The 72089-nt window shown below is 42.4% G+C and overlaps 1 protein-coding gene across 1 annotated transcript; it reads right to left on the reverse strand.

The window, feature by feature from the left end:
* Nucleotides 1-19060: 19060 nt before the first annotated feature.
* On the reverse strand, nucleotides 19061-60640 carry TMX3 (thioredoxin related transmembrane protein 3; the record flags this gene model as incomplete). Its single annotated transcript, XM_084252547.1, has 16 exons — nucleotides 19061-19315; nucleotides 20726-20794; nucleotides 22036-22165; nucleotides 30834-30890; nucleotides 31999-32052; nucleotides 32227-32284; nucleotides 34558-34656; nucleotides 38259-38325; nucleotides 42109-42186; nucleotides 43122-43221; nucleotides 46617-46697; nucleotides 47671-47716; nucleotides 53450-53573; nucleotides 54694-54733; nucleotides 59084-59138; nucleotides 60595-60640. 16 exons carry the CDS (start codon nucleotides 60638-60640, stop codon nucleotides 19061-19063), a joined length of 1359 nt encoding a protein of 452 aa, XP_084108673.1.
* Between the last annotated feature and the right edge of the window lie 11449 nt (nucleotides 60641-72089).

The following is a 72089-nucleotide window of genomic DNA, read 5'->3' on the forward strand; positions in this document are numbered from 1 at the left end:
TCCAGCGCCATCCATGTTGCTGCAAATTACATGTGTTTATCTTTTTTGATTGCTGAGTAATATTCCATTGTGTATATGGACCACATCTTCTTGATCCAGTCATCTATTTTTGGGCATTTGGGCTGTTTCCAAAGCTTAGCTATTGTAAATAGTGCTGCTATAAACATAGGGGTGCAGGTGCTCTTTGGAATTGATGTTTCTGTGTCCTTTGGGTAGATACCTAGGAGTGGAATTGCTGGATCCTATGGAAGCTCTATGTTTAGTAGGTCCAGAAATCTCCACACAGCTCTCCATAGTGGTTGGACCAGTTTGCACTCCCACCAGCAGTGCAGGAGAGTTCCTCTTTCTCCACAACCTCGCCAACATTTGTTGTTGCTAGTTTTTTTTAATATGTGCCATTCTCATTGGTGTGAGATGGTATCTCCAGTTCCTCTTAGTAATAAACTCAGGTCATCTAAGTGCCGTAAATATTTATTTCCTTCCATGCGAAATGAAGATACTATTTTATATAAATGTATAGATTTCTGTTTAAACCTATAAATGTATTACTGATTATTTGGCAAGACACTAAATATGAATTACTGGGTATGTGGCAATGAAATCATATTTAAACTTTTCATATTAAGAGGAAGAGTGGTAAAGAATATACTCACCAATAGTGAGATGAAGAAAAATGTAATTTTACAAGAAGGAAAATACATGTATTTCAGGGGTCACTGAGCTTCCAATGTCAGCAAAATTTTGAGTATGGAAAGTGTGAAAAGAGAATGTCATTCTGTTCATTTTTCCCTAAAAGTATTAAGGAAATAGAGATACATATTCGAGCATATTTAACTAAGGAAACATAGGCCCCATGAGCTTTTCTTGAAATGAAAAATCTATTTTAAGGTGAAATCCAGTCAACCCAGAGCAGATATAAAACAAAGAATTCGGGGAAAGATACTGTGTAAAGGGATGGGGGATGAGTATTAAACTGATTTACGCTAAAACTATAAGTAACCAACTTTAGGAACCGGAGTTACAGAACAGAATGCAAAAATGATATAACTTATTGAAAATAAAAAAATAATAAAATCAGTAGTTTAGGAGAATGGATGTGGAGGGCATGTAAGTACATTGATTTCCTCCTTTTTGGTAATAAAGAGTCTAATTTTCATACTCTAACCTTTTCCAAGGTTGTCCATAGACTTTGCTCTTTATTTGAGAGAAATCTCTTGGGAAATAATATATCTTATATTGAAAGTATTTTTTATGAATTTCATCTATTCCTATAGATCCATATGAAGTTTCAGAAAAATAATTTTATATTTATTGTTTAAAGCTGTCCATATGGTGGAAATTCTTACCACAATAAAATGAAATTCAGGGAAAAAGAGATATTAAGATCTATCCTAAAAAGGGAAAATAACATTGTGAAAAGCTGACACTTGTGGCACCATCTTCAAAATGGAATTTGGGAATCTTTAGAGAGAAATTATTATTTTCCTTGTTTGAACCAGGCTGAAAATCTACGGGTTGGGCAAAAAAAAAAAAAAAAAATTATTTTAAGAAACTACCCAGCAAACAATTGTTTGCAAAGACACGCACAGATCATGAGAACTGATGGTTGTGGACTTTAGTCAGAGGACAGATCCATCAGTTCCCTTTTCACCCTTTTAGAGACTCATAACCAATTAGGTACAGCAAATAGTTTAAGATGTTAAAATTAATCATCTCTTGTCTTTAACCACTGGCCTCATTTTCCTCTTTTCTTCCCATGAAAAGCCTCTGACTTAGTCCCTCCTTGGGGCACAGTTTTTAGGTTCTTGCCTAATTTTGTGGACCTCAAATTGCAATTCTTTAACTCCCAAAGGCTTTTTCTCATCGCCATCTGAAAGTTTTTAAGCTAACAAGTTCATTCAGATATCATCACAAACAGCAAAGGAAGCGTCTCAGGGCTTCTAGGAGACGATCCCATTTTTTATAGCATCCATCTTTCTCAAAAGGCAACATTGCTGAAACATGAGCTCCTTTGGGGAAGAAACGCAATCCATGGCATTAAGTCTGTATAGGGATTCTTTGCTGAACAGCTATTGACATTACAGTCTGATGTGATAAATATAAATTATTATCTCTTTGCTGTGACATTTTGCTGCACAATCCTAAGTGACACTAATACCAACAGTTTTCTATGAATAATGAAATTGTCTAGAACATGACACTAATTGACACGTTATTTTTTTTTCCAACCTGTTACTTTTGGAGACTGGGACTCAGAGATACTTCTATCATGGTATCAGTGTAGCTTTATTGAACACAAACCTTTCCAGTAAAGCAAAGTCTGTACATTGGGAGGACTCTGCACGATGACACCGTTCCGTTGGCTGGGGAGGACCTTGTTCCTGCAGGAAACACTAGTTCCTTCCCTCAGCAATTTGGTGTGCAGACAGGTGCCTGAGAAATGCAAATAAATCAGCCTTCAAATGTCTCATCATACCTTCCTGTGTTCTTTTTTACTTTCACTCTCTTTCTACTTTCACTCACTTATTTTCTGTCTTCCCCACCAGCATGCACAAAGACAGAGGACTTCCTTTTGCTCACTACTGGGCTCCCAGAACCTAGAGGAGTACTATGGCATATCTAGAGCTCACTAAATATTTGTTGAATAAACAAATGGAATGCATGATTCATAACTATCACCATACATTATCTAACATAAAATATATATGTAGAAGGAAGCTTTTATTTCCAGGAGTTATTTCTTTAATTTAGCCAGCTTACATTCAGAATATCCTCAAGTTTTATACACAAAAACACTTGCTAAATATGAAATCTCTGGCTTTTAAATTAGTTCTGATACTGAACTAGAATTGTGGTTTGTGCCCAGACACGTGCTGTCAGTCACTAAAGGAGTCTGCTTTTCACTGGGAACAACTTTACAATCTTGGAAATATTTATTGATTTGACACTGTCATTCTAGATGAAAAAATTTGTAATTTTCATCACTCTATTCTCAGAATACATAAAAGTACTAGTGGCTATGTCTTAAATTCTCCAGTAGAAATCACATTTTAAAAAATTCTCCTAATCTATGTGTCACTACATCTTATAAAGTCATAAATGCAGACAGACTCATGTTCAAATCCCAGGAGCTTCATTTACTAAAATTGTAAGTTTCCTGGAAATGTAGATTATATACTGGATGTACAGACTTTGGAAAATTACCTGTTCTTGCTAACATTCATTTCTGAACTGTAAAATAGAGTACATAGAGACATCTAGTGTTTTATCCATACCATTTCTCGCATTTTGGTATGTGATCAGATTATTTTTCCACCCCTAAAATAGAGCAGGTGCTTACCAATTGTCTATAAATATGAGTTGCTCTGGCAACCAGGGAATCCCCCTGTTTAAGTTGGGGTAGCATAAGACAGCAAAATCTCCAACAGTCTGGGCTGCTGAGTGGTTATATATAGCACTGACCCAAGCTGGGTCTGTGCTCTAAGTAAAAAATAAAACTGTGTATTAAACCAGTGGGAGATGGATTTAATCTGTTATTGAGACATAATAAAAATCTTAAATAATGCATATTTATAAGAATGATATTTGCCTCATGTTGAGTAAATATTTAAGAGATTGAAAGTAATAGTCTCAGTGTCTCCTAGTTCTTTAAAAGGTTTGTGGTTTATAATTATCATTATGATTATTGTCAACACTTCCTCTTTATTTAATCATTTTTTAACTGGGCTCAAGAAGATGTAGGAAAAGGAAAGAAATAAGATTAAATGAGGAATAGAAATGCTAAAGAGGAGAGACTGGAAATTAAACTGATCATAATATTCATAATGATGGTGACACACTGAACTTAGCCTCAACATCCAAAGTGTTGGCGAAATTTCACTGTATTAGACAAGTACACCGTAAAAGTGAATTGTAACCCAGAAGAGGAAGAAAATATCATATGTATGAAAATACCATAATCCAAAGAAACACTCAACTTGTTGGTTTCAGTTAATAAAGCTACAGAAAAAAAAAAAAACCCTACATTCTCACCTCACCAACACACACATATGAATTAGAAATGAAAGAAGCTAATTTGGTATTTTAGAATAAATAAATTTATTCTAAAATCTCTATGGAAAGGTACACACTCTAGAATAATATACAATCTTGAAAAGAAAGAATGAAAAACAGACAACTCTTTTAGCAAAATGAGAAAGAACTCCAAGAGGAAAGCAAGAAATATGATAAACAGTGTAAGTAATAAATCACAACAACAAATACAGCTAGAAATATTGCAGCTGTAAGGGAAGTAGTCCTTAAAAATAAAAGCATTAGAATAAAGTCCCAGATGGTTCTTTATTTGATAGATAAGCATGTTTAAATCAGCTTAAAAAATTAAGAACATCTTCTGAAAAATTATAACAGAATGGAGAGTTTCAGATCATTATAGGAATGAAGAATAGAGGATATTTAGCAATAGAGCAAAAAGTTGAAATGAAAATTACTAAACAAGGTGTGACAAATAGAGAATGTCAACTAAGTATCATTAAACCAATGCAGATGATCACTAATCTAATTAATGTAAAAGTATCAAATTGCCACATCAAATAATGCAGATTAACAAACAGGATTCAAATACTCAGTTGCATTCCCTTTGCAAGGAATGCATCAAATCAAAAAGATAACAACTCGGTGAAAATAATGACACTGAAACAGAAAAATAGAAACAAGTAAATACAAAATGAGTCACTAACCACAGAACTGAGGTGACCAGTAAGCTTATGTAATAATAAGCCTCACTTGCAAAAAATCAAACAAGGTTTGCTTTTCTCACTAGATTTTTAAAAATTTAAATAGCATCTATTATTCATGAAAGTATAAGAAACTAGGTCTCTAATAAATTGCCACTGTCTATAGCAGGTGAACAAACACCATTTAACCCTGAGACTCTGGCAACAAAATGAAGGTTACCAGCGGAGAAGGGGGGGGGGGGTCACGTGAGGGGACAACTGGTTGTTGGTGGATGGAGACTGGACCTTTGGTGGCTGGCGTGGTGGGAACGACACTGCTGTAAACTCATGTGTTGTGAACTAGTCTTGCCTCAATATAAATCAACAAATTTTTTCAAAGGACAGTTTCAACCCATGTCTATACCCCTAGCTTTGGATAAAGTCCTTTCCATTTTAAAAACGGTGTCCAATGTGGAGCAGTCCTAGAACTTCTATTGTGGAGGGGAGTGGGGTCCCTAATTCAGGAAGAAACGGGTCATGCGCGAGGAACAACTATGGAATTTATTGAGACCTCCCTCCCCTGCTGCAAAACAACACATTTATCTAAGGATAGAGTTGGAGCTCCTGAGGACTCAGGATACCCTCACCCTAGTGGACACCAGTTAGCGTTCAAAGGGAAACTGCATTTCTTCTGCGATCCATGCAGCATCCTAGCAAAACAGTCCCGCATCTCTTGCTTTGTTTTGTCTTGAGGCTGTTCCTAGTTGTTTCTATGTTAGAATGAGGTCATAGTGTAGTTCCACAAAGTTGGGGCTAGATCCAGCTGGGGTTGCTGCTTTCTGGGGTTCTCAACGCCCTCTTCCAGTGTGTCTCTTTTTGGTTCATTATGAAGTTCAGAGTCAAATGTAAAAAACTCTGCCAAACCCCAGAGACACTCCCTTCTCTGTGACCTCCCTCCTCTGCTAATGACCCAACTTTTGTCTTGTCTGGTCTTTTAATCCCTACAAGGCAGGTAAAAATGGAATCTTGTGAAAAGAGAGAAGGAGTTGTGTTTCTCTCTTTTTAAAAAATTATTTTTATTGCAACATAAAGGGCACAGAACAGTATGAACATATGGTGATCACCTTGTGACCTGATGCGCCTGTAGATGTCCATGCCTGACACTCTAGCACCTCACGTCATTATTTCTATTTTGTGACGGGAAGAATGAAGAGCTAGTCTCTTAGCAGCTTAGTCGTTCCTAACACGTTGTTGTCTGTAATTGCTGTGCTGTGCATTAGATCTCCAGGACATATTCATTGACTGACTCCAAGTCTTTGCCCTTACGCAACATCTCCCCAACTTCCCTCCCACCTCTGGTAACCACCTTTCTACTTTCCAATTTTACAATTTCCCCTTTTTTAGATTCCACATCGGTTAAGTCCTTCTTAACTATTCCTGTTTCCTTCTGGTTCTCAGCAGGACGCCCGGAGCTGGCTGGAGAGCGGGGGAGGAATGGTGAAGGGCGACTACATTGGCTTTGTTCATTCATAATGAATTTATCATCTTCAGTGGAGCTTGTCACCTGTAGGTCTCTGCACTTGGTTTGCTGTCATCCTACTCATTCTGCCCACATACTCAGGAGGACCTCTGCGGGCTACCATTTTATTTGAGAAATATTGCTCGGCATGGCTTAGAGATAATGAATGTTCCTGGGGAGCTACAGGGTTGACTTGTCCCTGGGAACCTGCTCTTTCAAAGTTCTGCTGCATTTTATAGGAGAGTCAGTCGGCACTTGTTCCTCAGATATAATCTTTCTCTAAATAACCACCCAGTAATGTGTGGTTAGGGATGAGTGACAGGATGTAATGAGAACATTTGTTTGCTCAACCAGTAGATATTTTTTTTTTTCCTAAGGAAGAAGTATAAAACTAAATAATTCATGTAACATTACTGACTCCCACACTATCGATTCTAATCGCTGTTGTCGATTTCCTGGCCCTCCAATCCTCCCAACAGGTTATTACTTACAGATTGTGGTGTTATTTGCTGATTCCATTTTTTTTTTTTTTTTGGAAGAAAAGTCTAAACAATGGGAGGACATTTTCAGCACACCAGACAGTTTCTTTCCTCTTGAAAATACCGTAAGCTGCAGCTCTGATTTTTAATTAATCATATGCAAGAGTTGATCCTAAAATTTCAAATAGGGTCCAGATCAGTGGCAAAGGATAAGACTGAAATAATTGCAAAGAGTAAGTGAAGAAAGGGGTTAGGATGAGTTTCTTTAATATCTAAGTCCAGTGCCACAGTCAGCAAATATCGATCATTTTTATTGACAATGGACTAACATTAAGTAATATATTTACTAGGGCCTTGCCGGTGGCGCAGCGGTTGAGCGCTGGGTTGCGAAGCTGCCCGCAACCTCTGCGGCGCCAGTTCGATCCCCGGCTGCTCCCCGGCCACTGGAGGAGGGTCCCGCATGGCGCGCAGACCTCTCCTGCCACCCGCTGCTCCCCTCAGCAGTGTACTTCGGTCCTTCTGCCTGCTCTGCTCCCCGCTCTGGCTCTGGTGAATTCTCTCACCCTCGCGTGCTTCTGACTGTACCCAGTGCATGTATAACAAAACAAACAAACAAACAAATAAATAAATAAAACATGCCTCTATTAAAAAAAAAAGTAATATATTTACTAATTGGACTATAAGATAACAATCTATCTTATTATAAATTTAAGACAATGGAGTCAGAGAGATAAATACGAAATATGGTCAACTCTAAGAATTACCTATAGCCGTAAGGAGATTTTAATTATTAAGAAATGATCTTCAGTTTTCTGTTCCTCTCCAGAAGACTGAGAATTTTCTATTTCTTCATAACCAGGCTAATAACACGTTATGCAACAATCTGCAGAAAGTGTAACTAGGAAAAAAACATTATTATATCACATACCAAAAAAGTCCTCTGTGCTGTATAAAAGTGGAGTGCTAGGGGAAGCTTTCTATTTTTATATCCACTTAAAAACCACTTTTATTCATACCAAGCAGGTACCACTTTTGCAAACTTAGTTATTACAAGTGTTTACTTTTAAAAATATACTTAACTTGTAGCTATATAAATTAAAGGTACACAAATGTTCATTTGCCATATTTATATGTTATAATATGATCATCATCACAGGGATGGTTAGCAGGTCTCTCCTTTCTACTGGTAAAAGGATAATTTGTTCGGTAAATCACCTGCTCTTAGTCACACAAAGAACCAGAATATTAACCATTTATAATTCCAGTTTTTCTTGGAGGTAGATCCATGATTTATAAATGTTAAGTTCACAACTGCTTCCAGTATTTGTGATAAATATTTTCTTACCCTCAAAATTATCACAAAGGTGCAATTAGTGTGAGTGTCCTTCAGAGATTTCAACCAATGCTGGCTTAAAAGGACCACTTTCACTGCCCACGAAACAGCAAACCCAAAGGGATTATTAAACTCCAGTTCACACTCCAGAGGACGGTCTGGGGGGACTCAGGTGTCTGTGTTCCACTGCTGAGGAATCAGCTTATAGCCTTTTTTTTTTTAAGATTTATTTATTTATGCATACAAGAACTGGGGTGTAAGCCAGAGGTGTGGGGGGTGAGAAGATTCACCAGAGACAGCGGGGAACAGAACAGGCAGACTGACTGAAATACACTGCTGAGGGGAGCAGCAGGCAAGACAGGAGAGGTCTGCTGCGTCATGTGGGTAGCTCCCTGGCCAGCCGGGGATTGAACTCATGCTACAGTGGCTGGCGATAGCTTCATAGTGCTGTCTTCAACCCCTGCTCTACGGGGGAGGCCCTCAGCTTGCAGTCTTAACCACATTCTATTAAGATTTTCATATGGATATCTTTTCCCCTCTCAAGATGAAGAGAAGTCCTAATGTCTATATTCTTATTTTAAAATTCTAGTAACCTAACAACATTTGGTGTATAGTAGATGATACATAAACAAAGTCTAGTTGAATTCAATTCAAACTGCCCACCTTCACATAGTCAGAATTTTTAGATAAAATAACTAAAATTATGTATCTACCTCCTACTTATCAAAGGCATGGCCCCAAACACACACACACACACACACACACCAATTTACGCCCCTCTTTCTATCAATCTGATTTACTTAAGTCCTCCTAATTAACCTCCTTCATTTCTCTCTTAAAGAGTGAAATATTTGTCTGTTTTTGTTTTGGGGAAAGCAGATATTGTTTAAAAATGAACAATGATGTAAAAAATAAATTTAAAAAATCTTAACACAGCATAATACATTAAAACTACAAAACCAAACTTGGAGAAATTTTTATAACATATTTGATAAAAAAACAAGTAATAGTTTTACTAGATTATTTTTCTATATCAATAAGAAAATTTAAAAAAGAGTGAAATACATTCTGCTTGTGTTCGTCTAACAGATCATTGTCACTCACCTCGAAAGCTTGGCCCCATTACTTAGCATTCCTATAGCACTTGGCTTTGCTAAGAGCTTTCTAGTAATTTTTATTGTCTTGGCTAACAATCCTTTGATGAGTTTATGGTCTTCTGGTTGCTTCTGTCCATCACTAAGGAGGAGAAACAGGGAATCGAGTGTGAGTGTCCTTGCACAATATTAGCTTGAGTGTTTTATTCAGAGTATTAATAGTTCAACTAAGTGGAACACTTTGAAATAAATAGCATAGTGAGAAATAAATCACTTTTCCCTTCCTATAATTTAGATTTATTCTAGTTCATGTGGAACTCCTGAGCCTTCTCCCGGGCCCTCAGATTTCTAAAGCCAACATTCTGCTGAATCAGACTCATCAGTAAATCACCCATCCACTGATGGCTTTTTAGGTTCTGTGACATCTTTTTTCTTCTTTTATCTCACAGCATGGCCTTTGGGCCCCTGAGGTAGACCTAGTTCATCTTCAACTAAAGAAAGAAAAGACTTGGGTGTATAGAGTGTACATTTAGATTTTCCTTAACTTTCAATAAGTACACTGGTCCAGAAACCTGTCAGTTTTGAATTATGATGCCTTTAGTATTTTCAGCTTCATTTGCTTCTGCATACCCAGATTACACATCAATATCTCTCAGGAATTCAGAAGCAAAAAATGGCACAGTGTTACAAGCTGAAACTGCAAATCACAAACAAGTATTGATTGCTGTTAATACAATGCAGCCACTTTTCTGGATCACCAACCCCTCAGACTGTGCACACGAACTCACTTCTTCGTACTAACACATTGATTCATCCCTGGTCTTAATTTATTCTATGACCTTGCTTCTGTTCCCTCATTCAAATCCCAACAATCATTTACATCAAAAGCAAGGTGGGGAGAGCACATTGGGCTATGAGGCTCCCAGAAGGGGAAATGGTGGGGTCAGGCCAAGGGAGAGGGAGCACTAGCTGAGGATTACTGGGGTTTGGGTGGTGGGTGTGGTGAAATAGCATGCAATTGTAGAGGTATAAATCTACACCCCTAAGACACAGGCTGTGATGTCAATCAATATTACTTCAGTAAATACAGCCAAAAGAAAGGTTACATACGCTATCTCGTGTTCGATAGTCTTACCACAGTAAAACAAAAACAAAATAAAAGGACAGGACGAAACTTGGGAGAAAAGGGTATGTTTATACTTTGACTGTGGAAATAGTTTCATGGGTGTCAATAGGCACAACTCATCAAATTTTCACATCACTGCCATGTGCCATTTTTGTGTATCAATTATTCCACAGTAAAACTGTTAAAAAATTAAGTCATATAATCAGGATGTGGCTTTGTCATGTGTCCACTTGACTAGACTGAAAAAGTTTCCAGAAATCCCTTTTCTGTTTCCTGTTAGAATGGGCAGAAGAGAATTTTTTGAGTGACACTGTGGGTAAAAGGCCACCTTGGACGCCAGTGATGCCCATGGTGCAGGTGTTCTGAGGCCTCCTTGTTGGCACAAGGTCGTTACTGGCCGCCGCCCAGGTGGTCCCACTTCTGTGGTTCTTCAACCAGCTTCTCAGTGAATGTCCTGGCTACTGCATAATGCCCGCACCACAAGGTCAGTCCATCAGGAGCTGACTGACGCGCTTTCATTCCATCTCGGTGGCTCCAAATTATTCTTGCTCTCCTCAGCCGTGTTCACCTTCCCTTCTGAATTGCCTGCTCTGTCTCTTCAGGAAAGTTCAAACTCCAGCACTAGATGTGAAGACGCAGCCTTGGAAAGACATTTGACTTAGCCAGCTCCAACAGGAAGAGGACAAAGGAATACATGTTGTGTGTGTTCAGACACACATTTTGCCTGTCAATGCCACTTCCCCGATTGAGTCCTACTTATGCAGACTCTGGTCCTGGGAGTGGTTCCAGAGGAACAGAGCCTTAAGGGTAAATTCTATAAATCAGTTTGGGTTTTCTTGAGTTGGCGCTCATCAAATTAGATTGAAGGGCACATGTGACCTGGTTTCTGGTGTGAATGGGTCATTAGTAACCCATGGCATGCTGTGGCGAAAGCTGACAGAAAGCAATGCTCTGGAGAGCTCAGTATTTGATGACTTAGTGTACTTTAGTGGAAATAAGGAACATAATGGATTGGCTTGTTGCTTTCTAACTGTGTAGAAGAACTTGGGGGGAAGAAAATGATGAGCTCAGGGCCTTAAATTCCCAGCTCAATGTCTGCCTGAAGGACCCAAAAGCTGCCTTGAAAGAAATCCTTGTCTCCTGTAGCCACTGGAGTGAGATTTCTAAAAAGCAAACCATAGGTGTATCTTGCACATGGTTGAATTACAACACTAATTGAATCCTCAGGACTGCAGAGTCTCTTTTGTGGAAGATGGGATCTTAAATAGAAATGAATGAAACCCTGAAAATTGGTAGGAGGACATATGGGCAGATTCTGACAGACACCTAAATCCCACTGAACCCTCTTGACAATAGGGATAATTTTTCCAACTCGGTGAGTCCCTTTGACCTCCTCTGGATGGCTGCCAACAGGCGCTAAGTTATGAGGAGCTGAGCATGACCCATGAGGAGATGCAGGAAAACTGAACCAATTATGTGGTTTTCCCAATATGTTGACTGGAGTGAAGGGATTTGTATCAGGATACATAAATAATCTTAAAATGCAATAATTAAAAGACAGGCCCATTTTTTTAAAAAAAAGGCAAAAGATCTGAATACACAGTGACACAAAGAAGGTACATACAGTGGCCAGTAGAATGTGAGAAGATACTCATGATCGTAAGTCACTGGATGCTTATCAAATCCATGACATCATCTCATAATACAGGTCTAGTTATACCGTGTTGCTAAACATTTGCAGAAGCTGGAAGCTTCACGGAGAATGTAGATTAGGACTGGAGGCTGGGAGGAACAGGAATTAACTGGATAATGGATGTAAGGGCTCTTTTTGGGGTGATAAAAATGAGCTGAAATTAGATAGTGGAGAGTCAGATAACTAACTACATGACTATAAAAAAGAACACTGGGTTGTACAATTCACAGGACTGAGTTCCAGCGCTTATGAATTATATCTCAATAAAGCTGTCCAATAGAAAGGTCAGGCCAGTGGGGTAGGAGGGCGGATTTACCAGGTAAGACCTGCTCTGGGTAGGGCCAGAGACACATCTTTCACCAGAACTGCGGGAGATTCGTTCATAAAGGAGCCCCAGCCATTTTGAAGGTTTACCATCATGCCAGAAGAGCCTTTCTGGAAGCATTGTCTTCCGTAACTCACATGGTACTGGGAACAGCCGCGTGGAGCAGACCCGCGAACAAACGGGGGTGGGGGTACCCCAGGTGTTGGGCACCACACACGCACGGAGGGCTCTTCCTCACCAAAGGCAGATGGGTGTGGTCACTGCAACAAAGTGGAACCAAGGCCAGTGCCGGGACGTCCCTGTGACATCAGACTTGCCCTGTGGAATGGACCCGCCATGGGGGAGCTGAGGTTGGGCCGAATCACAACTGCACATGGCGATACTGGAACCTTCTCGACTGGCTTCTATGGCAATACACTGACTGATCGGCGGTGGGCAGCCGAGATAAGGCAGCTGAAAGTGACCGCTACTTTAGGAAGATGCTGATAGACAGACAGGGTGGGGCACGGGCAGATGACGCCCGGCTGTGCAGAAAGCCCCCCTGAATCCAAAAGAACGGGCGGTTCTGATCATGGGCCTGACAAGCGGCATAAACACAGGCCCAGAGCTTCGGCCCATTGGGGATGCTCTGGCCTCCGTGCCTGTGGGCCCGAAGTCCTCCCCAGGCTTGGTGGAGCTCCTGGGCTCTCACCCTGAGAAGTGCAGCTCCCCGCCCGGTTATCTTCGGGGAGACTCAAACCCGGCCCTAGACGTGGAGACGCGTCCCCATCTCCGCTGCAGACAGACCGACGCCGGCTCTGTGGAACAGGTCCTGCCCACTCCGCAGCGCCAGCTCCAGCATTTTGCCAAGAGGTTTGTATCCGCCCCTTTCTGCTGCCATTGAATCTGCGCTGACATTGGCGTAGTGTTGGGGGGGAAAGGCCGTGATGTCCTGTACAAACTCCACAAATAGGTTTTATGGGCTCCACCCCCACCCCAGACCAAAGAGATCCAACACACCAGGACTAAAAATCCCGTCACGTTGTCACCAGGGTTGCTGGGACCTGAGGGGAGGGTTGCTGGGACCTGAGGGTGAGCGAGCAGCCAGGCCTGGTGCACAACCAGAATGTGGGCCTGGCGGCTCCTGGCTTCTTGCCAGCTCTCAGCGTGCTATTGGGGTCCCAGCTCAGCAGAACTGGTAGGATGCATTCACCCATTTCTCTCCCTCTCTTTTCCCCGAGTTATTCATTTCTTCATTTCCCCTTCTTTAGAAATAAACCCTTTATTACCCTTTCTGTGTGTGCCCGCGGTTGAGACTTAGTGGAAGTCCCTCTAAAGCTTGCAGGGGAGGACCCACAGGCAGGCCGCCCAGTTCATATCGGGGCTGCCCTATAACAATAGTATGGCTCTCCCAGTACCCCCCAATAAATCCATATTGTGGTCATACGCGTGTATGAAAAGTCGTAAGTAAAAATTCCCCTTTCATGGAAGTCACCGTCCATTCCCAAACTTGATCAAACAAAAAATGAGCTCACCCCTGTGTGGCGTGGAGTTCTAGACCTGGTGAAGGCTTTCTCCCTCTTCCAGGCAAGCATGGTTCCCGGCCAAATCCAGCCTGTGGCCCATTTTTGAAGTGACCTTGAGCTAAGAAAGAGTTCCACATTTTTAAAGATTTTTTTTCCCAAAAAATAAAAGCATGTGCAGCAGAGCCCGGTCCTCACATCTCCCTTCGTTACTGCTTGGCGCTCACAGAACAAAGTTTGCTGACACCTTGTGGGGTTTTCCAGAATATATTTCTCTGTTTCTGCATCGTGAGGGCTTTCTGAGCAACTTTTACTGAAACCTAGGAGCAGAGGGTGCAAGCGAGGTTTGGAAGGCAATTTATGACTGTTAAGCTAGAACTTGAGAGATTTACCTCCCAGAACTAATGTTTTATTCCAAGTGGTGCAGAGACCTGAGTTTGGAGCCATCCCAGCGCATGGAGATAATAGTGCAATCATTCCCTGGAGAGACATACTTACATCCCAAAGAGCTAGAACTCAGGATGATTCAGGCTACGCCTGAAAGGCATGCATGGAAGCATCTAGAAGCACGTAGAGAAGCACCTCATTTTGCATTTTCTCACTTGCAATGCTATTGGGTCTCCCCAAATTCATACACTGAGATCCTAACACCGATCTTGATGGAATTAGGAGGTGGGATTTTGGGGGGCAACCAGCTCACAAGGGTGGAGCCGTCAGGAACAGGTGAGTGCCCTTGTGGGGAGATTTCAGGGAGCTCTTTCTCCTCACCCACCCTGAGGACACAGGACCAGGGCTCTGTGAACCAAGAGGCAGACACGGGAGCTGGTGGTAACTTGGTCTTAAGAGTCCCAGCCTCCAGAATGGCAAGAATTACCTTTCTGTTGTCCACTCGGGGATCAACATAGCAACTCGAAGAGAGACAGACACACAGAAGCCCCATGAGGGCAGCAGGTCATGAAACATTCCTGGCATTACCCAGGGGGAGGGATTCAGGACACGGGAGGGTACTTGGTCATTTTCAAGTCAGTCATTTTCAAGTCAGTAATGACTGATCCATTCTGCTCCAGGATCTATCTGGGATAGAATTATCTCATCTCTATAAGCAAATATTTGTTTTAAGCTGGTGAGGCCGGCGATACACCTCAAGATCCGACTCCAGGCACTGAGCAGCTCTCCAGCCTTGCGCCCCAGCCTGGTGCAAGGGAACCCATTGTGTTGTTTTCTGTTAATAGGTGGTTAAGCCTTTACGAAGGCGGGTGTTGGTCTCCGCTCTTGGCTGATGTTATTATAGCAACCGCGCCAGCCTCCTGGGGCCGCAGGAATAAGCAGCACACATGGAACGACCGAAACTCCTTTCCTCCCAGTTCTGAGGATGGGAGTTTGCGGTCCAGGCAGGGCTGGCTCCTGGGCTGGTCGTCTTCTCCCCGTGTCTACACGGTCTTTCCTCCATGACTGGACCAACTTTCTTCTCAAGTCAGGACACCAGTCAGACCCGACTGGGGCTCCCCACCAAGGACCTCATTTTAATCGTGACCTCTTTGAAGTCCTATCTCCAAGCACAGGCCTATTCGAGGGCACTAGACACTGGGACTTCAGCATAAGCATTTTTCAGGAACACGTTTTAATACCCAGAACACTGACAAAGGGGCCGAGCAGAAGCTGCAGTTACTCTGAACTCCTTAGTGAGGGACTTCCTGACAGAGGGAGGAAATTACAACTAGAGATCTTTTACCTCCTTCGCCTTCTCCACTCCTGACCCGGGCATCTGTGTTGGGCAGCATGGAGTCTTCAGGACTGGTACCAACAAGGTCAAGGGCACTCGACTCTGAGGGGCGATCAGTATCGGGGTGCTCACTTCTTGTTCTCCACCCCCTTCCATTCACCAGCCCTTCCTGATAACCTGGCCCACGAATTTCAAGCTCAAATGCCAAGAGGAAAACCTTACAGCCTAATAGTATGTTCACCAGTTTCTCCAGGGTGCAAATTAGAATTCGTGTGTGTGTGTGTGTGTGTGTGTGTGTGAGAGAGAGAGAGAGAGAGAGAGAGAGAGAGAGAGAGAGAGAGAGAGAGAGAGGGGTGTGGAAGGTGCTTTCTGGAAGATGAGGATTAGTTGTCTGCTTTTTTGCACAGGTGACTGTTCATGCTGCAAACAACCAAAAGTTCAGTAGCGACAAGACCAAACAAATACAACTATAAATGTTTTCAATTTATTTATTTTAGAAAACAAAGGCTTACAGTTGGTGCCATAGGCAAGATCTCATGAATTCAACAAGTGAGTAATACAGACTTTCAAAAACCTTTATAGATTAGTCCAAAGTAGAAAATTATTTGCTGCCCACTCTTGGACTCGGACCCATTCAGAAAAAATATATATTTATAAAAATAAATGGCAAACCTAGTCCCACCAACTGCTAGTCCTAACACCCAGCACTGGTTTATTTGACCAATTTCTGCATAAGAAGAGCTCAGTGATTTTTTCCCCTGTCCAACCTCCATAGCATGTGAAGCAATGATGAAAGTACTTAAATTACTTTTTTGCGAAATCCAAACTAAAAAAGCCCCTGAACCAAACACAAGACCAGAACCAAGACCAGAAAATTCACTCAACAAAAACAACGCAGTTAATTTTTCATACAGACCCATTCTTCAACCTCAAGACATCTGGCTCTTAATCCCGTTTCTAAATCAGACATCTGACTCTACATGAGAGGAAGAAAACAAAAATTACAGGTCTAATACCTCAGACAAGTTTCAGACAACAGAAGCTAGGCAGACGGTATCATAGCCCATGAAACGAACAAAAAGCAGCGCCACCAATAATGGGGTGCACAGCTTGATAAAAATATGTGCTTTCTCTCCTTGGAATATCTTTAAATAATGTCTGAGCACCAGATTCAGCAACAGCAAGCGCGCAGAATTCTGGGTTTTAGGAGTTACTGTGCAAGTCGAACGATGTCACAACTCAAAGACAAGGCATAAGGCATCTCCAGCTGGCTGAAGGGCGGTCCCCCATCAGCGCGCGGCCTCGAGAGGCAGCATGGAATTAGAGGAACACCGACACTTTCCGACTAGATTAAGAAACCGATTTTGGAGGGAGCTTTCCTCCCCAGCTCTGCTGTCACACTGAAGGCAAAGCGCACCCGTGAGCAAATATTTTAAATCTGCAAGAAATGTGACGACATCCTCAAATAGAAACAAGTAGAAAGCCAAGCCTTAATATGAAATAAACCACTTAGAAACCATCCTCACACCTTGTGTCCCCATCAGACATTCTGAAAACACAGGCCACGGCGCAACAGTGCAGAACTGTGGAAGAGACGACGGAGACCCAGACGTTAACTCACAGACCAGAAAATGGCAGAAGGCGAGGCCGCCGCTGGACTCCGCCGCTGACGCACGCCTGCTCTCTGCCCCTGGGGCGCTCTTCCGCTGATGTGACAAGAGACAAGAAAAAGCGGTGAGGGGCACCTGAGCTGAGGAATCTGAAGAAAATGCAGTGGCTCTTCCCAGGCCTCTGCCGTCACTGGCCATACCACGCTACGAGCCCTGAGGCCGAGGGCACCCTGCTGGCCTCAGCCCTGCCCCGCGGAGACGCCAGCCTGGCCCCGACCCACCGCTCATCTCCCCACAGCGTCGCTCGCTCCTCCCTGGAAAGCAGTCTACTGTGGACACTTTCTCTCCAACTTCCATTTAAGAACATCCTACTCCATTTCCTGAAAGTCCCTGTGACTGCACGCAGCAAGCAGCGCGGCGGGTGGCAGACGTGACGTGTGAGGATGGATCATTGCAGAGAAGAGCACGTGGACACGGTGAAAGCCACCGACGATTCCTCAGCACAGGACTCAGGAGTTTCAGTGCCGTTTCAATCAACCTGGCATCAAAAATAAACAAAGGCTGCCCTCTGGGAACAAAGCCCTCAGCACTGCAGTATCAGGGCCACGAGAGACATATTTTTAAAGTGATTAAACCTTTTAAAATTTTAATAAAATCCTTTACATTGGGTAACTCAACTACTCAAAGAATCAGCCAAATAATAACAGTCACCTCATAACAATCCTAGACTCAGCTCAACATAAACTACTCTACAACAATCATTGCAAACTGTCACTTAAGAAACACCCCAGTCTGTACATCACTTGGGGTGGAATTTGCACGTCGCTTCGTTATAGACAGACAACGAAGGGTCGCTGGCTGAAGTGGGTGACAGAACCGTGAGGCTGGAGAAGGTAACTGGAGATGCTTTAACGCTGGGCATGCATGCTTGCTGACAGGCCGGTCCCGTCACTCATGACTAACTGTGAATACGGACGTGCCCGTCATATGATGTAACAGACAAATGTCAGTAAACTCTGTTTGTATGCACGCACACGTCAGATCATAAGTTACTATACCAGCAACATAAAACTAGGATATATATTACTTTTTAAAAAACAGCAGGAGCTTTTTAATCAAAGGAAACTGATAGAGGAAACCCCTAGATATAAAAGAGAAAAGCCGGCTGTGGTGGCTCAAGCAGGGCGGGAGGAAGAGGCCCTCCCGAGGACGCGGCCGAGAAGGCTGAGACGCCTGGGGAGAGGCCCGGGGCCAGCTCACCGCTCCGGGGAAACCCTTGGACGTTGCAAAGATCAGACGTGAGACTATCCTCCCTCACTGTACAGGGCCATAGGAAAATTGGTAACAATGCAACTGAGTATAAAATTAAAAATTAATGTATCTTCTCCTTTAAAAACGACTAACAAAATAAAATTGCTATGCTATATAAAACCAAATTATCTTTATTCTTGTCATCTTAATCTGACCTGTGGAAAATTTACTCATTTTCCTTAAAGTGCCTAAATTTTAAAGACTTAATTTGTCCATATAAATGTTATCCAAAATATGTGATGAGAATGGATGGTAGGAGGTGGAGGTTGCACTTTTCTACATCAAACCGTATCTGCCTGCTGCCTGACTGACCAACTTAAATATTCTGCCCAAAGATCTCCATTATGTCACAGAATATTCAGGTAGAGAAACATGCAAACAGAACTGATCTAATGACATCTACAGGGTAAGCTGACGCAGTGCTCTGAGTTTGTTCTCTTGTTTTACACAAGCACCTCCCCTCTCGCTCCACACAACTCCCCACTCACGGCAGGACTACTTTAATCCATGCACTTGATATTAGCAAAATACAAATAACATGTCCTCTTCTGTAAAGATCATGATTAAATGTCTAAATTCAATAAATAGGCTCTGATAATGGGAAATTCAAGCAAACACTGGCACCGGCCCTGCTCAGTCCTGCTTCTTCTCCAGCGCGTCCTTGGGTTCCTGCGCCGCGGGCACCGGCGCGTCTCCTGGCCCCTGCGGGTCCCTGCTCTCTGCTGCCGGCACGTGGTTTTCAACCTCACTCTTGGACACTTCGTACCGTTCTTCTATGTACCCCCCGTCCGTGTCGGCCGTGTAGATCCCGTAGCACATGATGCTGATGACGCCCAGTGGCAGGCCGAAGAGGAAGCAGCCCATGAGTGGCGAGCTCTTGAATATGGACTGCGGAGAGACAAGCACAGCGCGGTCACCCTCAGGTGCGTGCTGGAAAGAGACCTGCGTGTGAAGCCTCAGAGGCTCCTTCCTCTCGACACCATCCAACTTGGTGTTAGCTCTTGAAAAATCAATGTCAGGATTTCCGTAGTAATTACCAAGTCAATGGCACTGTAAGAAACAGAACTGGGCGCGTGTGGATAGCCAGCTACCGGCAGTGGAAAAGGGCACCACATAGACACTTCTAAAGCCATGACAGCAGCCACCAGCTACCTGGCGCGTTACCAGAGCCCAGGGGCCGCGGCAGGGAGCTGCCCACCGAGAAGCAGCCGTCTGCCATGAAGAAGGTACAGAGTTTCTAGTTAACATTCCTCACACTTTTTACGCACCTGGTGAGTAGCAGAGCCACATTCCCTTACCAGAGTCCCTCAGTTCACACACTGTCTCCTCAGCTCCCAGAGGAGCACGAGTACCTGCAGCGCGCAGGCTTCTCAGCTATCCTGCCTCGGCGCTGTGACATGTTAACTGCCGAGAAGGATTCAGATCTCAGAGGAGAGCATGGTCGCCCTGGATTGAGATAATGGAAGGAAGCTTCACAGAGTAGAGGTGTTGTGAAGTGGAAAAATGAAGGATGAGCAGAAAGAGGCAGGCTGAGGTGTAGCACGAGTCTCCGGCTAGAAGCACCCAGAACTCGCATTCAGAGCCGAGCAGGAAGCGAGAAATGGACAGAGCATTTCACTGGGCATCCTGGGAAGGGGGGAGAGGAAACAAAGTCGGCACGCAGACAGGGGAGACAGGGCAGGCCGAGTGAGGACACCGTGCGGGTCAAGGAGCGGCCGCGCACAGGGGAAGGGCCTTGTAGGCTGGAGGCAAGAGGAAGAGAAAGGTCAGCGACAAACTGAAGCACGCGTGCAAGAGCCACAGGTTAACACATGTATTCCTCCCCGAGAGAAGACGCCAGCTCTTCTTTAACGACTGCTTCTGGCCATAAAGGAGGAAAGAGGCCGGGGAAGCTCAGGACGGACGAGCAGAACCAAGCTCAGGCTCCCACACATCCCAGCATGCCCCCTGCAGGCTGAGCTGAGCCCATGCTGGCTGGCGAGAAGGGTCTCTAGAGCTCTGAGCAAGGAGTTCCGGGCAGGAGGAGGAGACACTGCGGAGTCGTACTATCAAGTAACAGGTTTTGAATCCCAGTTAACTCTCCAATCGCACAGAAATGAATTTAAAGAGACCTAATTTCCACCTGATAAATGTATTTTCTTACTGAACATACAGTCTAGTTCTTATTTTGCAAATTGAAAAGATTTGTTTTTGCCAAATTCTTTGAGATTCCAGATTTTACATTAGTTAGACACAAAGAGTCTTTCTACTTACACATTCTCAGTTATTAATGATACTGAACAAACTGTCTTAACTTACCACAATAGTAGATTTGGCATCAAATACTATTCTTTTCAATCTCTGCAAAATGCTATCACCTCCTTGGGCCTTGAATTTAACAGGAAAAAAAACAATTAGATTGTGCTTTAAAAGTCTACACCTTCATTTCTCTCTGTTCTATACTCTCAGAACCACAGACCACGGTGTCTACGCTGCCTGCATAAGCCCCCCAGAGCCCTGGCGGGACCCGGGCTGCTCTGGGGCCCGTCCTCCACCCCCCTGCGCACACGCTCGGGTCTGCTCTCAAGCACTGGTCCTCCCCGCTGGCCACCATGCAGTGCGGCTGAGGCAGCCCACCCGAGCCCAGGCCCAATTTCAGAGCCTGACTGCAGAGGTCAAGGGGCCACCGCCGTAGGACCCCCGCGGCTGTCAGCGCGTTGAGCTCAGAAAGAAGGAAGTGCAGAAAGGAGACAAAGTCCTTTCATCAAAGGTGAAAATCAATCAAGTTCCGCATCAGCCAGTCCTGAAGTCTGGCCCCTGTCCTGTCTTTCCGAGCTCTATACGCCCGCCCCAACTCTCTGAATCAGCTTGAGATGCGTTTCACCCACTCACAAATCCCTACAAAGTGGTTAAGAGTGTTTCCAAGGAGAAACTTGCTAATTTGCTTGACAAGTTTCAAATAAAGTTTGTGTCAAGCCGAAACAAGTCCCACAAAATACTTAAAACTTCAGGAAAGCAATGACGTCTCATTCTCTGTGCTGTTATTTCTCATCTGTTGAGTCACAGATGCTGGCTGCTCACGAGCTGGTGGTTTCAGGATCCTTTAAAAAGGGCTGCAGCCCCCAGTCTGAAAACCACTGCAAGTGAGTCTAGAGAAAGACAGACAGTGAAGACTGCCTAGTCATTCTTCCTGAGAAATCTTTTACAGGATTACATTTGGTTCCACTGGGGCTCTGATTCTCAACACGTTTCCTTCTCTCTTTAGAACATGGCCCTATTTGCAGGTTTTCTTATAAAACCCAGAGGAATGTCCTCTGCGCATTGTACTCCTGAACCTGAGGGGCGCCGGGACCCAGAGGGGGCACTGCTGGGGACCGCACACCCCTACCTCGCACTCTCCGGGCCCCTGGCTCCAAGGGCCAGGGGCACCTCCAACCACGGTAAAACCCAAGAGTCCTCCAAGGAATCCTTAGCAGGACAATTCCAGCCATTAGCAGCCTCTGGTGCTGAAGAACCGCCTGTGTCTAGAATGTGACCGCCTCTCATCGGGAGAAGCCGGGGACGGAGGCCCGCCCTCACCTGCCCTCACCGGGGACGGCCACCCTTCCTGTCCGAGCAGAGCCACTTACCTCTACTGTGCCATCCAAAACGCTGTTAATGAACTGGACCATATCTTCGGCGTTCCTGAGCTGTCTGTCCAGCAAGAAGTACTGCTGGTTGGACGTGTTTAGGACGACGACTGTTGGAATCGTCAACTCACTGAAAAGTGAAAAGGACAGAAGAGATACATGAAACACGCAGATACACAAATATTCTGATATCTATTCTGATCTCAGTAATTATAATTACAAAAGGAGATAGCGATCTTAATAGCCTTTGCTCCCCTTTTGCTACATGGAGAATTTCATAATTTATATCAATTCCCAAATTAGCTAAATTAAGATGATTAAAATACCTAATAAAACTTATCAATGAATAATCATGATTACACTTGAGGATAAAGATCATGATGCATGAAGCACCAATTTCCAGGCAGTACTCCTTGCCACCAGTTCATTCTGCACGCCCTCACTATGAATCCTGTACGACCCACCTCAGTACCTCAGTTAAAAGACACCCAAGTAATTCAGGGAAGAGCCTGGCCTCTGGCCTGACACTGTGTTCAAATCTGGGGCTTTTCCATAATTTAGTTTTAAGGTCTAATGCTTTTCACTCACAGATGAATAAAAAGTGGAGGGGAATAAGGAGCTTCAAAGGAAACTAACTTGTCATAAAAATTAAATGAGGAAAATCAAGTTAAATATTCAGGATGGTACTTGTACATAATACATGCTTAATAACCACAACTGCAAATTCTCTCACCTCCCACTCACCACTGTCTATTCCACCCCAGTACCAAGACTTGCTTCACTAATCAACTGGACGTCTACAGTACGTGTCATTCCATTGTCCTTTTTTTTCCTTTCAAGGAGAGGTTTTTGCAGAATGAGGGAAGGCGGCTTAATCCCATGTCACACATGCCTCACTTTTACGCCTCACTTTCACGGCGAGTCATGCCTGTATGAAAACATGCACAGGCAGGACACCCGAAGTGTCAGCAATTCACGCTGCTCTCAGGAGCACGTCCGCATCCAGGAGAGGTTTTACTGCTCTGACTCCCCCTCTGTGGACCACGCCCTCCTCCCAGGCAAGCAACACGCTCCTCAGTAGGGATGCCGGGCTCCACGTGTTCAGGCTTAGCTGACGACGCAGACTTGAACACCTCTCCAGGGTCGAGGACAGGAAAGCCACATGCAGCAGACCTGACCTTAACTGGCGGTGCCCAGCTGAGCGCAGTCAGGCCCCGGGCGGGTGGTGGAGGAGAGAGCCTTCCTGACTGACGGACTGGGCACCGGGGCGCTTTATTATCCAGTATCACTATTAGGCAATGTCTACGGACTGCGTAGTAAGAAAAAGTCTTTGTTTTAAAAAAATCAAATATTTGGGAATAAATCTAACAAAAGAGGTAAAGGACCTATACAAAGAAAACTATAAAACACTGTGAAAAGAAATAGAAGAAGACACAAAGAAATGGAGAGACATCCCCTGCTCATGGATTGGAAGAATAAACATTATTAAAATGGCCATCCTTCCAAAAGCAATATACAGATTCAATGCTATTCCAATCAAAATTTCAATGTCATTCTTCAAAGAAATAGAACAATTATTGATGAAATTCATATGGAATCACAAAAAACCCCGAATAGCCAAAGCTCTCCTGAAAAAAAAAGAAGGGAATGGAGGCATTACACTCCCAGACTTCAAACTATACTACAAAGCCATAATCATCAAAACTGCATGGTATTGGAACAAGAACAGACATACAGACCAATGGAATCGAATAGAAAATCCAGAAATAAACCCACAGATCTATGGTCAACTAATCTTTGACAAAGGAGCAAAGACTATGCATTGGACCAGAGAAAGTTTGTTCAATAAATGGTGCTGGGAAAACTGGGTCGCTACATGCAAAAGAATGAAGCTTGACCACTACCTCACACCATACACAAAAATCAACTCAAAATGGATTAAAGAACTAGACATAAGACCTGAAACCATAAAATATATAGAAGGAAATATAGGCGAAACACTACGTGATTTGCACATCAAAGACATCTTTACAGACACATCACCCAAAGCAGTGATAGTGAAGGCAAAGATAAACAGCTGGGACTACATCAAATTAAAGAGCTTCTGCACAGCAAAAGAGACAATAACAAAAACAAAGAGAAACCCCACCAACTGGAAGAACATTTTTGCACCCAACACTAATGATAAAGTACTGATCACAAAAATCTGCAAAGAGCTGATGAGACTCAACAACAACAAAGAAAAGAATCCAGTCAAAAAATGGGCAGAAGAGCTAAAAAGAAACTTCTCTGAAGAGGAAATGCAAATGGCCAACAGGCATATGAAAAAATGTTCAACATCACTTGCCATCAGGGAAATGCAAATCAAAACTACCATGAGATACCATCTTACACCAGTGAGAATGGCACATATTAAAAAAACTAGCAACAACAAATGCTGGCGAGGGTGTGGAGAAAAAGGAACTCTTCTGCACTGTTGGTGGGAGTGCAAACTGGTCCAACCACTGTGGAAAGCTGTGTGGAGATTTCTGGACCTACTAAACATAGAGCTTCCATATGATCCAGCAATTCCACTCCTAGGTATTTACCCAAAGGACACAGAAACATCAATTCCAAAGAACACCTGCACCCCTATGTTTATAGCAGCACTGTTTACAATAGCTAAGCTTTGGAAACAACCCAAATGCCCAAAAATAGATGACTGGATCAAGAAGATGTGGTCCATATACACCATGGAATATTACTCAGCATTCAAAAAAGATAAACACATGCAATTTGCAGCAACATGGATGGCACTGGAAGGGATCATGCTCAGCGAAATAAGCCAAAAAGAAAAAGAAAAATACCGGATGGTCTCACTCATAGCAGGAATCTAGAAAACTTAAATAAGGGACCAGGAAAATGAATAACTATAAGAAAGTGAAAATCAAAATCAACAAAAAACTATGAACCAGAGACACTTTTAGGGGGGCGGGGGCGGGAGGGGAGGGATTGGGGTCAGAATGGGGGGGCTGCAATTGTATGGGGAATATAACAATAAAATTTATTATAAAAAAATAATAATAATAAAAAAAAGTTTTTGTTTTACTTTTTTCACAAAAACAGATGATGCAACTTTTTGATCTAGAGCAATTTAGTTATTAGTTATAATGCACGATTAACAAAAATATTTATTTCTCCTTTCACGGGATGGATTAGAACCTGGGGTTTCCACAGCAGTGCATCTTAGGAAAAAGTAAAATACATGACTGAACTAGAAAACAACTATTTGTTTTAAAATAATTCAATTTGAATAATGAAAGAAAATAACATATTACCATATTATAGCCTCCCTAAATATATATTCACAAAATCCACTATAAAATTTCATAATCTAGGGCCTCCCCAGTGGTGCCCCAGTTGACGGCTGGGTTGCGAAGCTGCCCGCAGCCTCTGCAGCACCGGTTCGATCCCCGGCCACCAGGTGAGGGTCCCACATGGCACGCAGACCTCTCCTGCCACCCGCTGCTCCCCTCAGCAGTGTACTTCGTCCTTCTGCCTGTTCTGCTCCCTGCTCTGGTGAATTCTCTCACCCTCCCGCTCTTCTGACTGTACCCAGTGCTTGTATAAATAAATCTTTAAAAAAAAAAATCATAATCTAAAGGTCTGATAATATTTGAGAAAAAACAAACATAGTCGATGTTGCAGTGCAATGATCGTGTAAGAACATCACATATTTCCCGTAAGTTAGAAACATTTGGGCATCGATACCTATTAAATTCCTCTAATTTATCCGTCAATATTACTGTTACGCTACATCAGAATACTTGGAATAATGGAGATCTGGATTGAAGACTGGATCACTTCAACTTCTAATCCTTTTCAATTGCCGAATGGACCTTGATTCTTATCGGGTCATTTTGGGCATATTTTTTAACTTTCTTGAGTTTCTTTAAGACATTTTAATTTCCTCATCTATACAATAATAGTTACACCTCAGTTATAATTAAAATTAGAAAGTATGCAGTGACCTCTTAGTCCACTGTCTGACAATGGGCTAAGTCCACAACAAGGACTTGGATTAACATCATGTCACCACGGGGGTACACCTCCTCTCTCAAGGACGCAAACTGTACCTACTAACAGAAAGAGGCCGGTGCTAGGCTCCTCTCTCATCTCCTTCCTCCCATGCTTCCTAATAGTTACTACACACCTCTGGCCTGCACCCCAGCTCTAGTATGCATAAATAAAATAAATCTTTAAAAAAAGGTCCATCCTTCAGGAGAAAAAATAGCCAAAGATAAAATATACTTAATATACATAACCGCTTTCTGTTGCTGCTATAATCAGCAGCAGTCAGCGACTCAGCAGTCACTGTCTCTGAGTTCTGGGTCAGAAGGCTAGCAGGCTCTGCTGGCTCCATCTGGGGAGGTGGAAATTTGGTAGAATTTTAAGTGCATGTGACTAGAATGAAGGCCCCTGTTTCCTGTTGGCTAATGGCTGCGAGTTACCCGTTTCGAGAGGTCACCACACTCCCTGGGCTCGTGGCCCCTTCATGCTGAAAGCCAACAACAAGGAGTCCATCCCGTGCTCCAGCTCTCTCTGCTGCATCCACCAGGGAGTTTACTTTTGTGTGACAGGGGATTAGACTGGGCTCCCCACAGATAATGCGGGATAATCTCCTATTTTAAGGTCCATGAACTTAATTACTTAATCTATAAAGTGTCTTTGCTCTGAATTACTGACAAATTCTGAGAACTGGGGTATGGGCATTCTTGCGGAGCCATTCTGTCCACTGTATGAAAACCGGGGAGCCATTCTGTCCACTGCATGAAAACCAAGACTCTACGACTTCCTGTCAAACTTGTCAGACAATCAGTGCCTACGGCATGGACGCATCAGAATTCTCAAATTCCCTAGTTCTTCAGTGTTTATCCCCCTATAAATACAGCTCCTTATTGGCTAATAAATATATTATCTTCCAAATATTAGTAGTCTGAAATCATGAGTTCTGAAAAATGCAGATTTTAAGCTGCCCCATGGCAGGCAACTGAAATATTCTAAAAATATTACTGCTGGCTAGAGGTCTTAGAGAAATAACTCAGCAATTTTTGTCTAATGGAACAAAACTGAATCATTTCATATCTGGATTTACAATATTAGTCAAACCACACGTAGGTTGTTTTAACTGACGATAAGGAACATTAACGGTGTATCCACAGATAGCAAATAAAGCTGGGAAATGACCAATTCAATATTTCATGTCGAGACACTGATTATTTAGAAAAAATGATTTAGATTCGCTAACATTTTTCCAATAAGTACCAGGCTTCTGGACCAGACAAGATGGTAGGGACTAAGGTGTCCTTGCTTCTCCCCACTAAATCTCATGTGGAAAATACAGCAAGAAACAATCAAAATGGGGATCACAGGGTGAAGAAAGGGATCTTAGGGTGGAAAGGAAACAATGGCCAGGCATCTTGCAATCCTCCACCCACCAGGGTTATCTCCCAGACCACAAGGGTGGCAAAGACACCTCAGCTAGCTACAGTCTTCCTCTGAACTGGAGAGGGTCCTGCTGGGAAAAAACAGCACAGGCAAGGGGACTGGAGTGGGGGCCCTGCTGACACCCAGTAGCCAGGAGAAGCGCTCTTGGTCCTTACAGGCTGGGCATCCCCCAACCCCCAACACTGGCGATGCAGCTCTAAAGAGCCAGCGGCTATGCAGGCAGCACTGGCAGGAACAAGCAAGAGATGAAGACAGCAGATCACGCCATTCAGCAAAGACTAAAAAATTTAAATTGCCACTAGAACCACAGCCCACGAAAGTAGTCCAGGGCCTGCTTTTCAAACCAAAATATAGTGCTATCTGCAGGACATCTGTATAATCTACAAGATGATGCAAAGAACTGAACAGCAAAATATACCAGATTTGGATAAAGATATAAACCTACTGATTAAAGAAGATGAATTTCAAATAGGATAAACACAAAAAAGTCATAAATTTCAAAACACTGTGCTGTCCATGTCATGTAGTGCACCTATACATGTCATAAATTTCAAAACATTGAAAAAAAATTACAGCAACCAGAGAGCAACGCCACATTTCTCTGCAAGACAGTGACTGTCTCATCTGAAACCAAGAAGTAGGAAGGAAAAGAACTGTCAACCACAAATTCTGTAGCCCGTGAATGAGAAAAGGACAGGCATTCTCAGCCAAGAAAAGCTAAGAGGAGAAGTTGCGAGCAGAACAACCCTGAGAGAATAGCTAGAAAGTTCAAACACAAAGAAAATACAAAAAAAAAATTCTTGAAAGACCAGGAAGAAAAGTAAAAAGAGCAAAAATGAGTGTAAATACAACAGACTTTTTCTTCTATAATTTTAAAAATCGTATTTATTAGTTGAAACAAAATATGATCTGCACGTGATGTGGTCTTCCTCAACGTATGTAGTGAAATTCTCAAGATGTTATTTATGAAATAAGGAGGTAAAGGGACACACAAGTCAGTGCCATAGACTATGATAAGTTATGTGTGTAAATTTTTATACCTAATAGCAACCACTGAGGAAATAACGCAATGTACTGACAAACCCTATAAATAAGTCAAGATAAAATCATAAAAAAATTTCAAGTAATCCATAGGAAGGCAAGGAAAGAGAATAAGGAAAAAGCAGAGGAAACAAACAAAAACATAAGGCTTGAGCTCTGATCATCAGCAGTCATTATCTGTCTTAATCATAATAGCCTAAATATATCAACCAACAGGATCTAATTGTCTTACATAGGCCACTCTACCCAACAATAGCAAAATACTATTTTTCAAACACACCTGGAAGAATCACCAAGAAAGATCATCTCCTGGATCATAAACAGTAAGAAAAAAAAATCCTTCAAACTTAAGAGTCACAATTAAACTGTGTTCTCTGATGATAATTATAGATCAACATTTCTACTATACAGTAACTCATGTTGGAGGTAACAATCCAGAAGGATGTTCTTCCATCTCTAATTCTGAATCAAGGAGTTGTCTATTCGACATAAACTGCTTTGACGTCTTGCAAACATTGCTTCACTGTATCATTAGATTGACACACCTTGGAGGGACATGAGGGTCTGTACAGAGTCCCCACTATTCATGCTGTAAAAATTCTATTAACAATGCATTTCTATTATAGAGGATATCCCCCTTTATGTCACCACACAGCACAGCACACTCTCTTAGGTTTCTACAAAGTCAATCATACTCCTCCTATTAAGCAAATCTATTTTATAGGCAATAGGAAATATACAAATAACAATTTTATACTTTGTTTCCAGTATTAAAAATTCAGGGTCAAGTTTTTCTACTACATATAGTCTTTATTTTCCTTTGTCTTAATTTTTTCATTATATATATTATATCTGGCACTTTACCTCTTTGGTGAACCCTACTAAATTCTTTTTGGAATAAAAGGGGTAATATAAGTGGATACAAATGAGTAATGGCAATGTAGTATTTTCAAACATTATGGAGGGTAGTCTGATTAGCAAGTGAGGTTGTTCCCCCTTTAACACACTATAACAATGAATGAAGCCTTTTCCACACAGATGCCCTGGGCTGAACTCCAGAGAGCCAGCACACTGCACAATGGTGCTCGCCGTACTTGAGGCCTCGGTGTGCTGGCCAAGACCAACTGCTTCTGGTGAGTGTTCCCTGCCATCACGTCAGGGGTTACTTTAAACCTCTACTGTTCTTCAAAACCAATTTTCCTACCACCTATTGTGTTTGCTATTATGCTCTGTCTGAAATGCTGTCTCTGCACTCTTTCTCCAGCTGCCTTCATCACAGCCTCCTGTGGCCAGCGTTTTCACAGTAGGGTCAGGGGGACTGTCCGTGGCCCAGGCTCTCTCGGAACTTCTCCAGGCTGTCTTACTGTTTGCTATCTCACCGGAGGACCACAGCATTTAAAGACAGGACTCCAGTTCACTCATTCTCTTTGAATCAACAGTAACAAACACAACGTATGATATAACACTTGCTATTTTTCTGTTGAATAAAGTTCTTGCTTCAAATTTATTAATTCGGGCCTCCCCTGGTGGCGCAAGTGGTTGAGCGTCGCGCTGTGAAGCTGTCCGCAGCCTCTGCAGCGCCAGTTCGAACCTGGCCTGTTGGCGAGGGTCCCACATGGTGCTGCGGACCTCTCCTGTCTCGCCCGCTGCTCCCCTCAGCAGGTGTTTCGTCAGTCTGCCTGTTCTGTTGCCTACTCTGTCTCTGGTGAATCCTCTCACCCTCCTGCACATCTGGCCTGTACCCCGGTTCTTGTATAAATAAATAAATGAATCTTTTAAAAAAATTTATTAATTCAGTATAGGTACGATAAATATTTTATTTTCAGAAATAAATCAGATCTTTAGATCATAAACACATTGATGAAATTACTTCAAAATTATTTATTTTCCTAGTTATTTTAATTTGTTAAAATAAATGCTCTAGAATTTTGAATGCTAAAAATTTTCTATTTAATTTACATCAACTTATTAAAACAGAACTTTATATACTAAACAAAAATTACAAAATTTGCAAGTTTCTGAAAGTCTTCACAAAATACCATAAATTACTACTGAAACAGGAATTAATCTTTTTATTACAAAAATATTAAAACTCAGTGTTTCAAATGTAGACTTAAAAGCCAAAGTGAAATATTTAATGGGAAAATTGCTGCATCAGAATATACCAAAGGTATGTTGCTTTTAACTACTGGTTGCGTCTCTCAGAAAAAGAAATCTAAACCCTGGTAGAACTAGTAACAAATCATTCAATCGTTTAGCACTTTACTTACTCCATCAGCAAGGTATTGATATAGTCATTTCCATCCATATGGCCAAACTGAAGATCCCTTAGCCAACAAAAACAACCAGAAACACAAAACCAAAATAACAGAGATCAATATTAAATAGAACAAATGTAAATAACAGCATAAACAAAGAACTGAACTTTAGGCTTAGTAAGCATATAAACACTATAAAAATGTAACATCTAGGGCCTCCCAGGTGGCGCAGGGTTAAAGACTGTGCTATCAAGTTATCGCCAGCCACTGCTGCACGAGTTCGATCCCAGGCTGGGCAGGGATCTAGCCCACATGGGGCAGCAGACCTCTCCTGTCTCACCCACTGCTCCCCTCAGCAGTATATTTCAGATCTGCCTGTTCTGCTCCCCACTCTCTGGTGAATCCTCACCCATGCCACCCCCACACTTATGGTCTATACCCCATTTCTTCTATGCATAAATAAACCTTAAAAAAATCTAAATCACCTATAATAAATTTAGATGAGATATGAATCCCCCTGTTTCTGAGATACAAACACATAAGCAGTAATAAATTCTAAGACATTTCTACTTTGTTTATATATGTTTAAAATGTAGGGCAATATAAGTGTTTCTAACTGAAGTACATTTAAGAAAAATTAACCTTTTACTCTGAAAAAAAAAAAACAAAAACAAAAAACAGATCAGAAGATGTTATTTACTATGTAACAGGAGAAATATACTGATGCATCATTAGAAGCATCAAAAATATGTGAATAAATAAAACAAATTTCTAATTATGGTAGCAACAAACAGAATGATTTAAGACACAGCAGAAATGTCACTTTTTATATTCCATTATTTGTTCAGTTCTGACAAAATCGTCATCTGTCTCTACTTGACTATGGCTGTTCATTTAATCTCAAATGCCCATGTGCCTTATTAGCACAAATGTATTCCATATTCTATCAAGAAGCACATTCTCATCATATATAAACCTGTTCTTTTTTTCTTCTTTTTACTTATAGGAAATACATCAACACGCTTCAAGTCCTGACAACTCATATTGGAATGCAACATTATATGGTTCACATCAGCACCTTAATTCCCCTCTGCAGGTGTGGAGTTCCACCTCTTTTGCTTTCCTAAATGATAACATATTATTGAAAATAGGGATCTTCTGGAATGTAAGCACCTACCTGTGGAACTGGTCTCTGTAATTGCTAGCAACTTCCTTAATAATTGACTTTAATCTGTAGAAGAACAGACAGATGTATGTTTCATCTCTTCACTTGAAAAACATGATTCAATTACAGTATCTGTTGCCTGCCTAATACTGCAGGAAAAGATGGATACTATATTAACTGAAGTCATGTAAAGTCTGAAAAGGATGACACTTGAAGCTTATTTTAAGATACTCACTATACCTGGTATGTTCAGCTGATGTATTTTTCTCATCAATAACTGCAATAGCCACAAGCTTTCCTGAAATTAAGACAGACATCTAGTTCAATAACACTCCCACACAAACTTTTCAATTATTACTTCAATTGTGAACAGCAAATTGGTAAATAATGTTTCTAGATTTAACTGAAATTATCTTATACTAAGAAGAGTGTTACTCAAATAGTTGATATCAAATGATAAGTTTCTTTCCTCCACCTGTCTCCAAAATATAAATAGCAAATATTTAACAATATGCTCAAATTGTACTGTTTTCATACAAGCTAAGTATTCTGCCAAAAGCTAAAACCGTAAGGAAAAATGTCAATAAAATAAATTCACTAGTAATTACTGTAGATCTAAGAGAATAATATATAGTGTTAAAAAAACTTTTTACATTGTTGTTCTTTATTCTCTTTGGTACCACAAGTCACTACCCACCAGTTATAATACACATAACAATGTTCTCGTCCACTTAACCCTAAGCATAAACCCTATTCAGCTCCATGTCCTCAGGAAGGCAGCAGACCTCACAACCAGGGCCCTGGCGCCGGGGTCACAGCAGCAACCTGCCACCCAGCAGCGCCCACACTTTCTGGGGTGGAGAGGGGGGCACACCTGCCAGCTATGTGACTCAGCTTATTCTAGGAAACTACTATCTATTTCAAAGTTGTTGGGAGTGCAACGAGATTACAGACACAAAAATTATCAGGACACTTTCCGACTCACAAGGGTATATAAACACAGGGTTAAAGCAGCCAACTGCCTTTACATATCACCCCCACACCTTGGTGCTTCTCCCCTAACTCTACACTGCTCAAACACAGCTTTCAACTTACTTTTAACTGCTTTTAAAAACCTCGCCTGAAAACACCAGCTCACGATGATTTCTCCTCTTGGATATTCTTTCATTTACTGTGCTATATTTGGCTTCTTTAATTTTTGAGAACTTCCTGAGCTTTTGAAATCCCTACATGCAGAGCATCTACCCACAGCCCAAAGCGGACAGTTTCCGGTGTAATTCACTTCTCCCTTACTGAGCCCCCAACAATGTCTGAGGTGGCCAGATCCCAAGGCCAGGGAAGAGCATGCAGCCCCAGTTTCGCTCAGAAGAAGTTAGCGTGGCTGGGACCAGGGAAATAACCACACAGAATGAAGGAGGATTCAGAGCAAAACGAATGAGGTTTGAGGGTGTCCGTCAGTCAAGATTTCCCCAAGGAAGCAGTGTTTGTTCTGACTTTGATGGATGAATATAAATTAACTATACAAACTCCGGCAAAGAAAACAGATTGCAAAAAGATGCTTTGGTGCAAGGTACACGGACCTTTGAAGAAACCGAAAAGGCAGCAGGCTGGAGAGAGCGGGAGTGAGAGGGGCTGGAGACCCAGCAGCAGGCAGAGCACACAGCCCCACAGTGGCCAGGGTGGGGGGAGGCTGGGAGCGCGAGGGCGAGCGAGGCCGTGGTGGCATCTGTATGGTGAATGCCCAGGTGGGGCGCCGATTGGGCATAGGTCCCTCTGCCCTCAGCCGCCTGTCAGGCATAAGCAGCACCACGAACTTCTGCTCAGGGCAGCCTGGGAAGGAAGCGGCTCATGCAGGGCCGAAGCTGACTGTTTCGACTGTCTCAAGGTCACACCTGTCTCCTGTGGTTAGTGTACTGAAAGCAAAACTATCTTTTTCTACATTTCCGCCTTTTCTCTTCAAGGGGGCCTGAAATAATCAGGAAAAAAACCTACAATCTGTCTACATCTACATCGACTTCCAATTCTGAGCAGGCACACCTCCCTCTGAAGGGTCAGCAGAGACACAAATATCACGCCCAGACCATTAAAAACCAGTTGCAGCATCAGAACAAATATCCGAAAGAAGAACACAAAAAAAAACAGGCATCAGGACGCGGCCAGCTTGGCACAGGTTATATTTGTATTTGCTTTGCTGTCATTTTCAATCACGTCACTTTAAGAAACCAAGCTAATCTGAACCCCCTTCCTCCCCACAAGTAAAAGCAGGACTACAGGTTACTATTAGTGATATTCCAACTACAGAATGAGTCTCCTAAGGATAGCTTCTTGATTATTTTTTCTAATTTCCTTATTTTCCAGTCCTATTAGTAAATAAATTCTCTCTAGCTAATTTTCAACCCATCTACAAAGGTATTCGTTGGCAGTATTAATCTAGTCTCATAAAGCAGAACTGGAAATCAGGTCTAAAGGAAGTAATGAAATTATGAAATAGAGCTTAAAATTCTTTTCCTACAGAATCAGAATGACATATACAACTACAGACTGACAGAAAGTTGAATGTATGTTTGTTACCAGTGTCTCCAAGTTCATACAACAGGAATCCATCCATAGCAAGGTAATTCTGAAATCTCTCCCTGTTGATCCAAGAAGACAGATCACCATCTTCGTACTCTTAAAGACAAAACAAAATCAGTATCATATATAAATCACTTTAAAAAGTCTTAAACATTCTAATCTAGCAGTATGCATAAAATGTCTGACGTAGAACCATAATCTTCAATTCCTAAGTTTCCTTTTTAAGGGATCTTTTCTAAGCTATCAGAATGTCTAGGAGAATTAATGCACAAAGCAATTCTTCCTCACATGGCACAATTAAAAATAGCAAAAGATAAATAATTGAAATGGTCTATGCAGGAAGTAATTTACATAGAGTACATGCCAAGGAAGATCACTTATAGATTTAAAAAATTATAATAATTAATTTGTAAAGTTACAAAAACATTATAGTCTCACTAACTTTGTAAAAAACAAAGTATGAAAAGATTAACTGGCAGAAAGATAAAATGAAGGGGCCCACTCCTACAAAATGGCATCCTAGATTGACGGTTATCCACAGATGATGCCCCGATGGGTAGATTTTTATTATAATTTCTTTCCTCTTCTCTATTTTATGACATTTCTACCTCGGTTTACAACCCTTTCTCCTGTAGAACCAACACAAACACACACATAAAGTATAGTGCTTCAGCCTTTCCTACGTCAAATGCTTCCCTCTAAAGCAAATAAAAATGTTTATAATACTCAAGGAAACTACTATTTCCTGTAAGAAATCTAACTGAAGTACTCTGAAAAATTACTGCAACTGCAGAAAAAAGAAGCTGATGTTAAAAGTCTACCAACATGCCTACTTGAAGACTGGATTTTACTGATTTTTTGAAAGATTTGCTTTTTTGTCACTTGCATTGCTAAACAAAACATTTTCAAGTTATCAAATGCATAAAGTAAGTAGAATAATGCAAATCTGAAAATATTTATGGATTTGGATTTACAAATTAGAAAAACAAATATAAAACTAGAAGCTAATCACTGAGCCACACGTTCCACATCAGGTAAAAAGAAAACTTTCTGGATTCATCAAATCACTGGAAAAAGAAACTACCCCGTGCCACCACGCCAGTGCTTGTAAACTTCCTAATTACAAGGATCAGAGCGAGCACCCAAGGTAACCCTGCTTTTTTTAATCTAGAGGAGGCCTTCAAGCAGGTTCCAAATGCTTCAAGAGCATATGAGAAACAGTGGCCTTGGCAAGAGCTGTACGTGGAAGGTGACACATTCCTGCTCTGGTTCCTCCACTGGGAGGCCACGCTGCAGACAGAGAGACAGTGCTGCGACAGCTGCGCGGAGAATGCAGACAAGTCTGTGCAAATGTGATCAGGTTTTTCCCACAAAAAAACAAGCAGCTCTCTGAGTTGTGAAGAAACTCACAACAAAACTTGAACAAGAGCTCTGAAGGTTCAATTGTGATTACATCATTGATTATTTTAAAATAAAGTAAAAAAAAATCTTTCTAATCCTGCTTCTTTTACTGTAAAACACCTGGAAGACTGACCTCACAGAACTAATGTGACGACCAGACAAGACAACAGGCACGCTGTAACAAAGAGCAGGTGGATGACGTAGATATCTAAGAGGATTATTTTCCTCTTCCTGTTTTCATATATGCAAGTTCCTCTTATTTCCCCTTTATGTCCAATGTCTAATACAGACATTCAATGTCCAGAGAATGAATGAGCACACAAATGAATCCGCGAATTAAGTATATAGCTATCCCTTTTCTAGCACCATCTGTTATCTCCTTCGTAATCAGGATATTAACCTGCCTCACTACCTACCTCAAAGATAAAATGAAAATTATCAAGTAAGAGGCAGTAACTTGTATAAAACATAACAAGTAAATGGTAATCACACCAGTTAGAAATAAAATTCAGTCCTCACATTCAAAGATAACGACAGAAAATTCTGAAAATGCTTTTCTTCACAAGCTGTCAAAATAAAATTCTCCTTTTACAGAACAGAGTCAAAATGTTCCTTGTATGAGATATTCTTCTATTTATCTGAATTATTTAAGCAATACAAAACTTACTGCTCGAGTAGTTCTAGTTTCTTTTGTTATATAACAACAACCACACTGCAGAATGTTGCTGCAGCAAATACAATGCTTTACAACTGTGCTCTCCAACACGGAAGACAAAAGCCTCACAAGGCAACTGAGCATTTCCAATGTGCTTAGTGAGAATGAGAAAGTGAATTTTTATTTTTATTACATTATCACTTAGGAGGCCACCAAGACTGCCGTGGCCCAGCGGGACTCCCTGCACTGCTTGGGCACCTGAGCACGGCGCAGGGACCATGGAATAGGTGCCTGATCATGCCAAGGAAGTTTTATTACATTTTTACATGTTATACAGCACATGGTCACCTTAAAAAAAAAATCCCCATGTATAAAGCGATACATAATGAAGCAGAGACAAATGTCACCAGGATTTGCTCTAAAAAATTCAAAGGAAAAGGGGAGAAGCAAATGTGGGACAAGCTTGGTGACTGTCTCACCTGGTAGCGGGCGTATATGCATCTTATTTTACCATTCTCCTGACTATGATGTCTGCTATGATAAAAATATTTAAAAAAATAACCCAGTTTCTTGCTTCCGTGAAGGAAAGCTGGTTAACAGGTCAGTGGTTACCTCTGTCAGGGTGAGAGATGGAACTAGGGAGAGACAACACCGGGGACTGCAACACTACTGATGATGTTTTATGTCTTCACCTTTTTTTTTGTTAGAAATGCTAGATACCTTTTTAAAACATTAATTCTGAATATTTTAAAGTAACACATAGAAACTGATAGGGTTCATCTGCTGGAGAGACAACTAACTTGTCAAAAAATAAAAACTAAAGTTGACAGGTAAGAAAAAAACCCTCAATTATTCAACCCAGGGAACCGTAAGCAGTGATGGTATTTACTAAATCTTTTATCAATACCAGGGCCCCCCTGGTGGTGCAAGAGGTTAAGATGCAACCTCTGAGGCTGTCCGCAGCCACTGCAGCACGAGTTCTAGCCCCGGCTAGGGAGCTACCCACATGGCACAGCAGACCTCTCCTAACTTGCCCGCTACTCCGCTCAGCAGTGTATTTTAGTCAATCCGCCAGTTCTGTTCCCCACTCTGTCTTTGATGAATCCTCTCATCCCCTCTACACCACATGACATGTTTGCATAGAAAACAAAGGAAAAAATGTCATGACGTTTCCGAAAACCCAATATACTCAGAAATAAAAAAGAGATGACAAATAATTGCAAGAATAAAGACTGTGTAAAGGGTCTCCCTGGTGGCCTGCACCCCAGTTCTTGTATGCATAAATAAATAAATCTTTAAAGGGCCTCCCCTGGTGGCACAGGCGGTTGAGCACCACGCTGTGAAGCTGTCAGCAGTCTCTACTGCACTATGTGCAGTAGACCTCTCCTGTCATGGCACAGCAGACCTCTCCTGTCATGCCCGCTGTTCCCCTCAGCAGTCTGCCTGTTCTGTTCCCCGCTCTGTCTTTGGTGAATCCTCCCACCCTCCCATGCATCTAGCCTGTACCCTGGTTCTTGTGTAAATGAATAAATCTTTAAAAAAAAAAATCTTAAAGAAAAAATCCTTTTATCATTACCTAAGTGCTATAATGGGCATGACATTTAAATTTATGTTTTACATATTTTAAAACTTTGAAACTTACCATCATAAACAAAGTAGGTTTCGTCTTTGAAAACAAGCACAGCAGGCATTTCTTTCAAGGTGACATACTGTAAAAATCAGAAGTATCCGTATTATCATTAAAAACAATTTCAATTGGGCCTCCCCGGTGGCGCAGCGGTTGAGCGCTGGGTTGCGAGACTGCGCGCGGCCTCTGCGGCGCCGGTTCGATCCCCGGCTGCTCCCCGGCCACCACAGGAGGGTCCCACATGGCGTGCAGACCTCTCCTGCCGCCCGCTGCTCCCCTCAGCAGTGTACTTCGGTCCTTCTGCCTGCTCTGCTCCCCGCTCTGGCTCTGGTGAATTCTCTCACCCTCCCGCGCTTCTGACTGTACCCAGTGCATGTATAAACAAAACAAACAAACAAACCAGCAAACAAATAAATAAAGCATGCCTCTATAAAAAAAAAAAAAATAAAAAATAAAAAAAAAATTAAAAAAAAAAAAAAAAAACAATTTCAATTGATTTCAAAAATATTGAAAGACACCAGAAAACAGAACTGGATAAATGAAAAAAAATTAAAGGGAAAAAAAAAAACAATGCAGGGTCAATCGAAGCTCATGCAAGGACTGGGTCTGGCATCTCTCTCTACCTCTCCAGGCAGTGTTCTGTTTGCTACGGGGAAAGCCATGGAATAGTCTTAGAATTGTTAATAGACCTAAAGATCTCCAGGAAGTCCACTCTGGAAGGGAGGCACTGTGACGTGGCTGAAGAGCAGGGGTCAGGCTGTCGTCGGCATGGGGGGTTCCAGCCTCCCCACCACCCAGGCTGTGCACCAGGTCTCTGGTTTTCTCCTCACTCGGTAAAGCAGGGCAGTGAGCACCCACCGTGAGGAGTCAGGAGTCAGTTAGCTGATATAAGTCACAGCAGGTGTCAACTGTAGCTCCTACATAAATGGGAACTTAAGTGGGAATTAGTAATAAGAGGTTCACCCAGAAGGTGCCCGATGCTCCAACAGTGAATTTCAATACAGATATCGGCATCAGAGCAGGAGATATGATGGGGTGTGCCACACAGAACTGTCACACAAGTGGTAAAAGTGAATGGCAAATAAATCAGCAGAAAACAAAAGTAACACTAAAATAAAAAGAAGACAGACAGCTGTCCTGGAGAGATGAAAAGGGTGGAAGACGGCACATATCAGGCAATACAACATGACCTAAGTGCATTACGCCCACATGATGGCACAGCACCAGGGAGACACCGACTCTGAGGGTGGCCCTGCATCAGCAGGCATCCATCCACCTGCTCTGGGCAGTGCATCAACGATGCTGGCAAATATTTTTTAACATTCAGCACCTCTCTCTCACAAGGATATTTATAGCTGGGCAAAATGGTGACACAACGAATCTGTCCCTTCTTTCCCTGTACTGCTTTAAACTCACTATGTAGTGTCAGTTATTTGTCTACAGCTCCATCTTCTCCAATGAGCTTTAAGTATTGGGAAGTCACAAACTGTCTTAATTCATCTTTATATCCCCTTATTATATCTACCTGGGAATTCAAAAATACTATTTGTAAATCAAAGCAACTTTCCATAAGCAACCATTAAGATTCAAAATATGGGAAAAACATAAAATCATGGGCTTCACCCTTATATGAGAATTGTCAGTGGAAGTAGAAGTTCTAAAATAACTATTATTTCCCTTAGCGGACTTTTACAACTATCAGGGTGTCAGAAAAGTCATGACATGTTTGCATAGAAAACACAGGGAAAAATGTCATGACGTTTCCGACAACCCAATATACTCAGAAATAAAAGAGATGACAAATACTTGCAAGAATAATTAAAGACTGTGTAAAGGGCCTCCCTGGTGGCGCAGGAGGTTAAGCACCGCACTATGGGGCAATCCGCAGCAATCTGTAGCACGAGTTCGATCCCTGGCCGGCAGTGTATTTCAGTCAATCTGCCTATTCTGTTCCCCACTCTGTCTCTGGTGAATCCTCTCACCCCCACATCTCTGGCCTGTACCCCAGTTCTTGTATGCATAAATAAATAAATCTTTAAAAAAAAATAAAGACTGTGTAAAGAAAGCAGTGAAGAAGACCAATAACAACAACAGTACTAAAAGCAAGTAATAATCACACGCAGGCCACGCCTCCAGCAAATCCCGTCTGAACCCACCAATGTTCTAGATTCCGGGGGATTTTCCTTAGACAACTTATTGCTATGTGAGAACTACGATGGTGTCAGATTATGTCAGGTCCCAGAAAATAGCAAGCCCTCTAATGCCCCGCTCATGAGACTTCTCAGAAAGCTGTGAAGATAAGGGTGTTTAAAATGAACATGAACCAAAATGAAAATGCATACATTATGCAAAAATGAAAAATGACGTAAGAATTATATAAAATAAAATAATTCATAAAAAAATAATAAAATGAACATGAGCCGGAGCCCTTCACTCGTGTCTCCCTCCCATGCAAATGCAACCGAGGTCTCACGGCTCTCCGCCCTCCCACCTCCTTCCTCCAGCCACATCAGTTCCTCAAGTGCCTGCTCCTACTTCTGGGAGCCTCTGGCCACAGATCTTTGTGTGGCTCTTTCACATCATGTAAGCCTCAGTTTTAAATATTTTCTTCTCAGACAGACAATTCTAGGTCAATCTACAGCCAGGACCCTACCTCTAAATGTCCCTTCTATCGTACTGCTCCTAATCATATTTGATTCATAGCAGTTATCATAGCCTGTTTATAGATCTGTTTACTGAGGACTGCTCCCTCGATCAGAGGATCCAAGAGAAGACATCAACCAAACCTAAAATTAATCCATATGCCCAGGAGAATGTAAGCTCCATGCTGCTGGTACCCGTGATGCCTCTGCTGGGGACAAATTACCCAGGACTTGGAACACGCACAGGGCTCCAAGACAACAGACTTGGTGAACAAAAAACATACATAATATGCAACATATAATTTATATATTATGTATATAAAAAGCTAATACTTCCAAACTGATTTAAAGGTTTCAGGTACTACTTGTTATGACTGCTATTATTTAAAAGAGGAAAAAAGCTCAAATGTAATCATCGTATTTCCTAAATGCTATCAAGCCAATGCTACAACAGACCGTATAATAGATTAATAACAAGCAGTGTGATATCAGCAGTAAAGAATCAATGTTTATGGGCCTCCCTGGTGGCGCAAGATATTAAGACGCAACCTATGAAGCTACCCGCAGCCACTGCACCACGAGTTCGATCCCCAGCCAAGGAGCTACCCACATGGTGCAGCAGACCTCTCCTGTCTCACCCACTGCTCCCCTCAGCAGTGTATTTCGTCAGTCTGCCTGTTCTGTTCCCCACTCTGTCTCTGGTGAATCCTCTCACCCCTCACACCTCTGGCCTGTACCCGAGTGCTTGTATGCATAAATAAATAAATCTTGGGCCTCCCAGGTGGCGCAGACGGTCGAGTACAGCGCTCTGAAGCTGTCCACAGCCTCTGCAGTGCTGGTTCAATCCCCGCCGGCCTCGGAGCAACCCACATGGCGAGCAGACCTCTCCTGTCTCGCCCGCTGCTCTCCTCAGCAGTGTATTTCGTCAGTCTGCCTGTTCTGTTCCCCACTCTGTCTCTGGTGAATCCTCTCACCCTCCCGCGCATCTGGACTGTACCCCAGTTCTTGTATAAATGAAAATAAATCTTTAAAAGAAAAAAAAAACTTTATGTGAAAAACAATCCAATTTTTAAAAATACTTAAAAAAATAAAAAATAAATTAAAAAAAACAAAATCAATGTTTACTTTTTCTACATGTATCACAGTAAATAAATCTGACAGATAAAAGCAGGTAATACTTTAAAAAATGAAATTACATCGTTAAATTCAATTTTAAATATTACCTCAGGAACCACTTCTTCTGAAGCCGAAAAGAAGTACGTGTACACAATTAATTCTGATGCTGCATCTATGTATTTCTCCTGTGATAATATAAACAGAAAAAAGTTGAATTAAATTTTATTAAAGATGAAAACCCACTCCTCATTAAACATGCAGACAAAGATAGCATCATGAAGTAGCACCTCCCAATTTGCTGCCTTAAATTCTTTATGTGAAAAAAGAATACAAGCATATGAAATAATGATAGATTCTGAGGCATAGGACTATTGTAACTAAGTATTTTTATACTTGTCCAAACAAAAGCTCCTTAAATGTGGCATAAGCTCAATTCATATTTATTAATTTAATTTGGTGATTATAGGAAGAGATATTGTAGTGCATACACGCATATATAAAATAATCTTAAGATGATGATCTTTTTTCCTTTAAAAGCTTACATTTTAGGGGGCCTCCCTGATGGCACAGGAGTTAAAGTCTCAGCACTATCAAGCTATAGCCAGCTACTGCAGCATGAGTTCGATCCCTGGCCAGGGAGCTAACCCACATATGGCATAGCAGACCTCACCTGCTTTGCCCACTGCTCCCCTCAGCAGTGTATTTCACTAGATCTACCAGTTCTGCTACCCACTGTGTCTCTGGTGAATCCTCTCACTCTCAACCCTCCCGCACCTCTGGTCTACACCCTAGTTCTTGTATGCGTAAATAAATCTTTTTTTAAAAAAGGCTTATATTCAAACTATATTTTACAGTCTCAGACACAAAAATGCTAACAAAATAATACAAAATTTAAATAACCAGGCCAATGACAGAAGAAACACTAAGGCAAGCAATAATAGCTACACACTTTTTTCACTCACTTTGGTTTCATGACGGCAAGAACTATAGAGTATACACACGGAAGTATTTTATTGTAATTATTTCCATTAAGAGTTAGTTTTGAGTTTTTGGTGAAATCTGGGCTACAGAGAAAATTAAATATCTGAGCTTGTGGATTAAAAATACAATCATTTGATACCTTCAAAGGTGACTCTCCACCTATATAAACAAAAAATACACGATGTCTCTTCTGCACATGTTCAAACATTTGCTGGCTTGGAAGTGGCCGAATGAGAGCCCTGTTTGGAAACAGAACGAACAACCCAAAACAAACTTGCAGATAAGATCACATAATTTACTACTACCTCTCTGATAGCCTAATATGTCTAAAGTTATAAAGCTCTGAAAGTGCATTAACTATACTTAAGTGGATCACTCAATCCACATAAATCCAACAAAAGCCATAACTCATGATCTCTATTACAGCCATACGATATAGTACCTATAATTTATTTAAACAATCAGCTTAAAAAATAAGTTTCAAATACATCCTTTTAGAGAATACCATCTTAGTCAATATTTTGATAGGTAAAAACAGAACAATAGTGCATTTAAGTGAGTCTTCAGCTAAAAACAAAACACCACACATGAGAATTATTTTTCTCCCTTTCAAAAGATCAGTCACACAAACACACTGAAACACTATCCCAGGAGTTTATAATACTATATTAGGACTATGTCTCTTCCTGTCAACTTAAATGTTAATATAGTTTTAAAATGCCCTATTGAGATTAAAATCTAAAATGGCTTATAAGTATGTTACTTTTTCCAGGAAAAATTAAATGGAGAATGGTAAGTCCTAGCAGTCACAAGAAGCTCAAAAGGAGAAAACAAATCTACTGAGTTTTATTATAAAGCAGATTTCAAAGTGAAACAGACTGTGAAAAGTGACAGCAAATGTTATTATAAATCATATCATTTGAAAAATATAATTAAAAAACTAAAATAAGAGGCAGTCTACTTTTAAATGTGGTCTGTTTTGTCAGAGTTTTAATCCACCCATTTACAAAAAGAATAAAATGCATTTTTATAAGGGGAAACCTATTTTGGAAAAACACAAGTCTTTAGATGTATTGCATCACTCTGGTCTCTGTTTTAATACTTTGGTCATTAACTAGTAAGTGATGCAATTTCAGAACTGACTCTTGAAATTTCATTTGCAATAAAGTCATCCCTAGTTACATCAGGAGAAGCCCTTCCTTCCTAAGCTTAAACTAAAACTCATTAAAAAGTGCTAACAAAGACTAATACAAATCATGGGGGAGTAAGTACATCCACTAGCAATCGCCTCATGAAATATAAAGTTATCCCATAACTTATTTATTCACAAAGCAAATAAAGAATATGAAATATGCAGTCAATAATACAGTGAAAATTATATTAATAAACTTTAGAAACTTCAATATACAAATATCATTCCCAGTCTTGTGCCTTTTATCAAGTAATTTATGCCAATAATACCAAGTCACCCAAGAAATTCATCCCAACATTTCAATTTATCTTAAAGGTATTTCAAGTTATCAATGTAACACATCCTGTCTAAATCATAAGAAAGTGCCTACAATATGATTTAAGCTTAAGTCAATATAGGTAAACCTCTCTGGAGCAGTAACTTTCTTTATATCCCAAGAAGGTCATTTTATTTTTTTCTTAAATCACCATAATCAAACCTACAGGAGATGCCTATGGAAGAAACTATTTCCTTGTCAGTAAAACTTCAGAGCTCTGTAATTCAGTCTTTCTACTCTAATTATGCTACATCCTAAGTAAAAAATGGACTATTACCTCACAGCTGGCATTAGGCATAATGTGATAGATCAGGAATAGTATTTTAGTTGTATCTAAAAAGCACTTTCCAGCATCACATGCTAGAGATTAAAGCCCAAATCTATTCAGAATGATAACACAGTGGGGCTTTCTTTAAAAACTCTAAAAGTAAGTAACAATAAAGTAAACTGCCCTAAAGCGGGCACTACAAAAGCAAAATTATAGTAATAGATTAAGATTTACAACATAGCCATCTGTAAAATCAAATTTTGCAAATGTTCTTTAAAATCCACTGGCGGGCCTCCCCGGTGGCGCAGCAGTTGAGCGCTGAGTTGCAAAGCTGCCCACAGCCTCTGCAGCGCCGGTTCGTTTTTGGTTTTTTTTTTTTTTTTTGTGGGACCCTCGCCGGCGGCCTGGGATCAAACCGGCGCTGCAGAGACTGCAGGCAGCCTCGCAACCCAGCGCTCAACCACTGCGCCACCAGGGGAGGCCCAATGCAGCGCCGGTTCGATCCCCTGCCGCCAGGAGAGGGTCCCGCTTGGCACGAAGACCTCTCCTGCCGCCCACTGCTCCCCTCAGCAGTGTACTTCGGTCCTTCTGCCTGCTCTGCTCCCAACTCTGGCTCTGGTGAATTCTCTCACCCTCCCGCGCTTCTGACTGTACCCAGTGCTTGTATAAATAAATAAACAAATAAATCTTTTTATTTATTTAATTTGTTTGTTTGTTTGTTTGTTCGTTTATACAAGCACTGGGTACAGTCAGAAGCACTGGAGGGTGAGAGAATTCACCAGAGCCAGAGCAGGGAGCAGAGCAGGCAGAAGGACCGAAGTACACTGCTGAGGGGAGCAGTGGGCGGCAGGAGAGGTCTGCGCGCCATATGGGACCCTCCTCCGGTGGCTGGGGAGCAGCTGGGGATCGAACCGGCGTGGCAGAGGCCGCAGGCAGCTTCGCAACCCAGCGCTCAACCGCTGCGCCACCGGGGAAGCCCAACAAATAAATCTTTAAAAAAAATAAATAAATAAATAGGGGCCTCCCCAGTGGTGCAGCAGTTGAGCGCTGGGTTGAGAAGCTGCCCGCAGCCTCTGCAGCGCCAGTTCAATCCCCGGCTGCTCCCCGGCCACCGGAGGAGGGTCCCACATGGCGCGCAGACCTCTCCTGTTGCCCACTGCTCCCCTCAGCAGTGTACTTCGGTCCTCCTGCCTGCTCTGTTCCCTGCTCTGGCTCTGGTGAGTTCTCTCACCCTCCCGCCCTTCTGACTGTACCCAGTGCTTGTATAAATAAATAAATAAAAAATAAAAATAAAAAATATATATAAATAAATAAAAAATAAAATCCACTGGGGAAAATTCTTCTATACACAAAGTGAATTTAAATGTGAGGTCACAAGGGCCTCCCTGGTAGCTTAGGGGTTAAGTCTTAGCCCCACCACCTCAAAGGCCCAGAGCAAGGGCCTGAGTTCAAACCCCCACCAGGGAGCATACCTCTCCTGTCTCTACTCCCCTCAGCAGTGTATTTCAGTAGATCCACCTGTTCTGCCCCCCACTCTGTCTTTGGTGAATCCTCTCACCCCCCACACCTCTGGCCTATACTCCAGTTCTTCTACACGAAAATAATAAAATATTTAAAAATAAATAAATAAATGTGAGGTCACAAGTACATAACACAAATAACAGGCCCTTTTGTTTCCTTAAAGGAAAGAGTTTTTTTGCATGTGCTACATAATCTTACCTTTTCTCACAAGTAAACCAACTTCATTTAGGTCGAATCCCTAAAATACACACTCAAAATGATCTATTAAAACACATTTAATTTTTCATATATAGAAAATGTAGTAATATAGTAAGAGCCTTCCCGAGTAAGAACTTACCCAGACACTCTGTGTGCAAACTCAATAATATCATCTTTAGTTCGTGGTCCTCTATAATTATATGCCAAGTCCCCCTTTAATCTTAAAAAAAACAAAAAATTACAAGCTTGCATTATTTCAACTGCTTTAGTTTTTAGTGTTAATTACTATTGCTACATAAAACTACAATATACAAAATAATAGCTGTAGAATTTTAGAAGTAAGCAACTGGTTTCTGGGGAACAACAACTCAAAATGTAAAGAAAAATGCTGTATTGTATTAAAATTACATGTATTCAAATAAATAAAAATTTGTAAAATAATTGTAAAAGCACAAACAGAACATCCATAATTAAATAGAAAGAATAGAAAAGATAATTAACACAAGAAAGTAAAAGTAGCTGAGAAAACTATTTTTAACGAGGGGGAAGAAAGAAGGTCCACACATAATATAAGAAATAAAAAATTAAAATTAGTTAAATTTTTAAATTTGAAGTTTTAAAATACTGAAATAAAAATCTGCTTTATTATAAAAACAAGTTTCAAAATAATTCCTCAACTTCCCACATTATCAAAATAAGGATGAAAATCATGAGAAATCCAATAAAATCATGTTTATAATATAAGTCCTTTGGAATTACCACACCATTTCTGCCAAATTAAACACTCCACATTAGACTCCATCAACACCTACAGATTAGAATTAACATCCATCAAACTGATTCATCTCTCAAAAATAAGTCTAATTATAGGAAAGTAAAATTTGTTAGGAGACAGAATTCACGTGAAAAAGCAGAAGAGATTCCTGAGCTCCGTGGGCAGGAGGCCTCTCACAGACTGACTGGACCTCGTCCCGCACAGTCAGCGCAGTGAATGAGCCATAAACAACACGTTTACTTAACACAAGGAGAGCACAGAGATGCAGCCCCTCTCCTCTCATCACATACTGCACCTAGAAAGAACTGCTGAACTCAAATCTTCACTGCTCCAGGAAGCTACTAGAAATTAATGTAATAAAACGTAAGTAGAGTGAACTAATAAATATACACATATAAACATATAACACTCAACTTACAGCTTAATTGTTGGATAACCTCGAACTCCAAACTCTGAAGCAATGCCTTGATAAGAAAAAGAATAAATAATTCTAAATTTTTTTTTAAAATGAGAAACTAGGTAATAAATGAGCCTTTTACTTTAAAAAATATATAGATATACTTATACAAACCTATACAGATTTTCTTTAAGTCTTAAAAAGAATATAAACGGAATTAGTCTGGTATCCTCACCAGGCTACTGAGAGTGAACCTTTCTGATTCAGACTTGCCCAGTTTTACTTATATTTATTGGTAACACTGGTTTTCATAGAGGGAACACAAATTGCAGGAAGTAACATAAATAATGCAGGATCTGAAGATACAGATGCCGTCTTTTAACAGCCATGTGACCTTAGACCAAAGACTTATCTGTGCCCATCTTTATTTTAAGACTTAATTCTATTAAGTACATCCCAACTGAAAATTGCTGTTAGTGAGCTTACCTTCTCCCAAGTAAACACAAAGACTTCAGGAATATCATCTGAGTAGAGTGTGTTCCTAACACCCCCCTCCTCATATTAAGGAGGCAGGTAAATACAAGCCCTGATTACCTTCAACTAAGACTCATGAAAAACTGCCAAGATACAAAGATTAGAGGGCTGGGGTACATCCACCAGCGACTCCTAATACAGGCAAATCTTGGAAATGCTGGAAGCTCAGTTCCAGAACTGCCACAATAAAGTGAGCACCGTTAATAAAGCAAGTCACGTGAACTTTTCCATTTTCCAGTGCATATAAATTTTATGTTTACACTCTAGTCTACTAAGTGTGCAATAGTATTGTCTTAAAAATGCACATACTTTAATTCAGAAAATTTTTTGCGATTTATTGCAAAAAACAAAGCATAAGCTAACCATTATCTGAATTGTATTCTATTTGCTGGTGCAGGTTTTATAAAACACACACTTAGGAGACATGCAATAAAATGAGCTAAACCTTTAAAATTTATCATAACATTTATTTATTCTCAAATCAAATAAAGGAAAAACCCAATCAGGAAGAAACTAAGTGGTGGCATTTTTATAGCCTGATGCTGTGGTCCTCAAACTTCAGGGAGGAAAAAAAAATCCCAATTCTAGCCCTTCATTTCCTTGACCTCAGCTGTCACACCTGTATGATGGAGGTATGTAATACCACCTACTCCTAAAACTTCAAATACAGGTTCCCAGATGAAAAGGGCTGTGCAATTCACACACACACACAACAAGCGTGTATCACAGACATGTCAGGACAAGGATGCGGGGCCCAAGGCTGCCAATTAGTATTTATGCAATTTCAGGGGAGTTTCTTAACTTCTCTGCTGCTGCTCCCCCACATTCCCAGGGATGCAGCTCAGCATCCTACAGCGCTCAGGAACACTGGCGCCACAGAGTGTTTCTGACCAAATGCCACTGCATGTTCCCCTACCAAGAGAGGTAAATGTGACCTCACTAAGGTTGAGAAATGGACAAAATTTCACTACAGAAATCATTACAGGTAAGACCCTACCGATTTAAACTGCTGAATGGCAAGCAATTTAGTGCTCATTTTTAAAGGGATATGCACAAAGAGAGCTGCATATATATATATATATATATATATATAAACTTATACTTGACAGTATAATTTTCAAGCTATTTGATTACAGTGGAAACCAAACATAAAGTAATTTTTGGCATAATTTCAAACACATGGGCAGGATGAAAAATACCAATTCTCTTGACACTCATGAGACACTCTGTGTCTCAAAGACAATCCTTTGGCTGGTGTAGCCTGAGGTTCCATGGGGCGCAGCAGGCAGTCTAGTCCGCAGGCAGGTGAGGACACTGATGCGGGAGCGCCTGAGGAAGGCCTGGGGGCTCAGAGCTCCAGCAGGCAGCCCACCCTTCGGTGTTCCACAGTCAGAGAACAGCGACAGCAGCCCGCTTAGAGAAACATTCCATTTCTTTGCCTGTTTAAGTTCTACTCGGGGAATCAAATGCCTGTACTTGAGCTATCTTGAAGTATTCAGGGCAGCTTTAAGAATTATATACCAAAAATGAATTTGTATTTTCTAGATAGCAGCTTCTGAAACCTTGTCAACTTTTTTTAAAAAGAGGGAGGTGACATGTTTTGCTCCATAAAACACATTAAAAAAAAAACCTCCTTGATTCTGTAATAAAGTACAAAGTATATTCATCACTGACACCAAACACTAACCCCAGAAAACTCACTTATGCTTATTGGATATTGTCTGGCAATCCCCACTATACATAAATAAAAGAATTAAAAGTTCTGCCTGTTTTGCTCACCAAAGTGTGCCTGGCACACCCTGACAGAGGGTTAGCTTTAAATAGCTGCAGAATGAATGAACGCTGAGGCCACATGTTTTCCACAGAAGAATAATTTTTTTCCGCAAACATTGCTTGGATGATCCCAGTAGTAAAAGGTTTACATGGCCATGAGGTTGGGGTACAGCCTGGGGGAGGGGGAGGAGCTCAGGGAATGAGGTACCTGTAGAGGACAGTGTGCAGTACACACCATTTTTCCTTTCCCTTTTCCCAAAGAGAAGTGGTTTTCTAACATCTGGCTGTAAAACTGAGGTGACTAGAGACGGCGGGCGATGAGGTGCAAGTGGGGGAGTGGGTGGGGTGGGGTGAAGTGAAGTACACGTTCGCAGAGATTGGAACCTGTGACCCCAGGAAAAGATTCGTATATGTAAACCTACTTTACTCCAACAGATAATTTGGAAAAAAGTAATATTGTTTTTTAATCACGACATTTAAAACACTTTCTTCTCTAAGCTACTGAGACAAAAAGTCTTGGCTATTTTCTCCCTAACACAGTGCCCCCTAACAGTGGCACACAGGGATGTTTAATAAATACAGAATAATAAACTAATGAATTAGATACTATAAAAACAATTTTTGACTTAATATAAACTGTTACCACATGAATGATTCATCACACGAATGGCTCGCCTTTACGATCTGGCTGATGTATAGAGGTACTATTTTTCCTTTTCTATTTTTACTGTTTTTTCATTATTTTCCCTTTATACTCCTTTATACACTATTCCCTTATACTCCTTAATACACTATTACTCCTTTAAATGGCTGAGGTGATCACAAGTATTTGTCACTTTGGATTTTATTGCATTTGCTGGTTTGGGCCTCTTTCTCCTGCATTTCCAGGACTGAAAGGATTTGCTTTTCTTCTTTCTTTAATCTAGAGAAATGAGGACTGAGCTTGACAAACAGCAGTGAGTAAAAGGCTCCGCACCGGATCTGGATGACTCCTGTGAGGAAGCAGGGGCGTGCGTGTCTAACCAACAGATAGGCCAAAAACAAGAACTCGCGTTCATGAGCAAGAGCTGGCAGCATCAATTTCTCGAACATTGTTCTAAAAAGCTTATTTCAAGAAATATCAACTCAAGCACATTATTCTCTCTGTACAAAATCTTTCTGCCATGCAGCTCTTCTTGAGAGTTTCAACAATCCAACTATGGGGCTCAATTCCAGCTTCACAGCTCATCTCCTTGTTCCCTATTTCCAAGCATCAATAAAGCAAAAGAGCACAAATTCCAAACAGCTGCTAACATCAATACAAAACAAAAACTGGGCCTCCCTGGTGGTGCAGGCAGTTGAGCGCAGCACTGTGAAGCTTTCTGCAGCCTCTGCGGTGCGGGTTTGATCCCGGCTGGCCTGGGAGATCACCACATGGCACAGCAGACCTCTCCTGTCTTGCCTGCTGCTCCCCTCTGCAGTGTATTTCAGTCAGTCTGCCTGTCCCGTTCCCCGCTCTGTCTCTGGTGAATCTTCTCACCCTCCCGCACTACTGACCTGTACCCCAGTTCTTGTATGCATGAATAAATATATCTTTAAAAAAAATTTAAATTTACCATCTTTCCCATTTAGCCAGTGGTAGTACAGTTCAAAAACTACTCTAAGAATTATATTGTTTTCTGGGCCTCCCCGGTGGCGCAGTGGTTGAGCGCTGGGTTGCGAAGCTGCCCACGGCCTCTGTCGCGCCGGTTCAATCCCCGGCTGCTCCCCGGCCACCGGAGGAGGGTCCCACAAGGCGCGCAGACCTCTCCTGCCGCCCGCTGCTCCCCTCAGCAGTGTACTTCGTCCTTCTGCCTGTTCTGCTCCCCGCTCTGGCTCTGGTGAATTCTCTCACCCTCCCGCGCTGCTGACTGTACCCAGTGCTTGTATAAATAAATAAATAAATAAATCTTAAAAAAAAAAAAATTATATTGTTTTCTATTGTTTTTATGTTCCAGTGCCAATCCGTCACATCTGTGATTTCATCCTTGAAAATATAAGTCACTGCCTCCTCTTTACTCCCACAAGCAGAGTCTGGGCTCCAGCGTGCTGTGGCGGATGCACACGAAAGTCCATGATGATGATCTCCTGTCTCTGAGTGTTCTTCCTCTCCACCCTACACGCTGCTGCTGTAAGCATGTTCACGGAGTGATGCACATTTTCAAAACACTGTATCACCTCCCAGTGGCAACTAATAGAATCTAAAACACTTTGGCCCGGGAGGCCCTAAAATCTGGCATTACCCCTTATCACCTTGTGTTTTTAATATGAAACATTAAATACAAAAAAATGAAATATTAGTATGAAATAATTTATCCTCACAACCATGAGGATTATCACCCTCCTGTCCACAGGTGTAGAAACTGACATAAAAAGAGACTGTGCACTTCCCCAAAGCCACATAAGCAGGACGTGGAGGCAGAGCTGTAAGTAAAACACGTTTGTCTTGCTCCATAGACAGCTGCGTCCAGAGTACAAGGCTGTTTTCCTAAAAATATACCTTACATACCTCACTTTCTTTATAAAAATTAAAGGAAACAGAAACTACATTAATTGAAAACAACAAGGGACTTCACATGTGGTACGTAATTTACATCTCAAAACAATCAAAGAAAACAGCTCTAGATCAAACACTTCCAAAGTAGAAACCAAAGCTTAGAGATGTCAAGAAACTCCCCAAATGCCACCCAACGGGTGTGAATCCAGGCCTGCGGTCTGCAGCAGGCTGCTCTTTCCAGACTTCACAATGCCTGGAACGACTCTAAACTTAAGTCCTTCTATTCCCACATCCTTTAAGAGAGATGTAGGTAAACTTTTTCTGTAAAGGGTCTAACAGCGACTGTGACTCACAGTGTCTGTTACAACTGCTCCACTCGGCCACTGGCACAAAAACAGCCACAGACAATAGTCAGCAGGAGGACAGCTGGGTCCAAGACTGCTCCTTCTACAACAGCAGGTGTGGAGCCCAAACCCATCCATGAACCACAGTTTGCCAACCTCGGCTTTAAGACATTCTATTCTCCAGTATACACCATTTAAACTCACTTTCAACTCCATGATTCTGCTCTAGTTTTCTTCACTCGCAATTATCTTAACCTATTCTCCAAGTCCCGTTTACTCCCCTATCAGTGCCACGTCAGGCAACTCAGACAACAAACTCTCATTATTAATTCACACAGCAAAATCAACGGTTTCACATTCCAGTTTCTATAGCTGCCTCAGATGAACACGTTACCTTAAGTATGTTCAAAGAAGGAATAATAGCTTACACATCATGTCACGCATGAATTTACCATATATTTCATTTTACACATTCAATGGGTAATTTAGTCAAGAAGAGTCTTGAATTATTAAGGTAACTTTAATTTTACATGAGTAAAAAAAAATACATTTTCCTCCTACCTTGAATACTGCATCAGTAATTAAAACATCTTCATGACAAGAACAGTAAAATGATAAACTGAGTAATGCTTACTAGAATAGGAAGTAGCATCCATCTTTCCAACTTTAACTGGCGACCCAATGCTTTTCATCTCAAGACCAACTTCATTCCAAATCGGTTCCAGTTTTTTACAATGGCCACACCACGGTGCATAAAACTTGTTAAAAAAAAAATAAAATAAAAAGACAACCACTATTGTGGACATAATCTTAATTTTAAAAGTCACTTTAAATGATCTTCTAATAGTCTCTTTCAGAAGTACAGACATGCACGTATAATTTTTAAAGTGGTCACTTAACAGATAACACACACACAGAGCCAGATTAATACCCAGCATATTCCTCAACACTAACACTTCAAGTTTACTTTAAAGAACCTAATGCCTGATAGCTTTTCAAAATAGACGTGTGGTTTACAATAAAAACATCGTTCTCTGTCATACGTAAAGTGAAACCATCAAATACACACCACGTGCATACTCTGACATGTAAATGATAGACACTGTTTCTAGTGTAAGGGTTCCAACACAGCAGGTGCCTTGGCTACTTTAAGGGTAACCCCTGGGGAACAGGTGAGGTCACTGAGATGAGGGGTTTGGCACAGGCACAAACCAGGTGATTAACCGAAACCAGAGTTTCTTTCTTCTTTCTAACCACCAGATAGCTGGGGCGGTTACTTAGGTCCTCCTAGTTAAATAGTGTAACAAACAGCTTGTTGTATTTTTTATGGAACAAAATTTATCTATTCTTGAGCATTATATTGAAGTGTTCAAACATATACTAAAGGAAAAACACTTAAGGGGAGCTCACCCCCCACATCCCGAGCTTCAGAAATTGCCAGCTCCGCCACTCTCTTTGCTTCCTTTTTGCTGACACTCTACCTTTTCACTGAGACACGTTAAAACAAATCCCCTTAAACATGTCCCGAACTTGAAAATGAGGACAGAAGGTGAATATATGATTTTGATTGCCAAGCAGTTTTAACACGCTCGATCTCTGGGGAACACGAAGAAACAAGGAGGAATCTGTGGTGAAATCAGAGGCCATAACCTCCCTCAGACACAAGCCACATGTCAGCCTCGTCAAAACCAGATTCCACCGCCAGGAAACGGTTTTGGCTCCTGAGGTTCACTTTAATATAAAAAGAAAGAAAAAAAAACTTAAAAAAAAAAATTGAATGACATACAGTACAATGACATACTGTCATATTTGGGTGGAGAACAGAGAAATACTAAATTGGTAGGAAAAGCTAATTAATACAAAAATTTACATACTCACATCTACAAGCCAAATATCATCTTTTCGATTCTCTTTAAACCTAGAAAACAAAAAGAAAATCAATCTTTGCTTGTATGTTTGTTTCACTTCACAACTGAATAGAATAACTAGGGATGGTAAGTTGATGTATATGAGAGCCCGGAACAAATTCTTCAATAAAATCTCACGTAAAATTTGTACTCAGTGATCTCTAAATCTGAATCATTAAACATCTTAATAAAAGTAAAGAACTCATAAAAGTAGGAGTAAAGAATCTAAAAAATTGTTACTTGGCTGAAACACAACCATGTGCCTCTGTTCCCTTTACACCTGCGCGAGACAAGTGACTGCGCAGGCCGGGGCTGCTGTCCTGAGAGAGGTCTGCTTCGCAAGACTGCTTCTTGGTTTTCATTTGGGATCTTGAACTTCAAAGAGCGCCCACACCATTTTTTGATAAGCTCAGTATTCCTATGTGATGCATGCAAACAACACAGTTTTACAAAAAAACAGCTGCTTTCCTTCTAGGAGTCTGAAATTTTGGTACAGAAGAGGCAGAAGGGTGCTTACAAGAATGCCAATAAAATCCCTGGGCACTGAGTCTCTAAGGAACTTCTCTGGTAGATGACACTTCACACTGCCCCCCATGGAGGAATTAAACTCGTCCTTTGGTATTCTGCTTGGAAACTTGCTTCCGGATTCCCCCAGAATTCACCCCACGTGCTAACCCCCCTTTGCTGAGGGTGCCTTGTGTCCTTTCACTGTAACACCTCGGAGCTATAGCTCTGCCTGCAGGCTGAGTCAATTACTGTGTGAGCTCCTAGTCAGTACTGATCAGTGGGGTGCTTTGAGAACCATGATACAACACCCTGTGGCCACACATTCTCCCTAAGATGTAATCAGGATCACTTTCCTCTTAGTTGGCACCTTCTAGGCCCACTTTCACCACCTACAAAAGAAAAGTACAAATCCCCACACTTATCTGGCTCCAACTTATCCTTCTAATCAAACTATGGCATCTACTGACATCACAGCTAGGTTCACAATGTTTATCCGACTTCCTACATCATTCATGGTCAAGTCCTTTCCAGCTAGAAGCACTGCTTACTTCGTGCCTTTTTAAATTCCTCAGTCAGAAAACAATCTCACCTATTTTTTTCTTGTCATGTTTGTTTCATCTTCTAATGTCCAGCACAGTGACCTAATTCAGTCTATATTGGATAAATGACGAAAGTTCTCTCGAGGGATATTTAAATAAAACTCTTAAACCTACAAATAATGCAGAGCAAATCCCCACGTCTGAGCTCTTAGATCCAAAGGTGCTCAGGTTTATCCAGCTGTGCCAGTCTGAACTGTACTATAGGGAGCGGGAGCACCCTACCAATCCCCTAGGCTGGTGAACCCAAATCTCCCGGCTTTGCTCCCCTGTGTTTAGTAGAGTTCTATCCTATATGCTGACATCTGTCCTGGGGGGAAACCCAGGCAAAGAGGCTCAGCCACCTGAAGTGGCGAAACTAGACACCCGTAAGCGCTGCACCCAGTGGAAAATGGAGATTACTGGTTTCCACTCCTTGATGTTTAACAGCCATTCTCATCTCGCACTGATCTGAGTCTTTGGAAAAGGTAAAGTTATGGAATCCAGGGTCTCCCAGGGAGACCAGAGCAACTGTAAGAGGGTATGCAGGTGAAGGAGGGGAGCAGACCACCTGGTCAAACACGCAGTGCTAAAGAGAAGTACCTAACTGGAAAAATGCTGCCCTGAGACCCCAACCGCTTGCCTGGGGTAATCTTACACCATCCCATCAGCTGATGAAGCCTGTACTTCAATTATTCATTAAAATGTTCAACCACCCCAGGGGATAAGGAGTGATACAGGACATGGAGTCTGTTGTATGCTACATGACTGTGTCCACTGACAAGTAGTCTGAGCCTGAGCCACAAATCCAGGTCTGTTACAAGATGCAGTGCCAGCTCTCAAGGACCTGAACAGGAAACAAATGTGGCATCGGACCTGAATAGTGAGGCCTGGGTTAATGGATCAAATGGGAGTGACTAGGCCAAACTCAGAGAGTGTCAATTATAATCAAGACTCAAGAAAAGATGATAGACAGGATGAGAGGCCCAATGTGGTCCATCTGCTGAGACTGTCCTGGCCCCCAACTTAAAGGAACCTGTTTCTAGGCAACACTTTTTATGTGGACTAGGGTCTGATCAGTTGGACAACTTTCCCCATGCAGTTCTGGTGTACTCCCCCAACACTGGCATCTGTGCATGCCAATCCAGTCCAGGATGGTGCCTAAATTTGTGTGGGTCAGCCTCTTGTGGACCCGGGAGACAATCAGTTACATGTCTGCTTGTCAGTTTCTGTAGCAAGCCGGCAAGGGTGACATGTGTGTTGGTTGAGATCCCCTTTGTCGACACCAGGCCTTTCTGGTGAGCATCCGCATAGGTGACAAATGTTTATTAGGAGAACTGATCTCCATCCAAAGGCTCCTCTCCCCAGGGGGTGCACAACTAATGGCCACGCCATGAGTGGCAGTCCATGGATCAGTGAAAATACAGGAGGGTTCATTTGCTGGGGTGAAGTGAGGAGTAGGAGGTAGAGGAACTGGACAGTCAACTAGTTGTCAACACTGCACCCAGCTGTCCGCTATGCAGCTCCTTTATGTGTCTGGTGAAAGCCAAGTCTCCTTCAGCGTGACTGGGGTTTCAGCTCATGAACCTCATACTACACTCAAGGCTGCGCCCTTGTATCATTCACCAAGTTCCAACAACAGGCCATTAATTGCCTCTCAAGGGGCGTGTATCTTTCATCCAACTTGGGGCGCTTACAGGTCCTTGCTGGCCTGGGAGATTAACCCTCTGCGACAGACACCAATGAGAGAACGGTTCCGTTGCTTAGACATGTACATCAAATGGAGGTGTGGATCAGCAGGACCCAGGAAAAGGGAGCTCTGGTGTTCTGTTGGGGGCTTCCAGGATACCCTCTTTGTTGGGACCCCACTCAAAGCAGCAGCTTTTCTGGTAACCTTGCAGGTGGGTGACATCAAGATCTCCACGTGTTTCATGACAGTATCAGTTGCCAAACAGGCCCACCAATTCCTGAGTCTTCTTTTCCTTTTTTTTTGGTTGGAAAGGTCCAAGAGCTTGGTAATAATCTTTTTGGGAACTCAATGTAGTACTGCTTCCCAGCTCATGCCCAGGAATTCAGTCCGGTACCAGATTCTTGCCTGTGGCAAAGGTCTGGCAGTGTGGCACTTGTGATTCCCACAGCGTACAATACTTGTTGGGCTGTGTCCTTGTATCATCCCCTTAGGTAGTTGTCATGGATGCAGAAGAAACACAGTGCTCCCCTCCAGGAGGTTTTTTTTTCTTTTTTTCTCCATACTATAGCCTACCCCTTAACAGCAGAGAGGGGGGAAAATGTGGACAGCTTTGTAAAACATTAACATGGCGGGGAAGCACCCACAGATCTCTGGTGCTTTTAGCTCCTCCTCGATGACCGCCCTGGAGTGCACTGATTGTGCCCTGTAGAGGTGGTTTTAAGACAACGAGCCAAACTCTGACAACCAAGACCTCACTTTATTGCAACAATGCAAGTCAAGAGGTTAAAAAAAAAAAAAAAAAAGATGCCAGTTGCTCAGAGTTCCATTTTGCCCTGGCCCACCAGGCGAGGGCCAGGTGGACACAGAGCAGAGGACTTCATCTCACTGCTGAGAAGCAGTGAACCGAAGACCTCTTGGCTGGCTGTGGGCAGAGGAAGGGAGAGGGAAAAGGACTAGGAGTGGAAAAGTACTGAGTCTGAGCCCCTCCATAAGGGCTCAGCAATGCCTGAGGTAAAGCCCCCAACAAGGAGAACTTCAAAGAGAGGCAAGCGGCCAGAGATGCGAAATACACGTGAGCGTGCCTGGCCCAAAGGGCTGGAGTCCATGACTACCACTCCCTCCAGAGACGCAGAGCAGGCTGGTGTGGGGAGGCCAGCTTCCCCTCTGAGTCTGCCAAGAAAAGTCTTGCAATTTTATAGTCGGGCCTGAAAGATCATGCCCAGCTTTTGGTCTGGAACAGGACTCCTCACCTACAATAAGCAAGGTCTTGGGTTTAACACTACTATGGTTCCACAAAGACAAAATATTGCAGTTACTTAAATCCAGCAGCCACTGGATTAAAAGCAGAAAAAAAAATTGTCAAAGTGATGATCAAACAGAACATAGAAGAATTGACCTCCTTTTCTCAAACTCTTGTGCACAACCCCGTTTCTGCAGGAATACAGCACTTAGGCCAGCTCCTGGGGCGAAATTAGTGCTATGTAAGCGTCTCTCATTACAGACTCTTTATGATTAGATTCATGCAAATACTCAGATTAACATCAGAGTTGGAAGAAATTAAGATACTATTTAAAAATACATATACTCACGATTCATCCAAATCTTCTACAAATCCTTTACTGAGCACCATATCAAGCAAAATAACTGGGAAAAAGAAAAAGAAAATTGTAGCCTCCACTGTAAATACCCATTTACCACTTGGCTTGGACTACATGCTTAGTCACCTATGAAATGTTTCTGATTTTTGCAACCTACAAAAAATGCGTCATTGATACACTCCAAGGCACAAATGATGCAACAGCCTAAATAGCTCCTAAGTTGAATAAATATTTTTTTCGAATGCAACCATATTGTGACAGGCAAGGTGTCTGTGGGACAGCAGATCTCAGCCAGAGGTCCTTTTGCAACATGCTTATTACTCTCAACCTCTTCTTCCTCGTTACTATTCCACCCTTTCCGAATATATAAAGAATATGGTTCTTCTGCAGCGTTCCTTTTTCACTAGCAGCCGGTTATCGCCTCAGTTATAAACGCCAAGTGCAATTCACATACTAACAGTTTCTCCACGTGGACAGGGCTACACCCGGATTCTCCCTACAGCCCAGCACCTGGCTCATGGGGCGACTACAGAGTTGCTGAGTCCAAGTGAACACACCATAATGAGAACCAGGGTACCCGAAGCTGGTACCGGGAGGGGCGCTACACACTCAGGTGACCTCCCACCTCCCATCCCGGGGGCCTGACCATCGTCTGTCCTTGGCCATCGCTCTTAGCTCCCGGGTGGGTTAATATTCGCCAAAGACGACTCAGACCCTAAGGCCTATGAGATGTGGCCCCAAGCTGGAGGGCGGCATCCTTCGGGGCCGTGGAGTGGGCGCCCCTGGCCTTCCTGCCACCCGGGACCGGGGCGCGGGCCTCCAGCCTGGACCGGACCTCCCGCCTGGACCGGACCTCCCGCCTGGACCGGGCCTCCCACCTGACTTGGCCTCAGCCTGAACCGGGTCTCCCGCAGGGACCAGGTCTCCCGCCGGGACTGGACCCCCCGTCTGGACCGGGTCTCCGCCTGCACCGGGTCTCCTGCCTGGACCAGACCTCCCACCTGACCGGGTCTCCCGCCTGGACCGGACCTCCCGCCGGGACCGGGTCTCCGCCTGCACCGGATCTCCCGCCTGGACCGGACCTCCCCCTGGACCGAGCCTCCCCCTAGACCGGACCTTCCCCCTAGACCGGGCCTCCCACCTGACCGGATCTCCCACCATGGCCGGACCCCCCTCTGGACCGGGCCTCCCACCTGACCGGCTCTCCGCCTGGACCGGGCCTCCCGCCGGTACCGGGCCTCCCAGACCCGGCCTCCCACCTGACCGGGTCTCCCACCTGGGCCGGACCTCCCCCCTGGACCGGGCCTCCCCCCTGACCGGCTCTCCGCCTGGACCGGGCCTCCCGCCGGGCCCGGGTCTCCGCGCAGCCGCCGAGCAGCCTCGCCGCGTCCGCCGGCGGGGGGAGCCCCGGCGCGGGGCGGAGGCACCGGCGGACCCGCAGCCGCCCCACCCGGCGGGCGCCCCGGGAGGGCCCCGCACCGCCGCGCCCCGCCGGCCCTCACCTGTGGCGCAGAGTCGCAGGGCGGCCCCGCGCCCCCGAGCCGCCATGCTCACGCAGGGAAGCCGCGAGGGCCGGCTCTGCGCGGAGGAGAGAGCGCGCCCGGGCGGCCGCCGCCTGCGCTCCCGGAAAGGGAAGCCGGGCCGCGAGGCGCGGAAGGGACGCTGGGCCGAGGGCGGAGGCGGGGCAGGCCGGCCTCCCGCACCTCCCGGGACCCGCCGCCTCCGGCGCGGCGCATGCGCGAGGCTCGGGCGCAGGCGCAGAAGCGGGGCGCGGGCGCAGGCGCGGACCGCGGCGCAGGCGCAGGAGCGCGGCACGGGCGCGGGGCGCAGGCGCGGTGTCGACGCCTCGGTGCGCCCGCCCGCCTCGGGGAGCGTGGGAACCCGGCGTGGGGGCGCCCTGGGGGCGGGCTGGGGGCGCTCCCGGGAGGTTGGCTGTTCCCCCCCCGCGCGTGGACGTGGGGGCCCTCGGCCACCTGCCGCTCGCCGCCCCCTCCTGCGCGTGAGCCCCAGGTGTTGGGGAGGCGGGACTCGGAACCTGCTCCTGAATTTCCGGGGAAATTGGGGGGATATTGGGGGGATCTTGGGGGGCCTCCTGAATTTCCCGGGAATTCTTGCAACTGGTTGCAAGATCTGTCTGATGGCAGCGAGTGGGCTCTGGGGAAGCATTTTGGCCAACTAAAGAGTCCCCTGGTAATTTTTCCCTCGTATGACGTGAATTATAGGAGGATGTGTGTGTTTGTTTTTGGTTTGTTTTGTTTTGTTTTGATAACTTCTTCCTCTATTTTCTGATTATTTTTGAAGTAAGTACTGTTTAATATACTGCTGTTTTGGTCCCTGAAGCTGTCATCTGAACTTAGAGAAATACTTTAAGACAGAATCTCAGGATTTAGAGTAAATCGATTATTGAACATGTTGTTGATACCAAATCGATACCGGAATTGTCAGGCCTGGTCTCCCAGCCAGGGACGGATTCCAGGCTGCAGGGCAGCGCTGAGCCCCTGCCACTAGACCCCCAAGGGTTGGTGTCTCACGAAGCCGCAGCAGGAGCTTTGCAGATTCTCAGGCCAGCGAGCGAGAAGAGGCAGGTTTGTTTAGAGGAAGAAAAAGTTTATTGAGGAGAAAAAGAACAGAAATAAAGTGGGACTCCCAGGCCATGAAACCAGGCCAGGGAGGGGCAAGGAAGCCCAAGTGGAGTCGTGTCTCAGGGAATATAGACCTTCTTTCCGTAATTATGCTAAAGCTCCACCAGTCTCTATATTATATAGTTATATATTATATATAGTTATATATTATATATATATATAATAGTTATATTTAAAGAACAGGTTTACCCACGAGGGGACAGGTCACTTTGGGTGCTTGATTTAGAAACTAGATTCTTTGCCTTTCCCGTATTGTTTCCTAGTTGTATTAAAGTTCCTTCCCATGAAAGTCTCATGTTTTGTGTTGATGTGGCGGATGGCAGAACCCTATATAGAACAGGCAGGTTTGCGGGGTTTGGGCTGCCCCTCTCCCTGCCCTTAACATCAGGACTTGCCTGCACCTACCCTGCTTCCTCTCTGCCTACTGGCTCTGGAAGAGGAAAAACCCAGTGAACTGGCTGGTGGAGGCAAAAAATAGTACAGGTAAGTCAAGACCCCCCTATCCCACTGCAAGTTTCTAGCCTAAAATTGTTTCTAGATGAGGAAGGGAAAACATTTGTGTTGGTAATTCTGGTTCAGAGTTTTGATTAATAGAGTTGGAAATGCAAATTATTAGCCTGCTTACAATTTAATACTTACTTAAATTGTATCAAGTAAGAATTTTCCTACAGGGATGGAGATAGATTTCCCTCACTGAAAAAATATTTGATGGAATGATGAAAAGACAGTTGTATTAGTTTCCATTCTTGTTTATCCATTTGACAAATTACAGAAATAATAACCACAGAGGTTACAAAGATACAGAACTTTGTGACCATATAGATTAAAAGTTAAAGTAAAAAGTTCTAAAGATAGAACCTACCAAGATCCATTAAAGAACTTAAAAGACAATAATTGGGAAGCCATTTAAGCAAATTGAAGTAGATGTTTGTTATTGTCTTATAAATAAAACATCAAGCCCAGTTGCTTTTATATGAGCCATCCAACATTTATGAATTAGAAAAATAAATTTCAAACTCTTCCAGAGAATAGAAAAATATGCTCCCAATATGTCCAACAAGGCAAGTGTAACTTGACACCAAAACCAGATGAGGCAGCTGTGAGAATGAATGAACTACAGATTTATATGAATTGTTACTGGGGGCCCTGAGTCTTTGGCAATTTGACCCTGTATTAATACAGTTTTGATTAGAGTGGGATTGAGAAGAAGACTTTTGATTCATTGTTTGCTAAAACCATAACTTAGGGAATTTTTTTTTTAAAAAAGATGCTGATAAAGAGGGTGAAAATGAACTTCTGATAGAGAGATGCATGCCGATCTATGCTTGGTTTAAGGTAGCACATGCTTTGAAGTCAGTTACTAGTAATAGAACTTTCTGTTGCAATTTTAATTTTTTTTAAGATTTATTTATGCATACAAGATCTGGGGTATAGGCCAAAGATGCAGGGGGTAAGAGGTTTCACCAGAGACAGAGTGGGGAGCAGAACAGACAGATTGACTGAAGTCCACTGCTGAGGGGAGCAGCAGGGAGACAGGAGAGGTCTGCTGCACCATGTGGGTCACCTCCCTGGCTAGGGATCCAGTTTGTGCTGCAGAAGCTGCAGATTGCTTCATAGTGCTGACAATTAACCCCTTGTGCCACCAGGGAGGCCGCTGTTGCAATTTTAAAATGATAAAACCAAATGCCAGGAGCTAGCAGAAGTAGAAGGTAAGTGTGAATGATGGTAGGTTGGCTAACTCCGTTCCTTGGTCCTGCTCTGTGTTATCAGCAGTGAAAGATCAGATCTCGTTTGGTTGAGCTTCATCCTCTCTGGTTGGCAAATGCAACTCCCATTAAAGATGCTTTTGGGGCCTCCCCGGTGGCGCAGCGGGTTGAGTGCAGCACTGTGAAGCTGTTTGAAGCCTTTGCAGCGCTGGTTCGATTCCCGGCCAGGCAGGGAGATTCCCATATGGTGTGGCAGACCTCTCCTGACCTGCCCGCTGCTCCCCTCAACTGTGCCCTCTGTCCTTCTGCCTTTTCTGCTCCCCGCTCTGTCTCTGGTGGATTCTCTCACCCTCCCGCACCTCTGGCCTGTACACCAGTGCTTGTATAAATAAATAAATAAAAAGACGCTTTTGATGGGGGTTGGGGGTCAGCTAAGCCTGAGTTCCAGGACCAAGAAGATAATCCAAGGTCTCTGGGTTATAACTCCAGCAGGCTAAGCCAGCTCCTCTGCTTCAGGTCCCAAAAAGCCAAAGTCAAGTTGTCAGAATGGTCTGGGAAAGAAGCCCTGACAGGCTTGTTCAGGGGTCTGGTAGAATAGGGGGCTTCAATCCCCAAACCCGAGGCTGCTGCTGGCAGGGGGTTCTGTGCTTCTGGAAGCCACCTGCATTCCTTGACTGGCTCCCCGCTAGCCAGGGAGAGTGGATCCCTTTCTTATAATTCTTGGCTCTCGCCCTTCCCCTTCTACTGCAGCTCTCTGATTCTCTTCCAGCCTCTGTTCTTAAGGGCTTAGGTGAGTCCACCTAGAAAGTCCAGGGGGATCTCCTTACCTGAAAAATCAGTGTTACAAAAATAAACCTACCAAGTTTGCCACCTATATTTCACCTGCACAGTCCCTTCAGAATCCAGCGCCTTGGGCTCTTTTTCGCCTGAATCAGCAGGCCTGTGAATCCTGAGAGCAGCTTTCGGGACCTGCCCACCCGGGTGTGGATGGGGGAGAAGGTGCGAGAAGGTGAAGGGAGAAAGGGACGGCTGAGGGACTAGAGACTGTTTCGGGTCAGCCGGGTAGAGGAGCAGTGCCTGGGCTGCTAAGGATCCCTGCAGGGGTGACAGGGATGGGCTTAGGGGCGCAGGGAGATGCTACTGTAAAACGAATGAAAATTAACATCTCATTAAATGTTGAAATTATGGTTTTTGTTAAAGGATACTGTGGGGATGTCTCCCGTACCTGAATAAGTAATTGTATGAATACAATGATCAGTGAAAATTCCTCTCTGCACTGGGTAAAATGAGAAGAAAAAAATGGCAAATCTGCCCTATATCCAATCCAAATTGGACAGGAAGAGTGGCAGTTGAGAGTTAGCTCAGCCTATTCGAATCCATTTGAAACAGCCCAGGTGGAAGGCGGGGGGGGTCCTGTTTAGACAGATGTGGCTTTTATGAACTGAATTGTGTCCCCCTAAATCCCGGTAATGGAACTCTAATCCCCAAGATGTAACAGTTTGACTTGGGCCCTGGTGAGGTAATCAGGTTTAAATGAGGTCATGGTGTGTGTTGGGGGATGGGAGCGCATATTGGGATTTGTGTTTTTATAAGACTAGGAATCCACGAGCGAGAGTTCTCACTCCACTGTGTGAGGACACAGAGAAAGAAGTCAATCCCAGTTATGGAAGGCCCTTTCCAAAGCCCACATGCCAGCCTCTCCCCTCCGACTCACGGTGAGAAATCTATGATTGTTGTTGATTTGTTGTAGCCTTCCAAATTGATGGAAACTTCTGGTATCACAGGTTCTCACCTGGACAGGGAGTTTACGTCAGGACAAACTGCTTAATCAGTCGAAAACAGCTGTCAATTATTATTGGGTAAAGGTAGAATTTCCTTTGTTATGAGGAATAGGATGAGGATTTTATCATTACTGTACCTGCTGACTATTGCACTGAATGTCCTGACTTGTGTAGCAAAAGAAAAAAGAAAAGGGATAATGTAGAGATAGGAAGAAAACATCTCTAAAAAACATATGATTAATGTTATTAGCAAAATATGTTGCAGTGTAATAAACTAAGGGTGTGTGACAAGGAAAATTACAAACATTACTTAGGTAAACTAAGACACCAAAAGTTGAAGGGGTAAAACATTTGCATGGATAGAAAACTCAATGTCACACAGATATTTGTTAACCCCTAGATTATTTATAGACTCAGTCTTGTGTCAATAAGCATCTGAAGCTATTCAAAGACCTTGACAAGCCGATTTAAAAATTTATATAGTAGAGCCAATGTCCAATGATATCCAAGTCATTTGTAAAGCAAAAGAAATGAGGTGATATACTTTATTCTGATAGATGTCAGGCCTCCAAGCTATCATGGTGAGGGCTGTGTGGTGTGGGTACAGGGTTAGACAAAGTGACCAGTGGATAGAATGGCAGCTCAAAAACAGACTCCTCAGTGGTCACACTGGAGAAAACTGGAGAAAAGATGATACTGTGCTGAGACCGTTTAGAATTCATAAAGGCAAAACAATCAATTTGGATATAAATTTTATATCATGAACAAAAATCAATGCTGGGGGAAAGAAGACAAATGAATAAGCATTAAAATCTTTAGCAGAGGGGCCTCCCTGGTGGTGCAGGGGGTTAAGATACAACCTAGGAGGCTATCCGTGGCCGCTGCACCACGAGTTCAATCCCCAGTCAGGGAGCTGACCCGCATGGCACAGCAGAACTCTCCTGACTAGCCCAATATCCCCTCAGCAGTGTGTTTTGGTCAATCTGCCTGTTCTGTTCCCCACTCTGTCTCTGGTAAATCCTCTCAGCCCCCCATGCCCCTGGCCTGTACCCCAGTTCTTATATGCATAAATAAATAAATCTTTAAAAAAATCTTTAGCAGAATATGTGAGCATATCTATGATATTATGAATTCTGATATTTATAATGAATTTTGATGATCACAATTCATAATATCATAGGTATTATGGATATTATAATATGATAGAAAAGAATTTATTAACACAAAAATTGCTAGTCAAGAGGGAAAGATGTATCTGTTGAATGACACCCTGAAGAAAGTGAGCTGAGAAGACAAGATTTGAAACAGTTATATGAAATGTTATAACTAAAAAGGAATCAGTTGCTAAAAGTCAGTAAGGGGAAAATATAAAACACTATTTTAAGAAAGGGCAAAATATATGAATAAGCACTTCACCAAAGAAGAAATGTATATGTCAAACATAGATAGCAAACAACATGCAAATGTCCTCCACTAACTGTTAAATTAAAAATAATCTCATTAAGGTGTTTTGACAGTGAGCCAGCTGATTTTCTATCGTGGAATAGCATTAGTTGTTGCTGTTGCTGTTCTTTAAGCAGGAATTTTAATAAGAGTTTTCATAGGACCATGGCTAAAATGAAAGAGTTGTCACCAGCCCACAAACTAGAAATATAACACATGGCATATGTGAAAGCTGAGAAGTGACCTTGTCCTTTGGACAGTGGTTTCGTTCTCGACGGCGGATGGAAAGGATATGAGTGAGGTTTTCTTAGCTATTCTGGGAATATGCATTATCCTATTGGACATGAAGAAAGGAGCTATAATTTCAAGTGGACCTTGCTCCCAAATATTAACTCTTATCATGGTTTTTAAATCTGAAAATGTGGCTTCCCCTGCTGTCAGTGTTCTTTACTTTTCCTTATCTTGAATACCTCTCTTCTTCCAGGAAAGCAGTTCAATGTCTTATAAGATTAATTGCTGATCTAGTTTTATTTGTATTTATCTGCTACTGTATTTCATCTTGTCAGTGAATGTATATTATGTCTGTTAAGTCCTATCTCAGATATTGCGATATAAGTTTTTTAAAGTAAACACCTCAACATTTAAAAAAAATCTCATTAATACACTATTTGACTTTCATTTTGTTAGTGGTTATGGAAACCTGGGAATTTTCATTCACTGTTGAAGTGAAAAAATTCATATTTATGAATGCAAAAACCTGTTTCTTTTAGATGTCTAAATACTAAATATAAGATTTTATCTAAATAAATTCCTCAATATCTATTTTTAGATGAAATTCCAGGCTTTCAATCTAGTGGGTCTGATCTTCTGACCCGTTAACAAACATAAAATACAAAAAAGTTGATTCTCTATTTTCCTTGATCATAAAAACATATATATTATCTTCTAAGTCTCCCTAGAGTTGAAAGGTGCTAACCTAATTAAGAAAGTCAGTTGATATTCCAGTTAATTAGGTTATTCACTTGTCGAGAGTGAGCCCAGGGGAGTATCTTAAATTCTTCTCTTATTATGACATTTTTTTCATAATTTCAACAGAGGAGTGACTCAGTCACATGGTAATTCTGCTTGTAAGGGTTTGCAACTCCGCCCAAGATAAGCAGCTGATCAGGACATTTAACATCAACAAATATCTTTCCCCTTAATTTTTAAGACATTTAAACATTAATCTTGTACTCATTCATATTCTTAAAAGCATGCAAGTATTAGTTAATTTTAAAATAAAGCAGATTGATTATGGATGTCATGTTTTCGTCTGATTAGATGTCACAATTTGAGGTCATTCTCTTGAGTCAGAAAATACCTTTTAAATGATATATTTAACACTAGATTCTGTAATCTCATCATGATGAACGTGATGATATTAGAAGGACTGAGTGACTAATAAGATACAACAGCAATGTAGCACCTCTTTGGTATATTTAAATTTATATTTATCTTTTATTTTTGGATTAATGGCAAAGGATTTCATCACATCTAATGTATCCCACTAATCATATCAGTGGAACGAGGGTGGGGTTGGCCCTGACTGAGGACCTCCATGGATAGATCTAGGCCCCAGAGGGAGGCATCCCACTGATAAGATGCACTGTGCAGAGACTTAACAGACTTATATGTGATTTGCCGATAATTCACAGGACTTTTTTATTAGGTGACAGCTCCAATAAATTCATTTATTTGAAAAGAAAATTATGGTTGATGCCATAGATTTACTCCTTCCATTTTGTGGCATTTCGCTCATAGTAGCTAACATTCTATCTTCCAGGGAGGACTTTGAGCTTCAAATTTTTGTTAGCAATAGGAATGGTGCCATCTACTGGTGGCCTGTGTTCCTCATGGAAAGAGCCAGGCTGAGCTTTTGACTAATTTGAAGTCCCCAGAGGCAGCGTTTCCCCAGAGAGGTTTCAGATGCCCAGGCAAATAGAGAATTAACAAAGTCCACGCTCTGTTTCTAATAAAGCTTCACTATGGACAAAGACATGCTCTTTAAGACAAATTTTTGAAAGAGCAGAGAGATTCTAGAATTTCTTTGCAAAGAAGCAGCATTCCACGAAGAAGCTTCAAAAGTCAGAAAGAGCAGCTTGCAGTGGTTGCTATGGCAGTGAAAGTAAACCTGTCCCCTAGGGAGAACAGAGAAGAGTTAGCTGCCCCCCTTCATATGGATTTCGGGGGCTCATTAAGAGGCCAGGGATGACAGGCAATACCTAGCTTTGAAAAGACAAACAGCCAGAGAGGCATCCATCTGTCCTGTGTTTATTACCTTGGGCTGTTGTGTCAGGGTTGTAGAGGTTGGTCACACAGCAGGTACCCAGGTGTGTATTGTTTTAAAGTCCAAGTAATGCAGTCAGCCTGATGCTTTGAATGCGGCAGGATGATGATAGCTAGAGATTACTGTCATCACCTTGCTTAGGGGAAAATTTTATGCACCACATAGATTTAAACCACAAATGGGAATCCAGAAATGCCCAGGGTTTTATGCATAGTGACTCAAATGTCATCATTTTAAATGTACATCAGAGTCAAAGCAATGCCTTTTCACTCAATAGTCTGCAAATGAGCTCCCTATAAATGTCAACCTTTTCCAGAAATTTTTTCAGGCTAAAGATCATGACCATTTAAATGCATTTCCTGAAAGAAACACTTGATAATTTTAGTTACCATGCTCTAGACATTCTCTGTATTATTTATTATTTCTCTCTATTATTTTCCACAACTTGACAGGATGGAGAGTGTGAGATCTTCTTCCTCCTCCACTGCTGATTTTCTCTAGAATTTAGAACTGAGTTTTTATATCTTTTTTGTTTGGTTTTCCTTAACACTGGGTATTTTAAACCACACGCCACTTTATGATGTTGTGATTATCTTTCCCTTCTTCTCTTAACTCTTGCTGCAAATCATTTATTATTTTCTTTATGAATAAAGGACAACTTTTTAAATCCAATAATTTTACTCAGCCACCACCAAAGTTCTAGTGTCATCCAACTATCAAAACAGAGTCCCACTCCCTATTGCTCTTACTTCCCTCCCTCTCCCCCTCAGATAACCATCATATTTCTCCCAGAGTCTAGGGGTGATTTTTGTTGCATTTTGCAACTTTGTTTGCTTTGGTTATTTATATTTTATATATGAGTGAAACCATGTGGTATTGTCATTTACTTGCTAACTTATTTTTCTTAGCATAACCATCTTAGGTTCATCCATGTTGTCATAAAAGGCAAGATTTCAGGCTTTTTAACAGCAGAGTAGTATTCCATTGACTACATATACCACAACTTCTTTATCCAGTCATCTGTCATTGGGCATCTAGGTCAGTTCTATGTCCTGGCTGTCATGAATAATGCTGTTATGAGATAGGAACATTATCTATCTTTTCAAATGAGTGATTTCATATTTTTTGGGTAAACACCCAGGAGACATATTACTGAATTATTGCATTTCCATTTTAGGTTTTTGAGGAACCGCTCTATTGGTTTCCACAGAGTGTGCACCAATTGACATTCCCAGTAACAGTGTAAAAGTTTCCTTTTTTTCTACATTCTCACCAACACTTGTTTCCAGTCTTTTCGAAATGGGCCATTCTCACAGGTGTGAGGTGATATCTCATTGTGACCTTGATTTGCATCTCTCTGATTGTAACTGAAACTGAGCAAATTTTTTTTTTAAAGATTTATTTATTTATTTATACAAGCATTGGGCATAGTCAGAAGCGCGGGAGGGTGAGAGAATTCACCAGAGCCAGAGCAGGGAGCAGAGCAGGCAGAAGGACCGAAGTACACTGCTGAGGGGAGCAGTGGGCGGCAGGAGAGGTCTGCGCGCCATGTGGGACCCTCTCCCGGCGGCCAGGGATCGAACCTGCGCTGCAGGTTATGTGCCTGTGGGCCATTGTGCGCCTTTGGCCTTTTCTGTGTCTCTTCCGGGTTTTCTGACCAGTTTTTGATTGAGTGGTTTGTTTTGTGTTGAATTATATGAACTCTTTATATATTTTGGAAATTAATTCTTAGTTGGACGTATGATGGACAAATACTTTCTCCTGTCAGTAGGTTGCCTTTTGCTTTGGTTTCTTTTTTTTTTTTTTTTTTTTATTAAATAGAGGCATGTTTTATTTATTTATTTATTTTGTTTATGCATGCACTGGGTACAGTCAGGAGCGCGGGAGGGTGAGAGAATTCACCAGAGCCAGAGTGGGGAGCAGAGCAGTCAGAAGGACCGAAGTACACTGCTGAGGGGAGCAGCGGGCGGCAGGAGAGGTCTGCGCGCCATATGAGACCCTCCTCCGGTGGCCGGGGAGCAGCCGGGGATCGAACCGGCGCCGCAGAGGCCGAGGGCAGCTTCGCAACCCAACGCTCAACCGCTGCGCCACCAGGGAGGCCCTGCTTTGGTTTCTTATAAAGGACTTTTTGTAGAAAAATTTCTAAAACCTTATATTGCTGAAATATATGTTGTATTATGACAACCTATTTCAAAGGACACTTAGTTGGACTTATAATTTATTTCTGAAATTATGGTCCTGAAATACTTAAAAACATACTTTTACAATTCAACAATTTCTTCTGATGTTGTTCCATCCTTAGAACTAAGTTAGGGGGACACCATGTGGTAGCACGAGGTTGTGCAGGCAGGCTCTTCTGACAGAACAACTTCAGTCACCAGGTACATTTTTTATAAGCTTATTTTTAAGCCACATATCCTACCCTTTTATATCCAAATGATACTTTAACATTGTGAGATGCAGTTACATTGCATGAGAATTTTCAGGACTTTTGAAAAATACATTTTGAAATAATTATTTGGTGTCACCATTCTATAGGCAGTCCGAGGACAAACCCTGACCAGAATTAAAACTCCCCAGTGGGTGATACTCTGAAGAAGATCTTTAATTTAGGGTCATTTAAAATATAAATCCTAATCATAGCTTATCCTGAGTTGCCATCTTTTCAAATATGGTAAGTTTTTTTGCACATCAAAAGCATTGATAATGATCTTAAATACTGAACCCCAGGAAAGGTATTTGGAAAACAGAAAGATCGTTCCCTACTTCCCCCACCAGCCAGGAATGAGGGGGCCCATCTACTGATCAGACGTGGAGGGAAGAGCCAGAAAGGCAGAGGGCAGCCCAATCCTCTTCTCCACCCCCTCACCAAGAATATAAGCAGGAATGCCTGAGCCAAGGATCAAATTTCTTTCCCACAAGAGAATCTGGTGCTTCTGCCACTAAACAGGACCTATTTTTAATGTAATCCTGGGATAGCGGAAACATAGGGCTTTAAGGGGAAATAAGAATGATGAGGGTTTGATATGGTGCTGGGATAGAACAAAACTCAGGACAGGGTCACCAGTGTGCAAAGGTATGTTCCACGCCTGGCCATCC

This window comes from Talpa europaea, assembly GCF_964194135.1.
Source record: "Talpa europaea genome assembly, chromosome: 13".
Taxonomy (NCBI): domain Eukaryota; kingdom Metazoa; phylum Chordata; class Mammalia; order Eulipotyphla; family Talpidae; genus Talpa; species Talpa europaea.